General features: G+C 35.1%; 1 protein-coding gene across 1 annotated transcript; it reads right to left on the bottom strand.

Moving 5' to 3' along the window:
* Positions 1-414: 414 nt before the first annotated feature.
* On the bottom strand, positions 415-42,043 carry LOC145693149 (retinol-binding protein pinta-like). The gene is made up of 7 exons (XM_081768887.1): positions 41,683-42,043; positions 17,497-17,657; positions 15,690-15,849; positions 13,198-13,450; positions 10,014-10,124; positions 4,982-5,087; positions 415-4,161 (listed from the first exon to the last, which is right to left on the bottom strand). The coding sequence occupies exons 1-7, from the start codon at positions 41,775-41,777 to the stop codon at positions 4,061-4,063; spliced, it is 987 nt and encodes a 328-aa protein (XP_081625013.1). The 5' UTR covers positions 41,778-42,043; the 3' UTR covers positions 415-4,060.
* Positions 42,044-57,111: the final 15,068 nt, after the last annotated feature.

Here is a 57,111-nt window from a genome sequence, read left to right on the forward strand (position 1 = left end):
AAAAATCGTTGCATGAATACCTTAGGATTCTGAAACATGGTTTCTTGTATAGGGCACATACTAGTTATTAAGTGAAGTCTTGACCCGACTATACGTTTTTCTCTCAGTGTAGAATTCTCATTATTGGCATGAACGATATTTTGATTTGATTTCAGATTCGTAACTACCTAAGTGATCATGGATTTTTTGAGATTCTTCATCTTTCTCCTTCCATCTGAACCATCTTCTATATTTAGAAAAAAGATTATTCCATTTTCATTAAATTCAAGTGAATCTGTGTATTATCGAAGTCCTTTATTCTATTTAATAAAACTAAATAGTGTTACTTACCAAATGATAGATTATAATTTGCAAATACAAATTAAATTCAAAATGGCAATAAAATTAAGAAAAAATGTAATTCTAAATGTTAGGTTAGTTTTTATTTTCTTTTACAATAAAAATTTTTAACTTACCCTACACAAAAGTCACATATAATATACAAAAAATATTACAGATTTTACTATAAGTTAATAACGTTATTTAAAATATATATATTTATTTTGGACGAAAATTGTTAACAAATCTTCAGAAATTTTATTTTATTTTTTTCTTCAAAATTCTGAGTTCATAAACAACAAATACTTACTGACAAGGGGTATAATACACTAAACGATTAATTGCAATCAAAATCAATTCACGAGCATAAAATTGGGAGAACTTGATCTATTCATCCTGAAGGAAATCTAAGTTTAAATGCAATAATAGTGCAGACGGAAACACAGTCAATTATCTACCATTGTATGTGTCAATTGTAACAGTCTAAAAGAAGAATATTAAAATGTATTCACTTCCCTTATTAATCAAGTTAAACAAATATAAATGCGAATGTCTTTTTTTCTCCCGATAAACCAACAACACAAGATAAGATGACATTCTTGGAAGGAAAACCATTAACTTCCATGTTTTAACACTTTGACTGCCTATGGTCCTTTTTGAGGATGGACCATGGCGCCAACATATGCTTTTCTTATGGTCACCACCAGGCTACGAAGAGATATTCAAATAATACGTTCACAGAAACCTCAATATTCAATATTCCAAATTTTTTTTTTGAATCAGATCTGGCTCCTGGGAAAAATACGTGAGCCACATATGGATCACGGGGCCTCAAAGGAACAAATTTACGTCTAGATCCTGTGAGCCATATGCGACTCACATGAAAAACAAGGAAACCGACACCTTATTATTAATAATACATTGTTGTGTGCCATTAAAATTGTAAAAGGATATATTTTAATGGTACGCAACAATGTATTAATTTAAAAAATGTCAATTTCCTCGTTTTTCATGTGAGCTACATATGGCTCACAGGGCCTAGACGTAAATTTGTTCCTTTGAGGCCCCGTGTGCCATATGTGGCTCAAGCATTTTCCCCGCCAAGTGCCAGATCTGGGTAAAAAAAACTTGGAATATTGAATATTGAGGTCTCTAGGTATGCGTTTGAATGCGCTAAATTCTAAAATGCGAAGTACCACAGCTGAATGAACCCCAAACAAGTTGTATTTTCGCATTTTCAGCAAGTTAACATTTTCACACATTTTCCGTAGATGGATGTATAGTTCGAAAAGCTAAAGGACATGCAATATAGTCACATATTTGACCCAAAACATCACATTGAGAAAGAAAACATAATCCTTTTCGTAGGGCATCAGATAAGTGCAAAACAGAAGTCAACGCGTGAGCCATTATGGCTCACGGGGCCTCATGAAGCAGTTTAATGTGGGCCGCGCATGGCTCACATGGCGTTCAATGTGTTAAATGTATTCTCTAGTGTTCAGCTGAGCAGATAATGATAAATCTTGAGGAAATCCTACTCTGTTCAGAACAGTATATCGAAAGATTCGAACTCCTATCATCTTTATTACAAAGCAAGAAAGCTAACCATTTATTTATGTGCACTCTATCACAATATAACACCAAAATTTCCTACGTGTACTAATTCCACCATATTCATATTTTGAGCCGCAACACACAGTGGTACGAATCGCTAAAAACATGGACGAAAATCATTTTTCGAACTAATATTAGAGGCTGATATTCATTGTAGAAACCATCAAATATAGTCAGTACATTACAACGAATTTAGTTTTTCACAATTATGTAGTAGTGGATATTGTAGTTATGCGCTTGCCAAAGTAGCCCAAGTCATTGTTTCAACAAATTCACTATGTCGTAATTTAATTGTGAATATTTCATCCTATGCAAACAGTATGCACAAAAGTGAATATAAGCCTATTATTCTTTTATTTAGTTTATAGTACGCTGTACACGACAAAACTATAATTAGCAGTATTCATTTCGACTAAAAACTTGATAATAAGTATAATGTGTCAATCTAAACTTTCGCGAAAAATACAAAATATTTATAAAGCTAAAATAAAAACTTATACATTGTAAATAGTAGACCTTTAGAAAGAAATCACATAAGATTTTATTGTCAGCTTGCGTCAACTTTACGAAATAAGATCTGAAAAACATTTTCCTGTATCGCCCTTTCAACAAGTGTGCGCGAGAAGCATTTTCAAACGATGCCGTTTATTGACCTTGAAACAGACATTACAAAGAATTTTTATGGACAGAGTAGTAGTTGTGTAAATCCCATATTACAAATGTGAGAGGTTTCCAAAGAGGTCACTGAATCTCGAAACAAAAATACTAGAAAATATACTTGTATGAAAGATTACGAAACGATTCAAGAAAGGACACATAGCCTATTTGAACCTCTTGCACAGGTTAATATTAAGTTCTCACGCACTAATTTTAAGCTTAGTTGAACTTCCAAAAAATAAGTAAATAAAATAAAAACAACCTTCAAAAGTGATTGCTTTTCCGTGCTTTTCCGTGCTAGTGGAAGAGAAAAAAGATGATAACAGTTCTGTAAAGTCTGCTTCCAAAGACAATTTAGACAGGAGCCCTAGGAAATTCAAACCTACTTGAGCACTTATTTTACTAGTTTAGCGCATTACAAGTTACTATTTTACACTATATATTGTAATTTCCGTAGTTAATTGTGTCAAAATATTTCTATCCGTGTTTTTCGCTATCCGGACCACTATGCGACATAGCTTACAGTTTGAAACTGCAAGTGCCGTTTCATTCAAATACGATGAACCTTACACTTGAATTTGTTGAAAACATTTTTATATTATCTTTCTTAATAAATAAATGAAACAAGTTACTTTCTGTACACGTCTGTAAATGTGCAATTTCCGTGGTCTAGCAGTAAATTAATTTAATAACAGTTGAACAAAACAACTTGACTAATTTTATTAGTTATGATTAAAGATATTAAAAAGTAACACCTCTTTTGGGAAAGTTCAACAATTTATCTATTGTTATCTTATTACAAATAAACATAAACACATAAAGTATATATGTAATTGATTCACATAATTTAAATTGAAAAAATAATATTACAAATGTTAAATTACATATTACTACAAAGACAATTTTGTGCATTTTTTTTGTTAATATGAAAAACAAAATATTCATTCATTTATGAACATGTTACGAAACAAAAACTTGAAATGAGCTTTGTCTGTACTGAAACATTTAAATTCGACCAGTCTAAGAAGCAGTTTGTCATATGATTTATTTCTTATAACGTAGTTTGGTGGTAACCAATATTGCTCATGTTTTAGACTTAGAAGTTGTTTTCTGAAGATTTCAGAATGCCGTTACGGCAGCTGCCTATAGTAACTTTTTGAATCAGCAATTCTGGGAACGTATTACTAATTTGGTATGATAATTTATTAGACAAAGATTTATTGTCAGTGTGGCATTCAATATAAAAATACATTATAATTATTATTTTAATATATGTACACGTTTTATGTTCCCAACTTTGTTTTATCTAAATTAACAAGCTGAGTGATCTATCATTTATTTGTTTCGAAAGCTTTAATTAATATAATCATTGATTTAGTTTCTGTTGTACCAGTAATAGCTGTTGTTTCACTTAACGATATGTGAAACTTCTTATTAAATTACACATGTATATTTTGTCGTTATTGGCCTGCTATTTCTTTGGTTTTCCAGGTCTCTTAGACTCATCGGCTTTTAGGTTTTCCTGCTCCAAAATCCAGTCTCTGTAGCTCACTGCCATTTTCTTGTACTGAACTGGAAATAGAAAGCATTTTGCTTTAGAATCAAAGAGAATAAATATATTTGATTATTACACATTTAAAAGTAAACCAAATGTTTCTGACAGTCTGTGAAGAGAGATCAAATTCAGTATCACGATCTGTCATAGCGAGCCGGACTACAATACACTAATCTCAATAACATGAGAAGTTGAAATAAACCAGTAAGCTGTAAGCAATACTCTAAACAATATTCTGCACATACATTGCAAGTATATATAAATGAATAGAATAATATATATTTCAAAACAGAATTGTACTGGATTTGATTTGAGATTTTGAGTACTATTTAGCAGCAAGCCTATATGAGACGTTTACCTACAACTTAATATAGGATTCAAACTACCTGAGTTCCCTCCGGAATCAAATCCAGGCCTCCCACATCAAATACGCGTACGCTATCCACATTTCAAAACAAGATCTAGCTAATCTAAGCACTAAACAAAAGCTCGGTGTTGCTTAGAATTTCAAAAGACCACTTCAAACTATTTAGCAATGAGACTGCATTACCACCAGAGAGTTGGCGAACAAGAAAGAAAATTAAAGATTTATTATAGGCCTTTCATTTCAATCATGTGTGAAAAAAAAATGTTAACTTATTACATGGTAGCGTTATTATAAACTGTATATATTACCAGATAGCTAAATCATAATCGTAATGCCTTATTTAAATTTCCAGCGATTGCTTAATTATTTGCAATTTAAGCTCCATACTGCTAAACAGCTAAATCGCAATTATTACATCTGATATACAAATTTCATACAATTTTCTGTGTAACTGAGACTCAAGTACTTACCATCTAAGTCATACAAAGAACCTGCATCTCCTCCCAGCTCAGAGGGTAAAATTTCCCTTGGAATATGCTTATATAATTCTGCAGGATCATCTCCGCATACATCCACCTAAAAATAGACAATTATATTACTATTACTGTTATTCAAAATTATAATATTAAAAAGTGTCTCCCCTTAACACCATAGTAAAATTGATTATGTACTTCTAAGTTGTTTGTTATATTTGCTGAAGTATTCAATATCGTTAATATACAACTGAAAATTTTCTTTAGCTTACATAATAGTTAGTGAAAGAAGAAGATCCTAATGAGTCTAAGCCTCTGAATCTTGAGTTAAATAGTTTTACTTAAATCAATGTAATTCTCGAGTCGAAGTTGGGGCTGCGGTAGCTCAGTGGTAGAGCATTCACCTCTGGAGCATGGGATCGTGGGTTAGATCCCAGCTCGCGCCAAGTTAACTTTGTGGTGGACAAACACCATGTGCATGGCTTCTCCCGGGATTCTCCAATTTCCTCTCACCTTCTTCATTCCACCATGTCATTCATTTCTCATCATCACCATCTCCTTTAGTCTAGCCGACATAACCGTGTTATGTAAAACTTAAAAATTTCATTTAATTTTTTTCAGTCAAAGTTAATGATACAAATATATTATTGTCCATAAACCTGTTATACCTCCTGAACATTGATGATTTTTCATACAGCTTGGATACTTCTTATCAGAAAATGTTAGTAACTTGTCCTGGATTTAGGATACTTTTGGATTTGATCATACCTCTATATAAAAAAGACGTATGTTAGAACTGCATACCCTGAAGACAAACAATATTGCAATAATATTTCCTTTAATCCACAGGGGCCTCATATGGGATCGGTTATACTCTGTAGCTCATTGAAGCCCCAGGAGTAAGTATTAAAGGATATCTCCGTCGCTCATAGCAGCCTCAGAAGAGGTCTTACGGTTAGAGGATTATACTCCGTTACTCATAACAATCCCGGGAGTAGGTATTAAAGGAATCTCCGTAGCAGTAGCGTAGCGTTAAGTTTCGCAATGGGTAGAGAGAGAGAGAGAGAGAGAGAGAGAGAGAGAGAGAGAGAGTTCAGTGCTCCACGATTATGCTTTGAGACTAAGGCAAATGGTGATGAGTTGGATGATAGTGGTGGAGTGACGAAAGTGAGAGAGGATCTTGAGAAAATCTACACACACAGTGTATGTTTCGTATAAAACCAACTTGGTGGGATTTGGAATCTAACCAGGGACCTACACGTCAGAGATCACTGCTCTGCCCCTAGCTACCGAGGCTTCTCTTTAAACACGTGTTACATTTTTTTCCCCATTTATATCACTCCATAATAACAATAGCTTTAGACTTTTCGATTTAACCATTTTCTTTATTTATTTTGGAATTATTTGCAGTTTAAAACTTCATATTAATATTAAGATAGAAAAATGAAATGAAATCTTTGAGTTTTACGTCGCACGGTTATGCCGGTTAGGCTAAAGGAGACGGTGATGATGAGAAATGAATGAAATGGTGGAATGAAGAAAGTGGGAGGAAACGGGAGAACCCCGAGAAAACCCACGCACACGGTGTTTGTCCACCACGAAGTTCACTTGGCGGAGGCTGGGATCGAACCCGGGACCCCTAGCACCAGAGGTGAACGCTCTATCACTGAGCCACCGCGGCCCCAATATTGAGATAGATTGACGTCTGTTGTAACCTGAAATCCACATGTTTATACTCCACATGTATCCAAATATATGAAAATTATCAATTATTTGAGGCCGCGGTGGCTGTGGTGCATGGGGTCTTTGGTTCGATCCCAGTTCGCGCCAAGTGAATTTTGTGGTGGACAAACACCGTGTGTGGAGTTTTCTTGGGGTTCTGACGTTTCCTTTCACTTTCTTAATTCCACCATTTCATTCATTTCTCATCATCACCGTCTACTTTAGCCCAGCCGTCATAATCGTGGGACGTAAAACTCTAAAATTTCATTTCATTTTTAATGTGTTATTAGAAAGAGCAGACACATGGTGCAAAATATCGCATCGATATCCAGAACCTAATAAAATTATGAGTTTAAGGTTTTTACTTCCTGATGAAATCCTCTGAATGAGTAAAATTATAGAAACTCTCTTTTAATAATAATTTCCGAAAGGAACATTTTTAGTGTAACAATTTTTACAAACTCCTGACAAAATTTCATTAGAAACTTATTTTCGCGAGGTTGCACTAGTATATATAATGTACAGAAAACTAATTTCAATGAACACATTCCTTAGCGATTAAATTAAACCAGTATATCGATATAAATTTATTCTGACAAATCTCGGTATATACACTAAATACATTAAATTGAATTAATAATTTACTTTTATGTATAATCTTCCTATTAGCTTTGCACGATTCCTGATTCAAGAAGTAAACTCATAAATTGGCTATTTTTAAAGTTAAGCTTAAACATGCCATTTAATAATAACTGGTGCAGTAAATCTATTTCCAATCATTTGATTTGCACATAATAAATAACTAACTCAGACAGACCCAAATACAAATTTACGTAACGATTTTAAAAACAACAACAAAATAGCAGACTACAAAATCTCCTGCTCTTGCTTTTGCCTTTCCCAGTGTTGATACGCTCTGGTATTGCGAATAAACAGAAGTTGAACTTAGATCATGAAAGATTTATATGAATTACTGTATCGATAAAACCTTCTTAAGGTAGTTATTAATTTAGGTTTTTATTTCCTTCTATTTCTTAATAATTTTCCTTGCAATATGATTGAATATCTAAAAGGAAGAATGAAAAGTATACTGGATTTAAAATGGTATCATTTCGCTAAGTATGGCATCACTGCTATTGAGACATTTTGCCCTATGTCTCTTTGCTAGGTTGTTTCAGCGAGTGAGAGGTCTACAGCCACATGCGCGCGCCGCTTTCTCAAGTGTATTTGTTTCAGCCACGTTGAGACACATTTCTTGTTGTCTCTGTGCAGCCTGTTTGACGGAGATAGAACTTTTTTCCCCCGAGTTAGTAAAATTATGAAAAGTAAAATTATTTAGAAAGACTCTACTACTATTCTTATTATTCAAGCTATCGCTGGCCCTAGTATTTCTATATTTTTCTTCAACATGAAATGAATATTAATTCTTCTTAATAAGGAAATTCTAAACCTATGTTCTTTTACTTTGAAAGGGTAGACAGTGTCTCAATGTCTCATAGCATTCTACGCTACTGCTCCGTAGCCAATGGCGGCCTCGAGAGAAGGTTTTTGTAAGTGATCAGCACTGCAACTGATACTTTCTTGGTCCCATCGTCCTCTTTTATAACCATCTTCTTGAAGGGAGGCCTGTAGAGGAGTAGTCGAATTTCTTCGTAATTCTCCGAATCCTTTTCGTTTTTTGTTGAAGGTGTAGTCTCCTTCTGTCGTCTGCCACGGTTTGTTTATAATTATAAAAACACGTGTTTGTAGTGAAAACATGTGGCTTGCAATACGTATGAGTATATGGATCCTTACAATGTGTTTGGAAAACAACGCCTCAAATACAAATTTGAGTAGGAGTTCGCTCCATCCCTCAAAAAGAGAGCACTGTCACAAAGCTGATATATTGTGTTGAATATTTGATAGATTTTCAATATCCTTTTTTTATATATAAGAGTTGATAATATCAATTTTATGTACGATAAACCATTAGAAAGCGAAGCGCAATAAGTATTTAACAGTTTTTGAAAAAGCTACAAAACAATAAAACATTCATGGTAACTAAACTCCACAGTAATTACCTTATGGTTCTTCAAAAACCTCATCCCATTTTTATCTTTTCGTTTTTGAATTTTACTGAATAACATAAAGGTAATGAAGTACATCAAAGCGTAGAAAGTAAGCCAAATGGCATGTACGTACAAAACGATACTATAGGAACTAACAATTGTTTTCAAGATATTTTCTATAGTGTATATTTTTGAGTGTCCAACAATCGTAAAGTAATAAACTACGCATACACAAATTCCTGGTCTATAAGAAATGGTTGGAATATGGTTCTACGTTATTTCATAGCATTTTGTAAGTACTACCTCCCTAAATTTTATACATTTTTGACATTTTTCATTGTATTTTACGTTATTCACTAAAATTTATGAGAAGTTGGTATAAGCTGAGCGAAGAGCATTAACACTTATGTACAGCGGGGGACACTTCTAAATGGTACAGCCATATGGAGATTTACAGCTAAGGTGTACCATTTAGAAGTGTCCACCGCTGTACAAATAGTTTCATCAATTCGTTTTGACTACGATGGATCACATAATGTAAACGTGGATTTTTCCTTATTTAAAAAAAAAACTTTTAATATCGTATCGCTGCTCAGAAAAAATCCGATCTTGTAAAAGTTTTAGAATTCGAGTTTTTGGATTTAAAAAACTATATAATTCTCTAAATTGAGACAAACACCTAATCCATTCCACATCTTAAACTTATATACATATTTTAAACATAGAATCCATATTTCTCCATTCGGAAATACTGTTTATGTTTAAAAAAATAAAATAAATATAATCACTTTCAAATACTGGTTATTTCCACTAAAGTATGAATTTAATATTTAAATTTAAGAATAAATGTAATACATTGATCATCGCATTTACATTCAGTGATGGTAGAAATATGTACTTACCTCCCCAACATGCATTATATGCACAACAAAAATGGGTTGTTATATTCGCCATTCTGTTATAACGGATATACGTATATTAAGACATGGATACCACATTAGGAAGGAACATGCAAATAAGCCCAAATCCAAAGTATGATTATAAGATAGGATTGCGTAACCAGGATCGACATATTCGTGGCTCGACATATGAATTGAGATCTTCTCGTAATCATTCAATTAACTTAATATTTAACGTTTTAATTTGATTCCTTTATTGTCTGTGTGATAATATGAGATGAAGACAATTTTGCAGCGTTATTCTTTGTTAACAAAATTATACAAATTGTTACCTAGACGTTAGAGTATAAATTTACATACCCGGCTTCTGATTTTCTTGCTCATAAATGGCTTCAAAATTGCGATAATCTTCATAACCCAAATATGTGATCTGAAGAATATAATTTTCTTTATTCGCTGTGGATGGGCATCCTAAAAAAAATGTAAAGATATATTAACTTTAAAAAAAATCAAAGACATGTTTATGGCAAATTAAACGTTATATGATTTTTCTATAGTTGATATTTTAGTTGGGCTCCAAGTACACAAATCAATTAACGTAAAATAAACATACTAAGATTGTTTTCTATGTATAATATTGTTAAAAAAAGAACTGGCAATTCCCCTTCATTTATATGACTTTCTTGTTCAAGTACCATTTTTATTTCCCCACTGGATGATACAATTAGAAAAGTGCTTTATAATATCCAATACTCACGAGTTGTATGTTCAGGCCGAGTATTGATTGGTTTTCTAACTGGAACTTACAACTATTACCTATAAGTATAAGTTATATCCAACCCACACATATCCCAAACGTCCTTTCGGCTACCCGAACATTTTCTCGAACATTTGGAAGTTATCCAATTTGATATATGTGTTTTACTGGTTGCCTATATTGAATCTGAATAGGCAAGGGAAACGTTCCATGAACCAAGGAACAGATGCAACACAGTTAAAATGATTCCTTATGCCTTATTCTAAGTTCGGGAAACACTTTATCCGGAGCTTCAGAGAGTTTAGCTTACAAAATTAACGACATACACGGCTGTTTTGGGTACGATGTTAGTTTAACATCATTATTTACAGAATTCCTTCTTTCGTTACTGTTATGTCGCGTCAAGAATTTTGAAATAAGAAAGTTGTGGATAACATTTCAAACGTTCAGCCCCTCAAATTTTAGCAGCGTCAATAAATGTTTAGTTACAATGAAGTTTTAGTTTGTTCATTTTTAAGCAATAATTTTGTTCAAGGAAGTGTGCTATACTTTCAAAATACTTACTGTTAACTACAGAGGGGGCACAAAAACAGTCCCTGCTCAAACTTTCGCAGTAGTTGCATAATCTCAAAAAAGTTTTTCGTGGAATTGATCGGAATTACAAACACGCGATATGCGCACCCTCTGTTACACGAGAACCATCGAGACGGTAATCCAACTCCAGAAGAATCTTGAGAAGCGTAACTGACTAATGGAGTTTATAACTGCACTAATACGTTCTTGAAGATCTAATTGACCAGTTCATGCAACACCATCACTACTACCAAGAAACCTAAATGCTCTTGAGGAACGCATCAGTGCAGCTACAAATTCCATTACACCGGCTTCACAAGATTTGCCTGGACCTGAATTATCGTCTCGATGGTTATCAACGTTGACAGATAGAGTGCATACCACCAAAAACTTTTTGTGTTTATGTACTGTAACTACTGCGAAAGTTTGAGCAGAATAGAATTTTTAGTATTAAACTTATACTTTTTCAAATTGTGAATTGTCTTCGCGCTCATCCTGTGTTAAACTTTTAACTAGAACATTTTTGCCGTTGAACGCTAACCTAATTGCTTTATAAACAATCTATTGGAACTACAAAACAAGTTGCATCCACTTGTTTACACACTTTTTCCATATCGAATTAAAAAACTTTCTTTGATTCTTGAATTTGTTCAGTATTTTCTCGTCAGAATGTAGTAATTAAGGTTTCTTTTTGGTATTATAATGAGAAAACAAAAGTATAATGTGCTGTCTATTAAAATTAAAATGTTAAAAATAAAATAAAATAAAATAAAATTTCTAAGGGAAAAAGTCGCGGAAAAATCTTGTTTTCCTTTTAAAAGAAAAAGTCAATTTTTTTTCGAGCCCTTGTACCTCTAATTCAAAATAACCAGCGGGATTTAAATCTGATATCCCGCTCTCAAGTACCTTCACACGTTTTCCACTGTATAATACCTATTATACTGGAAGTTTTTATCAGATGTCTTGTTTGCTTGTTTAGTTACGGGGATGACTTGTTCTTTTATAAAGTCAATGAGGAGGAGAAAAGCAAGAAAATTGATTTGCTAACTTTATAATAAAGACTAAGATACTTGGTCCACATTTCGGATTTTCAGGAATTTTATTTATAGAGTTGCTTACGAGCTAACAGTTGAGACTGTCTCGTCTCCAAAAGGACTATAAAAGCTATGTAGCCTCGCCTCGGAAAGTTTATCTGGTTCTATTGTAAGAACTCTGTCTCGTCACGAAAATATGTTTCGTCTCGGATTGCAAGCAAACATAATTATATTTAGAAACATTTTTGTATAAAGTTGAATATGAAATCTCTGTTATGTGATGTCCACTTCGAGTAAACGTTCTTTGTATAGACCTGATTGTTTTAACTAGGGAATCTTTGCTAACAATTGAAATTATATTGTGATTTTAATTTCTTTCTATTAAAAACTAGCTGTAAGGACTCCACTTTTCCGGGTCTTAATTCAGGAACTGGATAAAAAGAATAAGCATCCGTCGATGGCGACTCTTAATTCAGAACCATGATTAAAAGAGGAAAAACGACCTTATTCCATTTCTGATTTTATGCTCTAATGTCATATAAGTCCGCACAACCACGACGTACTGTGGGTTGCATGCAGGTAAGGCGTTCTTAGATACCGCGATAAACTTGCTCAAGTTTTTGTATGCATTTTAGTCCCGCAAATCCACCCCTCTCGAACTGAAAATCGAGGACAGGGGCTTCGTATAGGATTAGATTTGCTGAAGACCTATTTGCATACAAAATTTCGTAGCCCTAGGTGTTTTCTTTATATGCGAAAATCTGTCCATACACACATATATGTTCATTATCTTTTATTAATGATTATTAAAGATAAATGAGTTTTTACCTCTTAAAATCCTTTATAAGACTCAGTATTAATTTGTTCTTTATTAGTGACAGAACACTTGTCAAACTTCTCTTTTATGTGAAGTCTCATTTCTTTATTCTAGGTTAGGGTGCATGCCAAATATCGTGAGCCAATTGAAGAATTTGTATGTTTCAGTTAAAAGAAGGAGTAGCAATGGTAACACCCATGACCAATCAAGAGAAATTGATAATTCCTTTCACTTTCTTAGTGTGTCATTTATATCTTAACTTACAATAAATTATGTCTATTAATGAATTATTTTTTTTTTGAAAAAAAAAAAGAAATAATCACTTCCTTTTTAGTATTGTGATTCTTTAGTAGTGATGCTTACCTGAAGACATGCTGCAAATCTCTTTACTTGACGCAACCTGACTCTGAGAATATGTCTGATACCAAACTGGGAGACATCGAGGATGAAAATGTTCCCCGTTGCGTAGTCGTCTAATAACAGCTGAAGATCTAAAATAGTGAGACCCCACTTGGTCATTTCGTTGAAGTCAAATTTACCCGGATCAAATCCATCAAATCCCATTACCCAGACTCTGTAGCCTTCTGGAGTTAGTTTCGGCATTGGTGGGATGTGTCTGAAATTATATAAGATAATATATTTGACACATTAATCATAATTGTCATCTCTAAGAATAAAATATTGCACTGAAATTGTATTATGTTTTCTCTCGACATCTTGAATACAATCTAGAAAAACTGCCTTAACTGTATTTAGAGCTGTCAAGATTAACATTAGGACAAAACGCATTTAATAAAAATACTGTACCTATGGTGGGTACGACATACTAATTTTGAATATTGAAGATGAGAAAAGGATGAAGGTGAATTATATGCCAGAAGTTTCAAACTTATCGTAGTGTAGGAATGTTGGAAAATGTAGCGCGGTGGTAATACCACACAGAAGTATGGAAAACTGGAAAGCATGGCAACTCTGGAAACATGTGCCTCATACGTAATGTTGAGTGATGAGTTGCGCCAGTATCCGCCTTATTTGTCACGTGATGCGTTTACCAGAAAAATAATTTTTGATCTGAGTTTTCGCTGAGAATATTTAAGGGGTAAGTGAAAATATTGTAAAATTTTATTGTCTAATCTTGCTATAGAACCAAACTTGTATATCAAATATTAATATCACGTATTTTTGTTTAATGTAAAATTTAAAAGTTCTTTGATACATCAAATTATGTTCAACAAACAATATAAGGGGGAATACCGTGCAGTCCTTGTGGATTATTCACTACGAAGTCTGACAGTTTACAGTAGGTGTCGTAGTAGAAGGTTTTTAACAAGTACAAATTTAACCCTTGTGTACTACCATGGGATATTTTGGGACCCCAGAGATGTTTATAATGATATATCTTTTAAACAAGTGAGATTACAATCCAGTCTTTTCCTGTATTCTATCTCGAGTGTATGCTAAAGATGCCTACTAAAAATTTCAGTTGTATGTTTGATGGTTCTGCGTAAAGAACATAATTTAGATGGGGTTCTAGAACACCCCATGATAATTCCTGTGTAACAATGTTCTTGGTAGTACACAAGGGTTAAAAGTGGATAAAAGTGAAGATTTGTTGCATAAATCAATCAAAGGTCCCTTTTACGAAAATTCCATTTTTAATGAGACATGTCTTTTCAAGTGCAGCTTATTCTGATGAAAAATTGTTATGTGATGATGAGGAGTTGGATGGTGATGACTTAGCAAGTTTTGGAAGATTATACATTATCTCTAACGATCACGGAAGAGATGGAGATTTGTAGTTTCATAGTATGCTTTATTTAAACTAGTCCTACACAAAATACAGTGTGGTTAAGACTTATCAGAAATTTGTACTTGTGATTTCTGTCTGAATAAACTTAAATGGATTGTAGTGAATTGTCTAATTTATTACATGCAAATATATTTTCTATCTGTCTCTTACATTGCAAAAGAAACTTATATTACGTTTCTTAATGTATACTATAAGGCCTATTGTTTAAGTAAAAATAGCTTGCTTGATGTGGTAAATGCTGTATTTTTCACTCATTGCCCAATCATAAGAAATCACAAATTTACATAAATTATGCTTCGATTTTCATGATTCAAGTACTAAATTGCGTGATTTTGTTGATTCTTTCCGAAAATGTAATACAACGTGTCCAGAAACATATTTTTCACACTTATTAAGGGAAAAGTCACTTTCAATATGTTCTACACTTGTTCTTAAACTTTTGTTAAGCACTATATTTTAGAAAATTTGAATTGGCAAACCTATTGCTAACAGTATGTGTAATAATAATAATAATAATAATAATAATAATAATAATAATAATAATAATAATAATAATAATAATAATAATAATAATAATAAACTACATGATAACAAAATCAACATTGTTCAAAACTGTATTATGCAAGGAATTCCAATCAAAATATGAGTACACTTTCTCGATAACTAATAAACGGATAAAGTGATTTGAATGAGTAGTTCCTTGCTTTTCAATATTGAAATGAAATGAAATTTTGAGTTTTACGTCCCACGGTTATGCCGGTTAGGCTAAAGGAGACGGTGATAATGAGTAATGAATGAAATGGTGGAATGAAGAAAGTGGGAGGAAACGGGAGAACCCCGAGAAAACCCACGCACACGGTGTTTGTCCACCACAAAGTTCACTTGGCCTTTTCAATATTATATGTTAGTTCTTAAATAGGCTAATTTCTCTCAAAGTTATTAGAGAGGAAATAGTAAAAGAGTACATTCATTTTTGCTGACGGTTGTGCTGTACATTATAATCTTTCAAATTGTGGTTCTTGAGACATGCCACCACACTACTTACCCATATTTGAAATACTGTTGTATTTCAGGTGACAGAGGGTCTCGATTACTGAAGAATTCCGGAACAGAAGTCTTCATTGTAAAATACATGTCCAACTTTTCTTTTGTCTTCTCTATATTGTATTTGCAGCCTCGGAAAAAGTTCTGAAGATAACGGTTGTCTGAAATCACAGGTTACGAAATTAACAAATTTGGCTAATTATAAAATAACATTTTACACTTTAACCTATTGCTTGCTTACACTTTAACTTATGACTAAAATACAGAAAAAATGAGTTTATATATGTCCTTACGACTAGAAAATGTACACATTGTCATTTTTGTTTGTTAAATATTGACCAGTTACTTTTGGTTTTCATTTGCAAGATTATTTCTTTCTGGTTCTATCTTTCATGAGATAGTTGTTAGATATGTTTTGACTATAAATATTAATTTTCACGACATATATTAAACACTAAACTTTAGTTCCTGGTACATGAAGTGCTATAATAAAGACTTTTTCTGTTAAATAGTTGAGTGATGTCTGGCCAGCCTATTGCTCCCCATCGCCGTTATTTCTTTTTTTATTTGGACGTTCCACAGATCTCTACACACATAGTTGTCCCAGACGTCCCGATTTAGCCACGGCAATACAGCTTTACATTATCCAACTCTCCGAAAAATGTTCAAAATTCCAAATATTCAAAATATTAAAAATATCCAAAATTCAAAACTTTTCTTCAAGACATTAGAAAATACCACGTTTACTAGTCAACAATACTCAACTCATAACAACTATCTACTCTCTGTCACTTGTTAATTAATTAATTATGATATTTCAGCAAATAAGCAAGTGCATAACTACAACACTGCAAATTTTCATATCAAGTATTTAGTTAGAAAACCTGAGAGTCCCATATGTCTGAACATTCAGGGATGCAGAAAACCTTTAAGAATAACCGAAATATTCCAGGGATTTTCCTTGGATTTTAATGGTGTGTGACTGTTATGAGACAGTAATTGAATGTCCAGAAGCAATCCGCAAAGAACCTAGAAAATTCCCACAAGATTCCTGCAGAAAATTCTCACAAGATCGTGCAGAAAGTTCCGTTTCCGGGACATAAGCGGATAATTGGATTACCATGGAATAATTACAGAGCACCCACTGGTTTAAATTGACATCACGATGACCAAGGATTTATGTTCCTTGGAAGTGGTAGATTTATTAGTTCCTAGCGACAGTTGTATACAATTTTTGGTTTCAACCCAAGATTGATAGTTAATCCGTAAATAAGTTTTTCGCTATGTACTTCCGCTTTGGGTCTGTAAGGGTCAATATTAAAACCTAAATACTCCGATTAAAGTAAAGTAAAATTCTAATTATTGAAATGCTGAATCCATATCAAAAACCGTTCCTAGTCATCTATTATCGTTTTTGTTGTGTTGTGATTAACGCTGAAAACTAGAAGTGATAAATTTCTATCACTTTCAGTTGGAATCAAGGACAGAGATGGAAAACATGCTTTGGACGCCGAGTTCACATCACGAAAGAATTTCTCCCTATCGCTCGCCCTTCATAGTTTACATCCTGAAACTGTCAACAGAGGGAAGGGGCGAACTGACAAGCGGACATAGCAGTGTTATTACACTTTCGGTACTTAGGTTTAGCATAGTTTGAAATTATATAATACCTACGTATTTTACTAAGCTTTAATGATATACATGTATGTTTTCATGTTAGATTAATTTATTTATTAAGGCCTCAATTCAGTGAATAAAGGAAATTCTATCTTCTAAAACCATATAGGGAAATAAAGCCAAGAACTTACCAATCGCAGAAGGTAAATGGGGTTGTTTGGCCAACCATTCTTTGATTTGGGCAAGTCCAATCTTGATATGAGCAGGATCCTCATTGAGTTCCTTTCTCAATAGCCGTTCTTCTTCAGCTGTCGGCGGAGTAAAGTACATACTTTGCTTTGAATACTGTACCCTGCAAGAAAAATCAAGTCAATGCGTGGACATTGTTCTATATTACAGCTGCGCAAATATTTTTAGAAGTAAAATATAGGATGATGAAAAACTAAGTAAGAAAGTTGACAGTTTCTAATTTGAATTATGATCTCTAAATTAAATCCCTTACACAAATTTTGATCGAAGAATTGGGCATAAAAATTCTTGGTGACACTTGATCTAAAAGGAATCAGAATGGGAACTTTTAAGGATAATTTACCCATTATAAGATGAACTCAACTTATTTAATGGATACATTTATAATCATCAATGAAACCCACTACAACATACACTACAATAACCCACAAACGAAACAGCAGTCAAAACAATGGAAACAATCTGACTTTTCATCTGCAAAGAAAACGGTGAATTGAAATTTGCCTGATAGACCACGGCTGCAGTTATCTGGGAACAAAAAGGAAACTTTCTCGTATTATATCTTTTACTTGTTAAAGTCACCACCGAGAAATACTATGCACAGTTTTTGGACTAACTACAGAAAAAAAAGTACAAGAAGGAAGAAAATTATTTACATCAAGACACACTCCAACCCGGATGCAGTGAATGTAAGATCTCATAACAATGACTGAAATCAATGAGTAAGCATTATAATTTGATTCAGTATCCGCCTTATCCACTAAATTTGGATTCCGTACTTGGAAAACACCTAGTCAACTTCGATTTTCTTTAGACAAAGGGCTAAAAGCATCAGTAGAGAATGTTTTGAAGTCTGGCTGAATCTGATGTCCCCGATATAGAAAAAGCTTTAGAAAATTAGTGCAAAGGAAGACCATAGGCCTTACTGAAAAATAGGCACAATTTTTAAGAAGTAAATCAATGTTTTATGGATCATTCCGAGACCTTCAGAGGCCAAAGCAGTTTAGATTGTTTTGCTCCCCATCTACTAATATAAGGATTAGTAGAAGGAAGTAGAGAAAAATAAGCATAGATTATGGGAGCGGCACGCCGCAATTTAAGTACTATTTTATACAGAGTATAATATCATGAAATATCTTCAAACCATATTCATTCTTAGTTGAAAAAAGCTTCTTCTTGATTCAACACTAGCAGAGTCACAAGGGTTGTTTGCAGAGCGGATTGACTCGTAGATGATTTATAAATACTTATAGGCTGTAATCGACACAGTTGACAACAAAAAATAATACGTAAAGTGTAATTTAAACAGTAGAAAAACATATTTCCTCATTTGGAGCACTTACACCGTAGCAAGTGAACTTTATATCAATTATTAGCAAGTGAACTTTATATCAACTATTAGCAAGTGAACTTTATATCAACTACCGTGTATAACATATCATCATCATAGGTATTCTGCCTTTATTGGCAGGTCACTTGCCGCAGCTGAGAAGCTTCCATGCTCCACGGTCCTCCGCTAACCTTTTCGTCTTCGCGTATGATCTTTCTGTTTTAATATCATCCATTAAATGTAATCTCTTTCGCCCCCTCCCTCTCTTTCCCGCCACCATACCCTCTAGGACGTCCCTCATGATACAATCTCTTCTTAGGCAATGTCCCAACCAGTTTCTTCCTCTTCCTAATAATATCTAAAAGTGTTCTTTTCTCACCCACCATTTCTAACACTCTGTCATTCGTTTTCCGCTCGACCCAACTAATTATTTCCATTCTTCTCCACACCCACATTTCGAAGGCTTCCAGTCGATTTTCGTCACCTTTACGTAATGTCCACGTTTCCGCCCCATACAGTACAACACTCCACACGAAGCATTTTATGAGTCTTTTTCTCAACTCTTTGTTCAAGGTCCCACAAAACAGACTTTTCTTTCTTTTAAAGGCTTCTTTCGCCTTTCCTATCCTTGATTTTATTTCACGTTCGCATTTCATGTCATTACTAAGAACACTACCCAGGTATCGAAAACTATTCACTTGTTCTATTTTCTCCCCTCCTACTTTTATATTTGACACTGACCCCTTCGTTCCAATCACCATGGCTTTTGTCTTTCTAACATTTATTTTCATCCCATATTCTTCAAAGCCCTTTCTCATTTTTTCTAACATTTTATTGATTTTCTTTTCAGATTCATCTAATCATTCTACCTCCTACCGAAATGCCATCATCATCATGAAGGCTCTTTTTCACTATTTCTTCTAGATAGACATTAAATAGTGTTGGCGAGAGGCAGCATCCTTGTCGAACTCCCCTTCCAATTGCACTCTCTTCCGTCAGTTCTTCCCCTATCATAACACTTACTTGTTGGTTCATGTATAACATATAAGGTTATCTAAAAAGTATTGAGGTTTTAGAGGTCAATATTCAGAATACATTTATTGTCATTTCAAAATAACATTATGAAACCACATATACACCATTTTATTCGACAATTTTTTGTCATTTTTCCGGCAACACCATAATCCCGTTGTTATATAACTTCTATTGTTTCTGGTAAAAAGATAAAGAGAAAAGAAAAAAAAAGAAAAGAATTGTGACACATGGTTTTCATAGGAATCTTCTATAACCAACTTAACATCATTAGGGAGTGCTGCAGAAACCGAAACAAATAAGAATTCGATAATGCTAGTATTGGTTATACAACAGATACAACAGCTACAGCCGCCTTTCAACAATCACATTAAAAATTTATAATAAATATCCTTAGCAGGGACATACGGAAGAAGCTATATTTGGTCAATTAATGTGAAATTAGGCGTTGTGATAGTAAAAATCTGGAATATTATTTTGGCAATAGGAGGCACAGGGCATGGAGGGTAATTTGGTACCTTTGGGGGTCATAGGAGGAGGACGGATAGAAATTCCAAATTTTATTTTGGGAGTGCTCATGAGTGTCAAATTTGTTGCAAGGTGCACAGAATTAATACTCCATACTGCTTTTATGTACCAATGACTAATATGTTACTACAGCTATCTTTGAAAAGCATCATAAATTCAATATGATTATTCTTACGGAGAGACCTACTGGCAGAAGCATTTTTTTTACAATGTGAAATTTGGCATTATTTTAGAAAATAATGTTTGTGACAATAAGATAATACCCATGTATGGATTTTTTTAAGGGGCGTGAACTCAGAATTTCTTTTGCCTAATGGGAGTGTCACATGGGTAAATTTGCATTTTTAGTTAGAAAATACAATAACACTCTTTCGCTTGTACCTATGATGGTGCATGCGTCTGGAATTTTATTACGGCCATCCCTCCTTATTGGGCAACATAAAACAAAGAATTGTCCAGAGAGTAGTCATCCAGATATATTGGAGAAGGTGTTCACAGTGGCTCTAGTAAATCGCATTAATTCATTCATGTCTTGCTCGTTCACGAGGGCATGCTGAATAAAAGTAAGTTCATTTTTTCTGTCTTACACTTAGATTAATGAAATCTTTAAACAATTTAGTTAATGACAACTGAGCCAAAAGAAAAGTGTTGTTTTTAGAAAGGGATAATATGCTTTCTTGGGTTTATGGTATAGCCTGACTCAACCTGATCCTTATTCGTCGCGAGACATTTGTTTTTACTACAACCATGTGTCCATAGTATACGATTTCCTGACGTGCTTACATGTGCAGTGTACGAGTAGGCTACTGCGTGAAAAGTGGGATCATATTGTGGAAGAAGTAGGGAAAAGATACGCTTTTTCTATGAATAAAGAAAAAAATATTTTCCGTTCGTGGTACCTGCGACATTTTACATCGTCATTTTGTGTTCTATTTCGAGCTGGTTTGCTTAAGTGTGCAGAAAATATGCTGGTGATTTTATGTGTGATTTTATGCTATAAGAAGAGTCAAATTTGGTTTTTAAAAACGCAAAATACTTTGATTATATTCCAGTGATGCAAAAAAAAAAAAAAAAAAAAAAAAAAAAAAAAAAAAAAAAAGAAAAGAAAAGAAAACAAAAACAAAGCTATATCCTCAATCTGTTACACTGACAGACGATATTCATTTACAGTAGATTCCAAATTTTGAAAAAATTAAAACATTCTTCTACAATAATGACAAAATTGCACGTTAATTGTAAAGCATATTTACCTCCTTCCCGTACGTCCCTGCTAAGGATATTTACCGTCAATTATTTGATTTTTGGAAAGGTGGCTGTAGCTCAATATCATCACTGGCACATGCAAGGAGCATCGGAATATTAATTTTGTATTATTTGTGATCAATCTGACACACATTGGACTTTCCAAAATAAAATTTGAATTTTTTATAAAGATCCAATAACTTATGCTTCACCCTCTGTGTCACCCTAAGACGGTACATTACACAAATTAATATTCGAGATTTGGTAAACGCATAAATTTTTGCTAACCCAACGCCGAGTTTCACATTAATTTAGAAAAAAATCATTCTTCCTGTATGTCAATACTAAGGATATTTATGGTGATTTTTTGATTTTTGAAAGACGGCTATAGCCCCACATAAGTCACTGGCACATGCAAGGAGCATTAGAATATTAATTCTGTGAATTTGTGAATAATCTGACGCTCACTGGCATTTCCGGAATAAAATTTTGAATTTTTATAAAGGTCAATCATCTGATGCTTCGCCCCCTGTGCCCCCCTAAGGCGGTGGTTACCAAAGTAACATTCCAGATATGAAAAAGGCATACTTTTTCTGCTATAACGACGAAAAATGTCACATTAATTGACAAAAATACCTTTTTATCGTTTTCCCTACTAGGGATATTAATGTTGATTTTATATTTTGAAAGGGGGCTATAACCCCACATAAGTCACTGGCCATGCAAGGAGCATCAGAATATTACTTCTGTGACATTTGTGAAAAATCTGACGCTCACTGGCATTTCCGGAATAAAATTTTGAACTTTTATAAAGGTCAATCATCTGATGTTTCGCCCCCTGTGCCCCCCTAAGGCGGTGGTTACCAAAGTAACATTCCAGGTATGAAAAAGGCATACTTTTTCTGCTATAACGACGCCAAATTTCACATTAATTGACAAAAATACCTTTTTCTCGTATGTCCCTACTAGGGATATTAATGTTGATTTTTTATTTTGAAAGGGGGCTATAACCCCACATAAGTCACTGGCCATGCAAGGAGCATTAGAATATTACTTCTGTGACATTTGTGAAAAATCTGACGCTCACTGGCATTTCCGGAACAAAATTTTGAATTTTTATAAAGGTCAATCATCTGATGCTTCGCCCCCTGTGCCCCCCTAAGGCGGTGGTTACCAAAATAGCATTCCAGATTTCAAAAACGCATACTCTTTTGCTACAATGACGTCAAATTTCACATTAATTAACGAAAAATACCTTCTTCTCGTATGTCCCTACTAAGGATATTTATGGCGATTTTCTTATTTTTGAAAGGGGGCTGTAGCCCCATTATCAGTCACTCTTACATATAAGGAGCATAGGAGCATTAATTCTGTAATATTCGTGATTAATATAACGGCTACTGGCACTCCGAAAATATTTTTTTTTTTTTTTTTTGGATTTTGGTAACACATCACCCACCACCTTTTTACGCCCCTTGTCCCCCAAAAGGGGGGCTTTCCCAAAATAATGTTTGAGACGGCTTAACTAGATTTCTGAATGAGTGTTTTTGCATTTTGTAACAAACATAACTCATTTTCTCCAAAATCTTTACGAATAATTATTGGAGAAACTACTTCCAAATTTAACATTGGATCTCCCATAAGGAAAATGAACTTTTGTGTTTACACCACCAAAAGGGGGGCTAAACAGCAATTTTCACCTATTTCCTTTAAATATTCGAAAAATTCAGATATTTCTCAATAAGAGTGCCAAATTTTACCTTAATAGTGTGAAAACTTCATCTTCGCCCAGTGCTGTAGAAAATTACACGAATTATGGAACAGTCTGTATATAGGCCCTATATATATATATATATATATATATATATATATATATATATATATATATATATATATATATATATATATATACTGTTCCATAATTCGTGTAAGGCGCTTTAACTTACATTTTTATGAGGTAATCAATATAAATTCGATAGGGAAAGCCACCAATTGGAAACATTTTGTTTGTGTAAGTCTCTATAATGTCTCAGGAGGATAATAGATGTTTTTTCTTTTTCTAATATGTTTACATTTAGTAAAGAGAAAAATTATTTAATTATTGTAATGTCGGCGATTATTTTAATTAAAAAATAACGTGATCAGGATCATGAAATAACTTTGCCTGATCGAAGTACTGTTCAACGTCAGCAGTTAATTCCTTTTTATAGTTATCCCTGGAATATAATTCCTTAATATACAAGCCTTATCAGACATAAATAATGTCAGAAGTTTACATTATTAGTGAACAATATTATAAGATACAGTACATTGACGTTTTGAACAGTGTTTTTGTGGATGTTTTTGCCTCTTCTGAGTGTTTGTTACCGTTATTGTTAGAAATCATGGACAGAGATAAGATATTAAGTGCAGAGGAACATGTTAGAATCATTGCGCGTCATAATGTGGGTTTTTCTATTCGTCAAATACCTTTCATACTGAAATAGACTCCATCTATTTTTGGTGACTCCATAAAGCGTTTTCAGTGAAGACGAAAGAACGTGGACAAAAATCAAACTGGAAGGTCTCGTATTACGTCACGTACGAAAGATCATATTATTGTATTGTTTAGCAAAAGAAATTTGATACTTACTGCAGTGGAACTCTAACCAGAATTTAATCGTAGTCACCCTACAAACATTTTAGTTATTACTGTGAATCGACATTTGAGAGTAGCTGCAGTCTGGGTAAGAGTTCTGTGCAGAAACCAATGCAGGTTCAGTAGAAACAAGTAACAGAAGTTTCAATGGACCCCGAAGAACAAAAATTGGACAACAAAGCAGTAGAAACGCGTATTATGGACTGATGAGTCAAACTTTCAAGTTTTTGGACAACGACATCGAGTTTATGTTCGAAGATCTGTTACAGAAAAGATGCGTCCTAACTGCGTAACCCCGATTATTAAACATGGAGAATGTTTTGCGGTACTTTCGAGGTGTTTCGCAAATTCTGGATTGATTGGATTCTACAGAATACAAGGAAATCTTTACAAAAATGGTTATCATTTCATTTTAAGCAGCTATACTATTCTCTCAGGATTTGGTTTGATTGGTCGCAGAATTACTTTTGTGGAAGATAGTGATCCGAAGGACATGTCCAAGCTTTGTTATAATTATTTTAAGAAGAAACCAGCCAAAGGAGATATTTGATTCATGGAATGGATTCCCCAGTCTCCAGTTCATAACCCCGTCGAACTTCTCTGGGAAGAGCTTTGCAGAAGTGTACGAAAAGACTGTCCAACATCTGTTGATGATGTGTTTGATATTCTGCAGAGGGCCTGGAATAATAATTCAGATTTAAATCTTCAAAAACTTAAACCCACATGCCCCGATTGGTGAAACGAGTAATAGTGGCAAAGGATGATTTATTTGACGAGAAGAACATTTAAACAATTTGCCCATTTTCTTTGTTGGATAACGTTATTATATTACTCTGATGTTAAAACTATCACTCTGTTTCTAAACTACCAAGTATCCTGTCCAAAAATTACACCGTATTACAAGCCTAACTTAATATTTCTCTGTTTTTTTATCTGTCCGGAAACTTTTAACCGGTAGTGTATATAAACAATGTTTCCACCATCGTTTTTGTTCGATCCGCAAGCCACCTCTACTGACCATTGTCTAGCATAGGAGTTTCCATTGCAGGATATTATATTGCAGCTGGAATATGGGTAGGGCTATTGCATCCTACTCTCTTTGTAGGCTTTCCACAGGCCGGTGACGGTGCAGACTTGACGATGGGACAGACGAATCTTGAGGAGTCCGAAACCGTTGGGCTGGCATCTTGACTCTTGACAAGGATGTTAGAGAGTGGAATTGTCGAAATTCCAGTTACAGCGAAACAATTTCAGCGATGTTTTCACTGTGCGGCTGGATGTCTTGTCTTGGTGCAGTTCAACCTGGTTCACTTCTTGTACATAAAATGCTGGGATTTCATGTAATTACATTTCAGTCACGACATCAGTCTGGTTGTACGCCGTAGCATTGATTTTTAACAGTTTGCTCCACCTTTCGAAGACGCAGTTTGCCTCTGTATGAGAAACTGACCATAATCATAAAACCTTTTGGGAAACGATTCTAGATGCTCGTGTCCGTGTGGTGGGCTCAGGACTCTGTGTTGCATATTTTCGTACAATAGGATTCATAGTGGCACGGCCTACACGAAAATTACGCACTTGACACATTTCTACAACGCACGACGCCGTAAACGTAGAGTCGGAGAGAGCCTCAATGAACCCTCCCCAGAATCTGTTCAGTTTCGGCGGCATCAGACTACGATCGACTACACTTCTCTAGTACGTGACTAACGAGATACTGTTGCTTGCCTCGTGGCAATCTCACGACGATGGGTTGCTCATGTGCGGTACAGTTACACATTGACTTCGGCTCAATATAATTGAATATATATGCATATATATTAGCGTGGAGGATATACATAGTTCTATATTAGGGGGTGAAACTCAAAACATCTCGGAAGCTGAAAAAAAATAAACACCACCCTAACATAGCTTTATATTTGCTTCTATCTTTACACTACAGTACACAGTACTACTATGCTAAGGGACCGCGTTTATGTCGTTTCAAGGCAGCACTTCGAGTTCCTTGTAAACGTTGTTAGCAAATGAGAGAGCAGCGGTGCTGCCATGTCTTCTATCACGTGCTTGTGCTCGAGCTATAGTGTGTCTTCTTTAGCCACATCTCTTTACCACACAGACAACTAAATCACGTTACAGTCTTCGTTTCCTTTCCCTAGCCTGCTCACAATAGATTGTGCCCTCACTTTAGTTTATTTTTTCCTTCCTTCGATTGTGAACCTTATATCTAAGACTGTAAATGTAGGCGGGCTGGAATTGACTAAACCAATTTTATCACTCATATTACGCACCTTCAGAAAAAAACAACCTCAAAATTGTTACAAGAAACAAAGATAACTCCAATAAAAGCAAACAGTGGTTGTAATTTTTATTTTTAAACAGTAACTTCTAACTACAGAAACATGTCAGCATATTGATAACAGAGAACATTTCTAAGAATCAGTATTACTTCGGGGAAAATTGCAGCACAAGATGTTGTCATACTTAGAAAAATGGATCTTAACCATTTCTGTTTTTATTGATAATCAAATACTCAACATTTTCTACAAAACGTTACAGTATTGACATACATATATTGACACCGGATGATGACAAGATTAATCAGGAGATATTCATTGTTTATTTTATAATATTTGAAATGTTTTGGGTAAATTCTTACAGGATTTAAAGGAAATGTCTTGCAACATTTGCAATAATAATAAAAAATTATGGATTAATAATAGTGTTGTCATTATAGAATTATCGATTATATAGATCAGGGCGCAAAATTTCCTGTTGCCAGCTCGCCATTGGTGACAAGAAATTTAGAGCTGGCGACCAGTGTTCAGTAGGAATTGTTTCTGTCTAAACTCACCTGACTACGCAATTTCTGTTTTGCACAAAACTAATAGTTGAATTTGGTGTGGAAGAAATAAAACTGATTTTTAAGTACTTGCAACCAGATTTATACAATGAAAAGGTGGACCTTGTTTTAGCAGAGTGGCCAGAATATAATCGTTTGTTTTCTTCATTGACGTTAAATCACACACTGAAAAAGATTTACAGTGAAAACTTCATTACGAGATTCCCAAATTAACTTCTAATGGTCACATTTTGTTCAGTTTAACTTGAGTACTGCCTCATGTGAGAGAGGCCTCTCATAATTTTCACATGAGAGATAACTGGCGACCATCATTTTTGGATTGGCGAGTGCGTCTGATTTTGAAATTTTGCGCTGTGATATAGATGAATAAGAAAAAGAATGGGGATACTTAGAAACATTGAACTTAATTGATTAATGTAGCAGGAGACCAACATTAAGCTATAAAACAAATCTAGTTTGCAATGGAATTGAAGCAAATAAGCATGAATCGTTTTCAAAGGAAAAGTGTCCATTTCTTACTCAGTGAAGTGTTCGATTCCGTCAGTGAGAATGAGAGGGTTATCTGATCCCGGTTTGAGTTCCAAAACTGGCGAACTATGATAATGAGACCCTGAGAGAAGCCAAATCTACCATGGAAATTTTCATACTTTTATTTCCTTCAATTTAACCGACATGTTCTTATGATATGAAATTCATATTTAAAACGTTCCAAGTTTCTGGTAATAAAAATGCGAAGCTGTACCCTTGTAGGCCCATTTCTCTGAGCCTTCCTAGTTTCCTTCGTAAGTCATTCTTCTTATAGAGTAGGAAATCACGTAGGAACACACAACGGTTATTTTTTTTAAAAATTAGTTTTAACATCCCACAATTATGCACCAAGTCTATGGGAGACGGTGATGATAAGTTGGATGAAAATGATAGAATGACGAAAGAGTTAGGGAATGAAATAACCAGAAAAACCCCACCCATATGATGTTTCTCCAACCCAGAACTCACTTAGTGAGAGCTGAGAGCGAACTAGGAACCTCACTCCCCAGAGAAGAGGAAACTACCACTAAGTCATCGAGACCTACGGCCTTGTCTATGCAGTTGTGAAGAATGACTATTTCCTTCCATATAATCTGTACAGAAAAATGAATGTTGTTCAACTATAAAAATGTATAAAAGGTATGGGCCCCCACACTAAACTTTCACGCTCTAATTTATTAAACTAAATTTTGTTATGCTGTAGTTATTACTGAAACATTTATTTATGAAATACGAACAAAATCGCCTGAGTTGTTATTCAGAGAATCGTCGGAGGAAAATCCTGTTCCAGAGTAAATTAACCTTTGTGGCTTTTTAAAGGACAAATAAGTTATACCACATTATCATGCTATTAATGAAACATTTACTTATAATGACGTACAAACAAAAAATCCTTAGTCATTTTTGAAAAAAAATGTCTAAAAAATCAAACCTAAGAATAAACTCCCTTTGCGGAATTTTAAAACAGAAACCATATACTCTGGATGCAGTGTTGTTAATAAAGTATTTATTTTGAGTCGTTTTTGAGAAAATCATCCAGAAAGAGCTAACCCCAAGACTAAATTATCTCTTCTAAATTTGTTATAGAACAGTGACTTGTACAGCGGGGGACACTTCTAAATGGTACACCTTAGCCGTAAATCTCCATATGGCTGTACCATTTAGAAGTGTCCCCCGCTGTACCATACTACAGCGTTGATAATGAAGCATTGATTTATGAAATATAAACAAAATTGTTAGAGTCGTTTTTCAGAAAATTACAAATTTCGATTTATTTTGGAGGTAGGAAGAAAATTCAAAAAGTGACTCTACAGAATCTTAGAAGAAACTTGAGTTTAAAATTTGGCCTTGATACGGTATGGCCTCTAAATGAGTGAATATATTTACATAGGGACGAACGAACAGATATCCAAAAAATCCGTTTTTCAGAATGTAGGGACCATAAATCATGTAAATCCATTCAAACCAAGAATTCGATTTTTTCACAGTTACATTATCTTTTTCTGTCCCATCGTCGCTGAGGAACATAAAGGCTAATAATATTGTGAATCAGGCTGCAATTATCTTGATATTCTTGTAAGTTCATGTGCTACATCTAGCGGTAATATTTAGAATTACTTAACACAAAGTGCGTTAGTACTGCAGCCGTGGTTATCGCTTATGAGTAACAAATAGTAAATAACTTTAATATATAGACCTGAAATAGTCTAATAGAAAAAAAAGCTAGTGGCAATCATATTTAGTGCTAATCTGAATGAGAAAACAAATCTGTTAGACAACTCTTACTAGAGAAAGCAAACATAAATGTACAGAAACTACTACTGTTATATCAAAATGTATTATACCTAGCTATGTAATTAAAAAAAAATTCCTTAATCTTTCTTGTTTTTGCATTTTCTGAGAAAAATCCGTGTTTTTACCCACCTCTAGTAGTATTTTTAAAAAAAAATCGTAAAGAAGAATTTCGATCCAAAGAGTGTGTCTTTCTCCATCAAATTAAAATATCCTAGATCTCTTTAGGATATACCTAGAGAATTGAATGATTATAAAACCCAACACTAAATGACTTGTTATGCGTACTTCGGGTTCATCTCTTTTCGGAACATTTTAAAATACCCAATTAAATTTCCGGTAATGTTTAAGAATTTTCCATTTTTTTTTAAATTTTTTAATCCTTACATGCAAGAGAAACAAGAACATATATGTCTTGCGCTGTATTCAAGTTCCCTTCCATTGTTCTAATACTAGAATTCATGTTTTGTGTTCATTCAAGTAAAGTTGAACCTCTTGCATCAGGGTCTGTGGTTGGATCCCTGGCAAGGTGAACTGTGGTGTTCCGGAAAATATGTCCATGCGTCTCCTCGACGCTCTAGTGTTTCCTTACATACCCTACTAATTCTTTCATAATCACTCACTTTCATTAACCATCCAAGTTCTTGAGTCTAAAGGACACAACCGAGAGACGTTTAGAAAAGAGAGAGCAAAAGTTGAAGTGCTAACAAACTTTCTTTATAATATGAGGAATTTCCAGTATAAAGCTCCCATTACAGTATGTTTAAGAGGTAGCAAAAATGACTCCTCCTCCCCCTAAAAAAAAAAAGATAAATGCCTTTTAACGTAGAATGAAACCAATTTTATAAGTGAGATTTCGACGTAGGTGTATTGTCCGATTTATTAAAGCACTTGCAACTCATGACAATTTTCGATTGATACTGTATTACGCATTTACATTACATAATTAACAAAAATTAAACAAATGATAATTTAACATTTCATCTCAATAACTATAGTGTGTATTGTAGGCGGATTTCTGCATAGACTGAGTAGATTTTGGCCTAGAAAGGCAATTTTTAAAGGAAAGGCTAAATTTATTTGTTCAATTTTTGAAGCGGCAAATTTTGTGCAACAAAACTTGAGTAGGGTCTACTCATTTATCCTCTTAACACTTGAGCTGCAAAAATAAGAAATTGTCGGTTTATTTCTTTTATTGAGTTTCAAAACAAGTGAATAGTTATTTGATAGATCATTATACGTTTTGATCTTTGATATTTCAAGCCTCGAATAACGTGCGGTTCAAGTGGTGCGAAAGAAACAAGGACAAACCTCATACGTTATGACATCGATAATATAACCGAAGGCACAAAAGACTGCAAAATAGATCAGCTTATTCACAATCTCTATGTTGTTTAAATTGAAAGAATAATCCAGGCGAGTGTTTTGTCTACTATACAAGTAACAAGTAGATTCCCGGCGGGAGCTCAAGTGGTTCGGATTCCACGTTAATCAGTAGGTCCACGTCTCATATAGCCTCGCTGCTGAACGGGACGTTAAACTCAAAATCAACTCAACTCAACAATAACAAGTATATATTTTATTTGTTACAATGACAATACGGACATTATTTCTTCCTTATAAGCACATCTAAGAATACATAGATTATCTGTAGCCATCATATTTGTTCCAAAATAAACATCGGACAGCTTGACAACAATATCTTTCGGGTCTTTAACGATTTTGAGCAACAAAGTAAAATCTGTAGATAATGTTGCTACCACTCCCAAATTTACCTTGTTTTGTTGTCTGATTATAGCCTACAGGAAGCCAAAACTTTAAATTCGGCCCTGGTGTACTGCTGTCTTGCCAACTCTTAATAAAAGTTTTGGCGGGAGACGTTCTCGTATCGAATAGTATCGATTTTCACGTTAACAAAAACGCCCATTTTTGTCTATTTTCTCGAAAATAATTGTTATGAGGATTTACGTATCTTTAAGTGAGTTTTTTGTTCAGCTCAATGAGATATATAGACTAGTATATGCCTCCTTGCGCAAAATTGTATCCAAATTGTAGAATTATTTGATAATGAATAATGTACACTTTTTACAAACTGTTATAATGGAAACATACTTTGTATTTATTTTACAAATCTAATCTATAAACCCATATTGTTTACTTTAACTTTTGGAAATGTTTTGCGTACAGGATTTTGTAACGGACCAAATTTTAAATTTGTTCCGTACAGAGAAATAAACTCTGACATCTCCTTGAGTGGCTCCGTCCCGGAGATACGACAATACTAAATGTTAATATTTTTTTGTCAAAGGTTATTCGCTACTCAATTAGAGTTAAATATTCCGAATAATTTTAATAAGATCTTAGTAAATCATTATTTATTGTAATTTAAAATGTATAACACATTATATATGTAATCATTCTGGAAAGATATACATTCGAAATCTAATTAGTGTAAAAGAAGAAGAAAAGTTGTTTATTTAAAAAAAAAAAGTAAAGATATAGAGATTGTCTTGTCATGATAAATAGTTAGTTATGAATTAAGTGATACTGTTCTAGTGATTTGTTGGTCTTATGACGATACAACTGTTGTAAGTTAATTAAAGGCAATTAAACATTTTCAGTGAAATTAAATATTATTATTAAAAGATAAAATATAGCTCGAAGATGAACATAAGGGAAATTATGTTCGAGTAAATTAAGTCCAGGGCCCCCCAACTGCTAAAACCTCACCTAACGATATGCTCTAGTTTTATGCCATCATTGTATTTGTCTGTAATGAATGATTTATCAACAATTCTTTTAACTATTATGTAATTTACTAGAACGTGAGTATGATGACGTCGAGATTATATTGTATTATACTAAATACCATATATGAGCTAAGTACAGGAATTGTTTATAAATTTGTATCTGCAACTAACAAGGTGGAAGTATAGTTTACATCGTCACGGTGATTTTATGGAAGGAAGCCGCCTTGTTGATTAATAGTTCGAGCGAGAAATATGCCGAACCTTTTATATGTGAATCTGGCGTTTGGAATCCTTTTCATTAATCATGTCTGTGGCCCCAAGTATAAATGTCCCCTGTGTTATCAGTGTTGCCTTTTAGATGCCTTCATACACGTGTGTGTACTTCTCATATGATTGGAGCTATATTACTGTATATCCGTCATCCACAGTTTTGTGTATGCTCACTAATGTGTTGAAGCTATGTTATATTGAACTTACGCAATCTACAGTCTGATTATCCACGCAATAGAATAGTATTTTTACAGGATACCGTATACATTCAGGAAACCACATCAGGAGGATCTGGAAAGCGACATCCTGAACCCCAAAATAAAATAGTCTACAGTTTCCCTCATCGTTTGAAGAAGAGGAAGATGGCGATGTGTGTGAGGCTGTGACAGAAAATGGCGACCCAGCCAGGATCGTCGCTAGAGGGCGCTGAGACACTTCAGTGACATTCTTTGATGTTGGCTATCCGTTGTTGATTGGTAATTTTTACTAAATGGAATTTTGAAGATCTTTAGCAAAATGGTGAGTGAAAAGTCGTTGGGGGACCTGACTTATAAAAGAATGACGCGTTCAAAAGTTAAGCAGACTGTTTCTGGGAATATTGAAACCCTGATCCAATTCGGATGTAATTGTGATCCTCGGAGATCTGCAAATGAACTCACAGTGAAATGTGATAAGTGTAGTAATATTTACCACCTAGACTGTTTAGATTTGGAACCAGAAGAATATGAACAGTTAGCTAAGCATGAATGCCCATGGGTATGTGAGAATTGTCGCCTGGTAGTACAGTCTGATGAATCAATGTTGCCAGTACAGGTCATTGATGGTGAAGGTTCCGGAACTGAAACAGCATTAGCTGGAAGTCCGCAAGTGACGGGTGAATTGCGAGTGCTAATGAAATGGCTGGATGAGAAATTTTCCGAATTCGCTGGCATGAAGACCTTAATGGAGAAGATGAAGAGAGACCAGGAAGAAAGTCGGAGAGAAATCAATGAATGGAAAGAATCGCAAAGAAATGAAGAAGAGGAACTGGAAGGAAAGATGATGACGATGAATAGTGATCTTAAGAAGGAAACAGAGGAAGTAAATAACGAATTCGAAATTGAGAGACAAAATTTGGACATCAAGGACGGAGTTGAGACTGAAGTGAAATTTGTAGAGTGTCCTCATGAATGGTTGAATCGGAGAATGAAATGGCGAATTTCAAGAAAAACCACATCTCCAGAAAGAATCACACATGAAAGGAATCGAAAACGGATAAGGTGGAAAAGTGACAGTGTAAAAGATGGCAAACTTAAATGTAGTTGGAAAAGAAAAAGAAGAAAAGGATACATGACATGCATGAGTCAGATGAGAAAGAAATTCAGAGGAAACAGCCATCGTAAAGGAACAAGAAGAAAATCACCAGATGTGAGCGTATTCAGAAAGGATTTAACAAAGAACTGGAAGAAGGTTGTGCGATTACGACGACTAAGAAGAACTCCTATCCATAGGAAGATGAAAAGAAGATGCGAAAAACGGAAGAGAACGAAAAGAATTGGCCGATGGAAGTACCGAATTAAGAAAAATAGAAAGTCGCAGGACGGAAGATTCCATTCCCGAAAGAAGATGAAAATACAAGGAATTATGAGGAAAAGAAAGAGGAGGAAAGAATTTCCTCTCAGAATTGGGACTAAGTATAAAAGGAAGAAGAGAAATAGGATGAGATGTAGAAATTCTGTAAATAGTGTTAATATGCTGTATATTGTTGCAGAATGTATATAGCTGTACAACATTTTGCAGATAGAGTTAAGTGTAAGTTTTTATGATATAATGTGTTATGTTTTTTCGGTATGTTATGTTAATCTTAGTTACCTTTAGGTATGTTATGTTGCTGGCAGTTGATAATATTACAGGGTAGATGTAATCAAAATGTTGAATTCTTTACTTGCAACTATCATTGAAAAATGTAGGTGATAACATTAACCCTTGAGAGCTCGACTGCTGATATTAGGCAACGTTTCTTGTTAGACGTATGTTATTTGAACACTGTTATCGATCGTATCTGTGTTAATGTAAAAAAAATATTATTATTGGAGGTATTAATCGTTCGTCCGAAATCGTAATAATCTTTTAATGTCCAATAATGTTATTGGTCTAAACCTATTGTTACTTGCTTTTTTATTGTTTTGGGATGTTCACTCAAAGATGTGAAATCTTACTATTAAGTCTTTAACATTATGAAATTTGAAAACAAATATAAAAGTTCTCAGGACCATATCTAATTATAAAAATGCTTCGGAATTGTGCGGTTTCGAAAAATCTTAAAGGATAACTGGCGGGTTTGCAAAACTTTACAAACTTGAAACATTTAATTGCTCTGATGAATACAAAACCAAATTAATGCTTCGTTATCAAGTTAATAATGCTAATTCAAAAAAAATAATTGTTTTGTTTAAGTAGGATATGACTGTTGAAGTAGTTAAATGCATAGTTAGATCATATGTGTAATTCGATGTGTTATTGACCAAATTTCCATTTATTTATATTGTACATGCGCTCGAAGTGTTGTAGTACTTGCATATTTTATTAAGTTAATATTTTGATTGTCACAAGCTAATTCTAAATATTTTTTTTAAAAAAATAAAATGCCTTAATTTTTTTTCTAACCGAGCCGGCAATCTGTAACGGACCAAATTTTAAATTTGTTCCGTACAGAGAAATAAACTCTGACATCTCCTTGAGTGGCTCCGTCCCGGAGATACGACAATACAAAATGTTAATATTTTTTTGTCAAAGGTTATTCGCTACTCAATTAGAGTTAAATATTCCGAATAATTTTAATAAGATCTTAGTAAATCATTATTTATTGTAATTTAAAATGTATAACACATTATATATGTAATCATTCTGGAAAGATATACATTCGAAATCTAATTAGTGTAAAAGAAGAAGAAAAGTTGTTTATTTTTAAAAAAAGTAAAGATATAGAGATTGTCTTGTCATGATAAATAGTTAGTTATGAATTAAGTGATACTGTTCTAGTGATTTGTTGATCTTATGACGATACAACTAAGTTGTAAGTTAATTAAAGGCAATTAAACATTTTCAGTGAAATTAAATATTATTATTAAAAGATAAAATATAGCTCGAAGATGAACATAAGGGAAATTATGTTCGAGTAAATTAAGTCCAGGGCCCCCCAACTGCTAAAACCTCACCTAACGATATGCTCTAGTTTTATGCCATCATTGTATTTGTCTGTAATGAATGATTTATCAACAATTCTTTTAACTATTATGTAATTTACTAGAACGTGAGTATGATGACGTCGAGATTATATTGTATTATACTAAATACCATATATGAGCTAAGTACAGGAATTGTTTATAAATTTGTATCTGCAACTAACAAGGTGGAAGTATAGTTTACATCGTCACGGTGATTTTATGGAAGGAAGCCGCCTTGTTGATTAATAGTTCGAGCGAGAAATATGCCGAACCTTTTATATGTGAATCTGGCGTTTGGAATCCTTTTCATTAATCATGTCTGTGGCCCCAAGTATAAATGTCCCCTGTGTTATCAGTGTTGCCTTTTAGATACCTTCATACACGTGTGTGTACTTCTCATATGATTGGAGCTATATTACTGTATATCCGTCATCCACAGTTTTGTGTATGCTCACTAATGTGTTGAAGCTATGTTATATTGAACTTACGCAATCTACAGTCTGATTATCCACGCAATAGAATAGTATTTTTACAGGATACCGTATACATTCAGGAAACCACATCAGGAGGATCTGGAAAGCGACATCCTGAACCCCAAAATAAAATAGTCTACAGTTTCCCTCATCGTTTGAAGAAGAGGAAGATGGCGATGTGTGTGAGGCTGTGACAATTTTAACGTGATTTCTTCCAAAGTTTTAAGAAAACAATGCAAGATAATGGAGTAATAACGCAGAAACTATTCCTTCTTTTCTTATTATCATATCAACCGGCAGTGTAACAGTTTACACCACGGGAAGACGTTTGATTTGACACGCTGTACACAATGTGAAAAATTGAGGTTTGAAATTTATTAACGGCTCAACAATTGAAAGTTCCTGTGTCGCTGTATGCCCAGCTTCAATTCTCTACATTTCTTCCTGCTTATCATTCCCAATGCTGGAACTATGCTGTCGTACTTGAGAGGATACCGGGGGCGGCAGCACGGCCATTTACAGTCTCCTGTCAAACAAAGTATTTCCCCTTACCTTCCTTTCTCCTCTTAAAATCTTTAGTGTGGCCAAGACAAGCGACTTTTATTATATTCACGACTTACTAATGACGTGATATTTTCTCGATTAATATTAAAACGCAAGTAGTAGTAGATTTATACCAGTTCAGTTTTAGTAGAAAGGTTAAAGTAAAAGTACCATATCTTCTTGGGACACTTAATTAATTTGCAGAAAACATCTTCTTGCTATCTATTACCGTTTTCTGCACTTTTATGTTTATTAAAATTTTTGTTCACTGGCGAGTAGAGTATAAAGTTGTTTTTTAAATTTTTAAACTTGTTTATTATTATCATAATGTTTTTGTGATGGACGAATTTAAATCATTTTAAATAGACTTCGAGCAATGCAGTTTTACATATCGGGGAACCAATAAAAGCCTATATATTTCTTGAATTATAAATGCAAAACTAAATCATTCAGTTTTAAGTCTACAATTAAGTTATGCCCTGCAGGCTGAAGAGCACTGGTGATTAATCAAAAGGAATAATCATGAAGCATGTTAATGAAATTATAGTGTAGAAGGATACTAGAAAACTCCGAGAAAATACACAGACACAATCTTGCCCTACCATAAACTCTCATTATCTGGGATCAAATCAAAGACTCAAAGATAGTCTTTGGGTACTTTGTTCGAAACTATAAGTTTAAAATTTTGATTTTGACACACTAAAACTGTGTGGCGCCTCGTACCAGACTTGTGTACTCTTTCGCTGAATCACCGTGGCTCCATTCTTGCAATTGTAGTTAATATTATTTCAAGTCAATACTCAGGCACGTACGTAGAATGTTCATTCAGGGGGTCCAAAGCTTTTCGCAGGGTTTTCAAATTGAATATGTAAATAAATTACATTAAAATTTGTAAAAATCTACCTAAAATTAGAGTAAATTTACTGAAAAGTTGGGATTTCGAAGGGAAAAATGAAATCTTTCAGTTTAAGGCCCCATTATTATGTCCGTTAGACTAAGGGAGACAGATAATTGAAGGAAGTGAATGATGAAGGAAGAATTGGTGGAATGAAAGTGTGGGAGGAAACTGGATACCCCGAGAAAACTGACTTACACGATGTTGTCCACCACAAACTTACTTGACCGGGGATAGAACCAGGGACCCCATACATCTGAGGTAAGCGCTCTACCACTGAGCCATCGTGCCTCCGGGATGTCTGGACTTCCAAGGACTCCCTCCTGTGTACGATCCTGCCAAGACTCGACTCCCGCCTTATACAGTATTTCCATATATAAATGCATACGTGCTCTTTACCGCCTTTATTTGGTTATTTTTAAACACTTTAATTAGCACACCTATTGTCAATTTGTAAATATATGTAATCAGTGATTACTTACGATTTGACGACAGGTGATGATTTGACGGGGTAATGATCCCCTACAGCTAATAATTTCCCTCGGGCAAATCTCCGACCATGCTTAATAAGTTACCAGTATTTTCCAATTTTTGCAGAAATACTTCAATCCCTTGCATATTGAAATCCCCATATTGCCCCCTCGGAAGAAATAGTCTGAAACCATCACTGCGTATAATTCAGTAAAGGAGAAAAATGGTCAAAGATCAGACATAGATATACTAACTGATAGATATCATTGAAGTAAACAAAACTATACATGTCAGTATAAATGCTCATGCGAAGCTCCTTCGTGGCTAAGCTGTTAACGTGCGTTCCTTTGGCGTGGGAGACCGAGGTTCGATTCCCGACGGAAGCTCATGTGGTTCAGATTCCACGTTAATCAGTAGGTTCCGTCTCATATAGCTTCGCAGCTGAAAGAGACGTTCAACCAAAAATCAACTCAACTCAAATGCTCATGCGTAATTTTACAGAAAATCGATTTTTTGTAAACTTAAAAATTGATGCTGTACAAGAACCATATCACTTTATTAAAGATGAAGCTAATACTGAAATACATCATCATCAACCTCTTTATTATAACGATACGAAGATGACAGTGCACATTATAGTTAATGAACTATATAGCCCAAAATTATCATTAACTCTTAAAAATCTTCAATTTCTGTTGAAATAACATGTCCAAAATTATATATATATATATATATATATATATATATATATATATATATATATATATATATATATATATATATATATATATATATATATATATATATATATATATATATATAGGCCTATCAGTGGCATACACATAGGTCACATTGAGCTAAACTCTTGGCATGCTCAAGGATAAACTTTCATGCGTACGAGCTCCCTCGTGGCTAAGCGGTTAGCCTACGCGCCTTTGCCGTGGGAGACCCTGGTTTGATTCCCGGAGGGAGCTCATGTGGTTCGGATTCCACGTTAATCAGTAGGTCCACGTCTCATATAGCCTCGTCGCTGAACGGGACGTTAAACTCCCAAATCAATCAATTTCATGCGTACGCTGTGAGAAAATCTAGAAGAAAAAACCCGCATTTTTATGAAACTATTAATAAAAAGCATGCTATTTGTTGCGTCTAATGCAGTGGACGGTTTTTATTCTACTAAAGTAGATTATTTAACTATTTATCTACCGCATATGAAAAAAGTATACCTTATGAAGTAGTAGATTCTATCTAATTTTGTTAGATTTCTCCGAACCGTGACTCACGTACTATTTGTAATAACAACCGCATTAGAACAAAACTCTCGCCGTTTAAAACTACGTGGGGCTGCGGTAGCTTAGTTGTAGAACGTTTACCTCCCTAACAACACAATTACATAGCAGGTATATGCCTATCATGTTCCCTCAGGTACATGGGAATGTGTCCAATATATGCCTTATGCACCTCTGAGAGAGAAATCACATGGATAGCAAGCAATAGTCACAGTTTATGTGTTCCCCATTCCGTAAGCGTCAATGAACCACAAAATTACTGCCCCAAAATATGTTAAATCGCCTATATGCGTAATGTGTTTCCCACGGGGGGGAGGAGACGAACCACCAACCTTTGGGTTACTAGCCACGTGCTCTTCTATTTGGCCACGGAGGCTATGAAGAGAACGTCGCTTGTAGAGGGATAAATTGTTGTGGTCTTCTGAATTTGGCTAATCAGAGTGCTCCTTTAACCGCATATTTCGACGATAACCGTTTCGGATCAGATAAAATCTGCTCGCCATGTAATTTTATAACAAAATGACGAGTGTCTATTTACTTTATTTCATGGTTTTTTCATATTCACTTTTAAATGATTGCCGACAGTTGCCATCTAATAAAATTGATGCGTTTGTTGCTTCTGGTACACAATCGCTTAGAAAAAGAAGGAACAAATGCATCAAATGTGGGAGATGCATTTAGAACATCTAAATGGCGAATTCCTAGCACATCTTGTGCTGTTACGGTATCTGAAACAGTATGTGCCTAAAAGACGTACTAGAACATGACCGAAGTGACGACATAAAAACAAATGATGTTAGAGTGCGAAACTGAGCCAGGTATATAAATGCTATATTTGTAGTACATAGTTGCAAATATCAATTAGCTCTAAGAAGTACCTAAAGCTGCAGGTAGCTGAAGTACATACTTAGCACATGAATATCATATGTGCCAAGTGTCGGGTACCTAAAAAGTAGCTGGGACACCTAAATGGCACATGCCTAGCACATCTTGTGCTGTTAGAGCTCTGGTGGGTGGGGTTCCTGTTTCGGTCGAGGCTAACGGCGCCGACTTTCCAAAATTTATGTGGGTGCATATCAGTGACGGGGCGTGTTAGCCTATATGTTTTCAGGGAAGTCTCGATATTTGATTGATTTGTTTTTAGTTAATATCTTTTATGAACACTGTCATGAAAGACTGTGGTGAGATAAAGTAAAATATGCCGGTACTATGAGGATAAATTGGGGCTGCCTTAGACTGTAACACGGTTGACTTAAATGCAAGAGAAACGGGTGCAAACCCGGGTCCAAACTAAAACTTTTGTGGGTGCGCCTCATCCCCAAGATTATTTGTGTGGGTGTCGGAGCCCCGGAGCGCCCACGTAGTCGGCCCGCATAGTCGAGGCCCGCGCCAATTGAACATTTTACGGGCCGTCGTGGCTCAGTGGTATAACGTTCACCTCTGGTGCATGGGGTCCTGAATTCGATCCCAGCTCTCGCCAAGTAAGTTTTGTGGTAAACAATCACCGTGTGTATGGGTTTTCTCGGTGTTCTCTCTTTTCCTTCCACTTTCTTCATTTTCACCATTTCATTCACTTCGCATCATCAGCGTCTCCTTTAGTCTAGCCACATTGGGACGTAAAACTTAAAGATTTCATTGCACTTTTTTCAAGTGAACTTTGTGCTGGACAAACACCGTATGAGTGAGTTGTCAATTTTCTCCCTCTTTCTTTATTCCACAATTACCACCCATTTCATCATGACCGTTTTCCTTACCCTCTGTGCATAATCGTGAGACGTTAAACTAAAAAGAACGTAGTGGAATGTACTTCTGTAGTTACGAATATCTTCTTTCGACACGTGACCCGAGTAGCGTAGTCACTAATGCTCTTGCCTTTGGAAAGAGCGATCCCCGGTTTGATTCCCAGTGGGGACACTCAGCCGAAAAAGTGTATCAACTTTTTCAGACCAGCCATCCTGAGTGAGGTTTTCTTGGGTTTTTCTTATCTACACGAGGCAAATGCCGGGATGCTACCTAACATAAAAGTCCCAGGTAACTCGCTTTATTCCTTCCCCATTTCTTTCCTCCTTTCCAATTCCACGGCAGTGTAATTACCGAGGAACGTCATCCCTCACATGTGTGTCAGACTAAGATGGCCTCAGAAATCTAAGTGTAATCGTAATATTTTTTTTGATGAACACATGATTGATGATAAAGTCAAAAAGTAATTTTGTTAGTAACTTGTAAACAAATAATATGGTGAATAAATAACCACAATTTAACAGTAACGGAAGCTAACTTACCCTGCTGTGCGAAAGAAAACAAATTCTGAAGTAAATGGTGGAGGATTGGTGTTAAGATCAGCTCTTGTCTTCGCTGCGATACAAGATTCCCCCATACATGCAGTTCCTGAAAACAGAAACTCTATGCACTGTACAAGGGATGACACTAAACTGAAACTTAATCAACATCACATTTCGTTTGTGGTAACATATTACAGTATACCCTACATCCGTTAGGTCAATAACCTTCGACACGGGTTGGGTACTTTGCACTTTTTTTCTCTCCTCCTACCATCCATAATATAAAAGCTATTATTTTTCTTCTTTAAAATATGGAACCAGGAACAGGAAGAGAGTTAACTGAAATACGTGTCGGTGACGACGTTTAGTCACAACTAGATCGAGAACATGTCTGAACTCAACGCGATAACCTTTCCATTTTAGTATAGTTTTCTAACATGAATTGACATACGTCATGAAGAAAGAAATGTGTTATATAACTTATCACTTAATAGATACGGAAATAATTGTTAAGCGAACTCAGACATTCAACAAACTGTTGAACTGTTTTCAAATAGATATTCCTTAAAAAAGAAAAAAGTGCCCCATGTGTTATTGTGGGTAATATTTTGCGTAACTTCTTCCTTTGTGTCTTTTATATAGAATTCGTCTCTACTCGAAGTGTCTGACAAAATTCAAAAACCATGTATGAACATCTTAATGAACAATTTCCACACACTTTTCTTTCCTTCTAGATCAGATATTAGAAAGCGCTGATATATTAAATTTAATTATTTTAAATCAAGAGTCCAAATACTAGATTTCATGTCTGTAACCTTAAGGAATACGATATCTTCCCCCCCTAAATGTTCACTGCTCCCCCTAAAATGTTCACGGTAGGCTTGCAAATGAACTATAATATGGTTGGGTGCCCCCCCCCCAAAAAAATTCTACCGGGCCCCCCTACATTTCTGGGCTGGCTACTGGCCTGGTTCGGATTCCACGTTTATCAATAGATCCCGCCTCATACAGCCTCGCTACTGAAAGGGACGTTAAACTCAAACACAATTCAACTCATTCTTCTTCAAAGAGTACTCCCTGAAAATATGACAGGTGTCGAGTATTACTGACTTTTGTAGGTTTGTTAGATGTTAATTGCAGAAGCTGAAATAATGATCGGTCTTACTGTAACTTTCTGACATTTTTATAGCTTCTTGATTTCGTCTGGCAGGTCTGGATTTCTGCTTATTTTTGTACTGAATGTTGTACGCAGTGTATTTACGATTTTGTTTCGGGGAGGGCTTTGGTAACTTTCGGGGGGGAGATTTGCCTGAAAATGTGAAAATTTCATATACTTTACAATAGTAAGTAAGATTTTGGGGGGGGGGCTTAAGCCCGGAAGCGCCCCCCTAAATACGCCACTGGTTGTACGTATGTTATGAATCAATGGTACTGCTACAACTATGCAGGTTACTGCTTGTGAATTTTATTGATGCAGTTATATCAGGTCTGTTTGTAGGTACTGTGACATCGGTTCTCATTTCTCGGTCCCCGTAGAGTTTGTATTTGTCGTTTTTAAGTATTGAACTTGGTTGGTGTTTGTAGTATGGGTTGGTATCGGCAATTAATTCCATGATATATGCCAAAAACTGGTGAGTTCTTCTTGCATAATGTTGTGTCTTTTTAAGTAGTTTGTGGGACCAATTAAACGGCATGAGCCTGTGATGTGTTCAATAGTTGCTGATGTGTCTCCGCATTTTCTACATTTTTCATCCGAGAGCTCTTACTCTTTATGGGCTTCCGGAGCCTGTGGGTTGTCCCTCACGGCATGGTCTACGGCACTGTTAGTTACGTCCCTGGGCCCGTTCCATACATGATAAAATTAATTAAGGGGTCAATATTGGCAAATCTCAAAGCCATACGAATAAATATTATTTCTAGGGCCCCTGACAGCAGACGTTTTTTTACTGAAATGGGCCCGAGTCCTTTTTGTTTTATGTACCTTTTGTGTATTGTTGTGTTGATGTAATTTAGAGAACCTGTTTGATGCTGCATTTATAATTTCACTTCGTATCGTATATGAAATAAGAAAATTTTGTCTTAAAATGGGCCCCCTCGAACAGCGGTGAGCTTCCCTGGGGGATAGACCCCCCATAACTTATTGCCCTGACCATATTTACATTTGAGCAATATGATTTAATTCAAACTTAAAGTGTATTGTTATTTGAAACTAGATCGTGATGGTGGTGAACATGAACGTGATTTGTAATTTATTATTAGGACATAGGCCGTAGCCATATATTTAGATTTGAGAATTAATATTTATGTATTTAGTTGGTGTACAGAGCAGCAAAAGAACTTAAGTGTTAAGAATTATATTTAATTAATCACGAATTTAACTATAGAGCACAGCGGGTAGAATGCGTACAGGAATCAACCAGTACATCTATTTTTTTAAAATTTCCATTGCATGCTAATAATATCATACTGTAGAATTTTAGAAGAAAAAAAACAATAATATTTATAAATATAAAAACCACTGAATTCACGTGTATGACTTTTGACATACGTTTTCATTTCCGGAAAGAGATAAGTTATGTTTAAGTAGGGTTGTTGATAAACAGAGCAGAAGAATCTAAAAAAGACTGTTTAACCTTCGATAACCTCTGTAGTCCAATGTTTATAAACTTCTTTTAAACTTCGATATGTATTAGGAATAAGAAATGAAGAAAGAAAGAAAGAAGGAAAAAAAAGAATAATGAAATAGAAGAAAAGAAAATTCTCGGATTACTCAGTGGTCACAATAACCTACTAACCTCATGAGAGGTAGTGGAGAATACATTACATTTATACTTGTGTCGTAATTTTAATTGGGAAATTCTAGTGCGATCCGTGAAGCCTGTGTTATTTTTATTGTAAACTAGATGAAATATCCCTTCTTCGCATGGGGTAGAATAGGTTTATGAGAAATATTTGAATCCCATTCCTCCTTAGAGCATTTATTTCAGTGAAAGTGCAATGATAAAAATATAGAAATTTCTCTATTTTTGGCATAAATATTAAAACACTGTACTCCTACAAAACACGTCTTTAATCAAATTATTATGACTAGAAAAAACACAGCTTGAAGTGGGTACTAACTATCTTTCAATAGTAATTTCAAACTGATCAGAAGTTTCTCCGAACCTTAAAACTACAGGGTGTCCAATATACAATGCAACCCGGAGTTTGGGATAGTAGAACTTTTGAACCTGAAGTGATACACGAATAAGGTTATACCAAAATAAAGCTTTGTTCATGCATATATTTTTAAACTAGGAAGCAACGATTGAAGTACACTAGGAACCACACAGTGTAGCCAGATGTAACCAAAGGTGTAAATCAATTTTGTTTTGCAAAATATGTAAATTGACTCATAATTCAACGTATAGATGTTCTGTCGTTAATTTTCAGTTTATTTAGTTGGAGTAGCTTGGAAACTATGGAGCAGAAAAAAGAATTTTTCATTTCCACCGATAACTAATCGGATGAGGCCTCTGTAAGGGGGAACTAGGGAAATCGTAGTTTTCATAAATTAACACTCTGAATTGGCAGCTTTGCTGATGTTTTAGTGCATCAAAAGGTGTGCTAAGGATCTGTCTACATTATGCAATTCCTGAAAACAATGAAAAACAAACTTAGAAATTATTATGATAAAACGTTTACTTATATGCACCCGGCAACACTGCTACTATCAGAAATGAGTTACCAGCTTTACAGTGGATGCTGGGAGTGTCCCTTGTTTTGATTCAAACACTGGTTCAGACGTTTCACCAAGTTGGCAGCATCTTTACGAAGATTAGAAGTGTTAATGTTCTCATTGGCACTGCGAATGTTCGTTTCCAGGTCTTGAATAGTTCGAGAATTGTCCACCCTCTGCAAATGGGTATAAACTTGGACTTAAACTGCATTGCAAGCTTCAGTATTTATTTTGGCAACCCCAAAAATTATCAATTCGATAATAATGTCGGTCATTTTTAATTATTTATACATGCCACAATTTCACCTCCCCCCACCAAGGTGATAATAGGGCTTGAACTTCAACTTAAATGGCATCAGGAGAATCATTCCCTATCTAAGCGACTCAGAAAACTACAGATTCGACACTAATATCTGGCATTTCTTATCACTTTTTACGTCTTTCACTTTCCCTAAGAGTGCTCAGGGGTCTTGCCCCCACCTGGACTGAAACGGCATCAGGAATAAGACCCATCAACTTAGCGAGCTGAAAACTAATGTTTCGGAAAGGATATTATCGATCCTTTTCGATATTTTTACATGTCACAATTTCACCTCTTCCCCGGTGACAATGAAGGCTAAAATCCGACCTAAACAGCATCAGAAGTGTTACTATTTATCTGAATGACACTGACAATTAAGAATTCAACATTAATATCGGTCGTTTTCGATCATTTTGTCTTCCACTCCTATTTCCCCTAGATGTGCTAGGGGATCTTACCCGACAGTACTCTTGTTCTGACTGTAAGTAATATGTGTACAAAGTTTGGTTAAAATTGCTCCAGGCATTTCACAGTTATGCTGGAACACATATACATTCATCCATTTATGAATACAAAGTGAAATAATGATAAAAGAAACTAGTTCTACATTTCATCATTATGTCCTTTAGTGCAGGGCTATTTTAAGGCATAGTAAGAGGAAGGTCTTTTTCTCTTTTTTTAAAAAAAGAATCTTGGCTTATCAAAACTGATTTTGTTCATGTGTCCGTCCAAGAGACAAAAATCTCAATAACGACTTGACGGAATCAATATTGATTTTGGCCAGAATGTTGAGGGGCGAAAGATAGAAGGCATAAAATAGACGTTTGGCCTAGAAGGCATAACATGGGACGGAAAAATAGAAATTTCATTTCATTTTTTAATCTTTTGTTAAACCTGCGCTAACGATGTTTGAGGATAAGGTAAATTAATGATTTCTGATCTCAATCACTACTCATACGTGTATTTCATCAAGGTTTCTTTATACATGCAGAGACGGCTCGTGAGGAAAGTCATTGGTAAAAATTAAAGTTATATTGTTTGAAACTAAGAGAATTAAAATAAAGAAATGAAATCTTTTAATTTTACATCCCATGGTTTTGCCGGTTAGGCTAAAGGAGATGGGGATGGTGAGAAATGAATGCAAGGATGGAATGAATATAATAGGAGTACCCCGAGAAAACCAACGAACAAGTTGTTTCTCCACCACAAAGCTCACTTGGCGCGAGCTGGGGTCCAACCAGCGTACCCAAACACCAGAGATGAATGCTCTACCACTGAGCCACAGCAACAGAAATAAAGGATATCTAATGTATTAATTGTTGCATCCAACAATTAACAAATCAAGAAATTTTCATCTTTTAGTTTCAAATGAAAAAATTTGTGTAGTCATTGTCAAAACTCTGAGCAGATTAATTTTTCTGAATTTTACAAATAGAAGAAACACATTGTGTCCATACAAAACCATGTTTATTTGACTCGTAAAAAAACAACGTTATTCATATAAGGATACGAAAATTTATATTCTTATTGACATCGTGACAAATTTAGTGAGGAAAGATGCTCGGAAATAAACAAATAAGTAACGTCACGTTTTATTTGGTGATGCATTGTTTCAACGACACCTAGTGTTGTTAGTATAAACCCTTGTCAGTAGTTGTCTCTTTACTTCAACAACAGTTGTGTATTATGCACTATTCAATCATATGGTAATATGGCCAATATTCAATGCAAATCTGTGACATTGAATGTTACTGTTTTCATTCGTGTGAACCAGTTGACTAGTATGAAGAACATGCAAATAATATAAAATGAGGAAGGAAAACTGTTAACTAAGAGCCAAAGCACGTGTTCAAGTGTTATTCTGAGAGAAGAGAGTCATTCTCTGCGAAAAATCGCTCATGATCGGGCGGAATCTTGCGTTGGACTCTTGAAAGATAGTGATAAAGTGATAAATAATACAAGAAAACTTACTAATTGTCGAAAAATAACTTCTCTTGAGTGCAAGTTCGCTGACAATCAAGCAAACCGAATAGACTTAACAGCTCCGGAAGAACCAAGAGTTTTCTCAAAATGCCATTTCCAATCGGTATCAAATAGGACGGTGGCCCAGCGCCTTCAGATCTATGGTGTTGGGTTGGAATTGTGGTAAATAAACCATTCCTTCAAGCAGAAAACATTATTAAAAGATACTAAGGCAAGGAGAAGGTGGCGTCATTGTTTGGGGATGGTTTACACACTACCAAGTTGATAATTTAGTTCGAATTAATGGAATAATGGACAAAAACGTGTTTTACAACGTTTAAGTGAGGCATGGAATTTTATCAGGAACGCGAATTTGCGATAGCAATTTTGTACTACAACAGATTACCATCCCAAACAATCTATTTTGAACTGTGCAGGAATTATCTGCAATGCAAAGAAAACGGTTATATTACCAACAAATTGAATAGTTGTCACAGCTACTGGATTTGTTACCAATCGAGCTATTGTAAGCTGAAGTTCACAGAACAGTCCGTAAATAGATGCCAACGAATACTGAAGGTCTTTGGAAAGCTAATCAAAGCGACTGGAATCACATAGCTTCGCAAAAGTTGGATAAATTAACCACACAAATGCCTAGAACTTGTAAAACTCTTATCAAGACTAAGGGTCAGCATTTCGTTGAACGCAAACATATTTAATGCATTTGTCTCAGCGGAAATAGGACCATATGTTTTAATTTCTTCATATGAACAATGACGTCTATTTTACAAAACAAATTCAACAAACTGGATTTTATATGAACATTATGTCCTTTTTATTTTTTATTGGAAAATTCTGAAAAAATTAGTGGTGTGCTCAGACTTTTGACAATGACTATATATATATATATATATATATATATATATATATATATAGAGCAAGAAAGCTTGAATATGCTCTATTATCATTCATTCTAAAATTTGGCTTCGATTCGCTGAAAGTTTTCATAAGTATGTCTCTGCACAGAGTGTTGAGCATTAATTAATTAGAATCAATTGCAATCAATCAATCAACTGAAAGTAATTGCTATAAGGAGAATTGTAACTTTTCTTTGAATTAATTTCAGTATCTCCTTTGTAATTAATATTATTTGGGATTGAATTCAATCCTAAAATTAGCAATTAAAATTAAGCGAATTGTTAATTCATCAACAGGGAATTATACCTTGTGATTGTTAATCGTAAAAGAGCAATTGAAGCTTGTTAATTTTTAATGTTAATTGCAACTGAACTCAGTAATTAAATGTACAGATAATATGTGTATACTTGGTTGTTCACTTACCGTTAAACAATCCACAGATTTGAATTAAGGTACTTATATGCAGTAGTGGATAGTGACCATTCCACAACCCTTCTGGGAAGAAAACCGAAAGGGTGACCATCACACCCTATTATACTATGTTTATGGTTCTTCAAGAGTTTCCATCTGTCTGTCATGTACTGTATATACATGGTTTATGGGCAAAACATTGACTGCTAAAACCCCTCCCCATACCTTTTTCCTTTTGAGGTCAAGTATGCTGTTATATAAAAACAACTGTACGATGTAATACTCGTAATTATAGTGTTGGCCATTAAAAAATAATGAAAATTAAGCCCAATGGATCAGTCAATTGAAAGTAATTGCTGTGAAAATTTATTGTAGTTCAATTAATTAAAAGCTACATTCAATTACAATTGAAAGATTGATTAACTGTGAATGCTTTCCATAGCAATTACTTTCGATTGATTGATTCATTGGAATAGATTCTCACTGACTAATAGCCAGCTGCAATTAACAGTTTACAATTACTTATTAGATTGTTAACTGCAACTAAAAATGAAATGTATAGATTAATTGTTAATTCAATTGAAATTTACCCAGCACTGTCTGCACATACAAACTGACGACGAATGGATAAGTAAATAAATAAATGATAACAAAGAGAATATAAAAAATAAGTGCTTTCAATATTTTTAAAAATATATATATATAATTTATTAACACGTATATGTTTACAAAACAGTTATTTTATAAATTATTCTGTTTTTCTATTCCATAAATTTTTACATTTTATATGATGCAAGTTAACTGTTCAATATGCTGTATGTGTTCGTGTACCTAACATAAAACTACACAAGATTATGAGTACATAATAATAAGTCTTTAATAAGAATAATGGTATATTGACGTGACAGTATCTCAATTTAGAAATACTATTTTAACTGCTTCTTAAACTTGCAAAAAAATTATTTCTCTGACATTTGAATTGTGAGAAAATTCTAGTGAGAAGAATTTCTTCTATCTAATCAGTATCTTATAAAATTAATCTAATTTTAAAATTCTAATTTCTTGAAATAACTTTTCTGCATGCACATGATAATGTACATTATTTTCCATTATCCTCACTTTTTTTTTTTTTGTGAAGAACGAGGATCTTACTTTTAAGTTGGACACTTACGATTAAACTCGATTGCTTACGAAAGGTATAAATAGGTGAATGGATAGTAATGTAATACATTTTTACAATTGATTCTGGAGATGTTTATGCTATTTTAAACATTAAGACTGAGTGTAATGATACTTTTTAATGTATAGACTAGCTGAACCTGCGCATCTACACAGCGCTGAACCTCTACATAACCCATCATTCACATATGAGCATGAATCTCCTTGTTATTCCTCATCTGTACATGTCCCTTTATAGACACAAGTGGAAAACGTCTTGAAGAAAATCGCCAAGGGGGGTCGTAAACACTTGATTACTTTTTTAATATCTCGCAACATTTGCAAGATTTGAGACTACTTCTGGTTGGAGTTCCTAATTCATGTGTGCTCAATGTTTCCTTTCTTCCTGCATGTACTATGTAATAAGCAAATACATTAAATACACAATTAATTATGTCAGTGATACATGGTGTTAATTGGGCAAAACACTCCAAACAATAAAGATTCATTTTAGACTGGAGAAATGGTTATCCTTCGTTTTTAATTATCATTTGGCCATGAAACAAACGATTGAGATATATACAACTCCTGTATACCACTATGTGGTGTTGGAATGTATAACTTGTAGGATATGCTGCTTTACTTTTTTAAAATCTCAACATTTCCTGTGCGCCCCTAAAAATGTAATAAAAAAAATAACGGTCATGTCTCTTAAATATTCAATTAGAACCAAACAATCTACACAAAATTTGGAATCGACCAGTAAAAACGACACGTTTCTAGCACTTGTGGTTTTCGAGATCTCATTGTCGAAAGGATTCTAGACAAACATATCAACCTAGCATTTTAATATATACACTACCTAAACCTGCGCTGTCTACTCAGCGCATCGTTCTGTTATGACCATGAATCTCCTTCCCCCTGTGCAAGTCTCCTTACTCACACAAATAAGGTAAAGGATAGGAGACTCTCAAAGGAAGTGAATTGCTATGTATAGCTGTTGGAGTGAGTTTGTAGCAAATTTGTAGAAGTAACACGATATCGAGTGGAAATATTTTTTCCTAATAAATCTATATCCGTCCGAGTACGCCTCATTGCGTCTCTTGAGGCCTTTGAATTTGCCAGCATGTAGTAGGTTTTGACATTCAGATTTAAGAAAAGCGCCTGCAATATCCGTCAACCCGCCATACGTAACTTCTCTATTGGTTGCCTAAAACTGTAGTTTCAGCCTGCAACAATGTTAATTTTATGGAATCAAAACGGCCCTAAAATATTGAATAGAACAATAACGATATGGTTTTTGAAAATTTGAATGATAACTGGACAATTGACATAAAATTTGGAATCGACCAGCAAAAACTGCACGCTTCTAGCAATTGTGGTTTACGAGATCTCATTGTTGAAAAGATTGGGGACAAACATATAAACCTAGTATTTTAATATATAGACTATGTTCGTCACTTACTGCTCCACGATGTTCGGGAAAGAAGTCTAGATGTGAATGAAGAAAGTGGAGTTTCAGAGACATATTGCAACCAAGATTTTCGTAGCACAATAACAATTTTGCTACCAGTTGTTTGTAATTTGTTGCTCGGTGTCTTCCCAAGAACTGTAAACAAACACTCTTCAAGCTTTCCCACGCAGCTTTCTCATCACCTTGGAGAATTTCGTCGAACTTGTGATCTTTGAATAGTTGCCTAATCTGTGGCCCTATGAAAACACCCTCTTTAACTTTGGCATCACTTAATCGAGGGAATTGTCCTCTTAGGTACTTATAGGCCTCATCCTCTTGGTTCATGCTCTTAACAAAACTTTTCATAAGACCTAATTTAATATGTAGAGGGGGAAGCAAAATTCGGTTACGATCTATATACCAGTGGTTCATGCTGCACATTTTTTACTCCCGGCTGAAGAGTTTCTCTGGTACTCTAATCACTTTTGCGGTAATGAGATCCACGATCTCTACTGTCCCATTCACATAGAGTCTATAAAGCAACAATACTTTGTTTACCCTAACTGCATACCTAACAACAGTGCTATTACTTTAAGGTCACCACAAATGAGCCACTGAAAATCGTAATATTTAATGGCTTGAAGTAAACGTTTCAAGTTTTCATAAGATTCTTTCATATGAACTGCGTAACCTACAGGAATTGAAGGAAGTTCATTTCCAATATGTAAAAGCACTGCCTTTAAACTCACCTTGGACGAATCTATAAAGAGCCTCCACTCCGTAGGTTCGTAATTAATTTTAAGTGTCCTCATGAGACCATTTACATCTGTACATGCCACAAGTGTGTCTTCCATAGTAAAAAAAAAATGAAGTGAACATCCACTCCCTATTCCGATACACTGAAATATTTACTTTTTCCTGCAATAAATTCCATTGCTTTAAGCGTGATGCTAAAATTTCGGCTTTGCTTTTCGAGAGGTCCAAGTCTCTGATTAGATCACTTAGCTCCTCTTGAGTAAGTCTATGTTGTTCACATGGAGGTTCTTCTACAACAAACGTAGGGTCCTTCGAAGTACTTGATTCAGTAGCTTCAACTTCTTGATCATCATCAGAAAAAAGATCGTATTCTTTAGGTGGGTCAGGAACAGGTAGTCCTTCTCCATGTGGAACAGGGCGCATTGCGTTTTTAATTATCATTTGGCCATGAAACAAACGATTGAGATATATACAACTCCTGTATACCACTATGTGGTGTTGGAATGTATAACTTGTAGGATATGCTGCTTTACTTTTTTAAAATCTCAACATTTCCTGTGCGCCCCTAAAAATGTAATAAAAAAATAACGTGCGCCCCTAAAAATGTAATAAAAAAATAACGGTCATGTCTCTTAAATATTCAATTAGAACTAAACAATCTACACAAAATTTGGAATCGACCAGTAAAAACGACACGTTTCTAGCACTTGTGGTTTTCGAGATCTCATTGTCGAAAGGATTCTAGACAAACATATCAACCTAGCATTTTAATATATACACTACCTAAACCTGCGCTGTCTACTCAGCGCATCGTTCTGTTATGACCATGAATCTCCTTCCCCCTGTGCAAGCCTCCTTACTCACACAAATAAGGTAAAGGATAGGAGACTCTCAAAGGAAGTGAATTGCTATGTATAGCTGTTGGAGTGAGTTTGTAGCAAATTTGTAGAAGTAACACGATATCTAGTGGAAATATTTTTTCCTAATAAATCTATATCCGTCCGAGTACGCCTCATTGCGTCTCTTGAGGCCTTTGAATTTGCCAGCATGTAGTAGGTTTTGACATTCAGATTTAAGAAAAGCGCCTGCAATATCCGTCAACCCGCCATACGTAACTTCTCTATTGGTTGCCTAAAACTGTAGTTTCAGCCTGCAACAATGTTAATTTTATGGAATCAAAACGGCCCTAAAATATTGAATAGAACAATAACGATATGGTTTTCGAAAATTTGAATGATAACTGGACAATTGACATAAAATTTGGAATCGACCAGCAAAAACTGCACGCTTCTAGCAATTGTGGTTTACGAGATCTCACTGTTGAAAAGATTGGTGACAAACATATAAACCTAGTATTTTAATATATAGACTAACTGAACCTGCGCTCTCTACACAGCGCATCATTCACATTTGAGCATGAATTTCCTTGTTATTCCCCACATCTGTACATGTCCCTTTGCAGACACAAGTGAAAGAGGTATTGATAAAAATCGGCAAGAGATACTGTAAAGGGATGATACTTTTTAATGTATAGACTAGCTGAACCTGCGCATCTACACAGCGCTGAACCTCTACATAACCCATCATTCACATATGAGCATGAATCTCCTTGTTATTCCTCATCTGTACATGTCCCTTTATAGACACAAGTGGAAAACGTCTTGAAGAAAATCGGCAAGGGGGGTCGTAAACCCTTGATTATTTTTTTAATATCTCACAACATTTGCAAGATTTAATCCTACTTCCGGTTGGAGTTTTTAATTCATGTATGATCAGTGTTTTCTTTCTTCTTGCATGCTATATGTAATAAGCAAATACATAAACTAACTCTATGGCCTATGGAACCCGGAGGTTCAATGCCGCGTTCACAAAAACTCTCCAATGACTTCTATCCTTAGCCAATTGGATCCAATTTCTACTTTGTATTCTGTATTCCTATTTCTTCGAGATCCATCTTAATATTGTCCTCCCATTTGCACCAAGGTCTTCCTAATGGTCGCTTTCCGGTTGGTCTTCCAGTTAAGATTTTGAAAGCGTTCCATCTTTGTTCCATCCTGGCTACATGACCTGCCCACCTGAGCCTCCTAGATTTGATGACACTAACAATGTTGGAGGGGGCCGCGATGGCTCAGTGGTAGAGCGTTCACCTCTGGGGCTTGGGGTCCCGGGTTCGATCCCAGCCCCCGCCAAGTGAACTTTGTCGTGGACAAACACCGTGTCTCGGGGGTTCTCCCGTTTCCTCCCACTTTCTTCATTCCACCATTTCATTCATCACTCATCATCACCGTCTCCTTTAGCCTAACCGGCATAATCGTGGGACGTAAAACTCAAATATTTAATTTCATTTTCATTTTCTAACAATGTTGGGTAAACCGTATAAATTATGTAGTTTCTAGTTATGAAGTTTCTGCCATTCCCTATTCCCGTTTCTCTTGGATCCGAATATTCGTCTCAGGATCTTGTTCTCAAATACTTTCAATCTATGTTCTTCCTTTCGAGTAAGCGACCATATTTCGCAACCATACAGAACAACAGGCATGATTATCGTTTTATATATTTTAAAATAAGCTAATACATTACGCATACAATCAATTATAATGTCAGTGATATATGGTGTTCATTGAGCAAAACACTCCAAACGATAAAGATTTAACTTAGACTGGAGAATGATTATCCTTCGTTTTTCATTATAATGTGGCCATGAAACAAACGCCTCAGAGATGTGCAACCCTTATAACAATTATGTGGTGTTGGAATGTATAATGGGTAGGATATGATACTTTAGGTTTTTTTTTTAATTTCATCACTACCAGTACACCCGTAAAAATGTAATAAAGAAATAATGGCCATGTTTTTGAAATATTTAATTATAACTGGACAATCTACGCAAAATTTGCAATTGATCAGTGAAAACGACATCTTTCTAGAGCCTGTAGTTTCTGAGATTTCGCTGTCGAAAAGATTGGAAACAAATATAAACGTCCACAAACATATAGTTTAAAAACTCTCCAAAGATGGCAAGACAATTCATTTGCATTTATTTTGGGGAAGGTTTATTAAAATGCAAAGGCTTTGAACAATAATTTAAAAGGATAAACTTTATGAAAAAGATCTTTTTAAATAATTTATTTAAAGTACACATACTTTAAAATATTTGTCTTTGTTTTAAACGTGAAATCACAAATAACCGTAAAGCAAAGGTGTGAAACCAGAAGTTAGAGGTTGGAGCTCAGCCGCTTTTATTCATCTTTACCTTTGAGCAGAACCTAGCCTCTCTTATAGCTGTTAATCTGTTAGCGAGGATCAGGTGTAGCATACGCACTTGTGAGCACCACAGACATACGCTATTTAGGGGATTGACGAAAGTTGACACTTTCGGAGGGTCGCTTGTATTTTTGTGATTTCATCATTATCATTCGTCGTTCTTCTTTTCACTTCACTTAACTTCATTTCTCACTGTAGTTAAATCACACGGACAGATAGTGCTGGTCCTTGGGCCAATGCACAAGAACCTACCCCCGTATGTGGGGCCACCGGCTCCTGGCTCTGCTACAGCAGACCGTGACAATGTGTCTCGCTCCGGTCGTACCAGGCACCTCTCATGGGGTAGTCAAACCAGTTTACGAATAACTAGACCCAGAGATCGCACTGATTCTGGTGACTCGGCACACTCCAGTAAACGGCCTCGCGATAGATCTCGGTCGCCTGTTCTGACTACCAACTTGGACTCTGCAATGGACACTGCTACCGCTTCATCTTCTAATTTGTACAACACCAAAGAACCAATCTTTTCATTTCTACTTACTGATTTCGACACAAAATACACCCATCCTAAGATGGTGTTTCTACAAATCATCAAGTACTTACCACGAGCCAGCATGGAAACTATTGTTAAAACTCGGAATGGATTTATCATTCGTTCTAAGGACCCAAATTTCGGTACAACACTCCGAAATAAGGCATCTTATGAGATCTTTGGTAAAACTGCAAAATTAACAAAACAAACTGAAAGGAAAATCAAACAACCACCACCTCCTCGAAAACCACCCATGTTTTCTGTCGTTATCAGAGGAGTGATACCCGAAATAGGCGATGACGAGGTTCTTGAGGAACTCAAACAAGAGGGAATCGACGTTAACAAGTGCATTCGCATTAAAAATAACAATGGCCCCACATTCATGGTGCGCGTTCTATCTCAAAATCAAACTTCGTTAGATTATCTATTATCACATGGAGCTCCTATCTATAAGAAACTCCATCGTGTTGAACCTTCCAAGACAACAGGGCCTCTACCAATCCGGTGTGAGAAATGTCAAACCTATAATTCTCACTTTACACACCAATGTCCAAACACATCTAAATGCGGGTACTGTAGTGGACCTCATGAAACCAAGTCTTGTAAAAATCAGCAGCAACCACCAACTTGCTCTGCGTGTAACGAAAATCATCCAACTTACAGTTATCGCTGTAAGGGTAAACCACAAGCTCAACCTGAACGTCCAGAACTCACAGTACCGGTACAAAGCTTTGACAAATCCACACCACCTACTCAGTCTCTCGCTCAGCCTCTCACTGTCGAAGATCTCCTTCGTTACATCACCATAGTACTCCAAAATGTTTTTCCATTCCAACGCGAGCACATTCTTCGGGTTGCCATTTCAACAGCTAAATCTTTGTTCAACTTAAACTTTACAGCTACATATTCAGGCAATTTTGTCCACTTCCACATCGCACCTCTAGAAACAGCAGTCT

Source organism: Thermobia domestica, chromosome 8 (genome assembly GCF_964235325.1).
Source record: "Thermobia domestica chromosome 8, izTheDome1.hap1.1, whole genome shotgun sequence".
In the NCBI taxonomy this organism is placed as follows: domain Eukaryota; kingdom Metazoa; phylum Arthropoda; class Insecta; order Zygentoma; family Lepismatidae; genus Thermobia; species Thermobia domestica.

Excerpts from the sequence above, each read along its gene's own strand:
- LOC145693149 (XM_081768887.1), bottom strand. The coding sequence starts at position 41,777 with ATGGGGGAATCTTGTATCGCAGCGAAGACAAGAGCTGATCTTAACACC. Across the intron at positions 13,451-15,689 it reads CAACAGTATTTCAAATATGG|ACACATCCCACCAATGCCGA; the intron begins GTAAGTAGTGTG and ends ATATAATTTCAG. Across the intron at positions 4,162-4,981 it reads TTCTTTGTATGACTTAGATG|TTCAGTACAAGAAAATGGCA; the intron begins GTAAGTACTTGA and ends TTCTATTTCCAG.